This window comes from Malania oleifera, chromosome 2, assembly GCF_029873635.1.
Source record: "Malania oleifera isolate guangnan ecotype guangnan chromosome 2, ASM2987363v1, whole genome shotgun sequence".
NCBI classification, from domain to species: domain Eukaryota; kingdom Viridiplantae; phylum Streptophyta; class Magnoliopsida; order Santalales; family Ximeniaceae; genus Malania; species Malania oleifera.
In genome coordinates, this window is record NC_080418.1 from 133,758,433 (window position 1) to 133,820,096 (window position 61,664).

Consider the following 61,664-nt stretch of genomic DNA (forward strand, 5'->3'; position numbering starts at 1 on the left):
AATTCTGCGTGGCCACCCTGATCACAGCACGATCTGTGTTTTCCAAGGACGGTCAGGATTGTGCCATGCCTTGATCCAGGTCACATTTGACCATCCACTCGGCCACCAACACGTTGCTCATTTTCCCCCACACACAAAAAGTCTGCGTGGCCACCCTAATCATCACACGATTTGTGTTTTCCAACGACGGTTAGGATTGTGCCACTCCTTGATCCGGGTCACATTTGACCAGCCACTCAATCACTCACACATGGCACCTCTCCTTAACCACATGATCTGTGTTTTCCAAAGACGGCTTGGATTGAGCCATATCATCGATCCACGCCCGCATACACTAGCCACTCAGTCACTGACACGTGACACCCCTCCTCAATCACATGATCTGTGTTTTCCAAGGACGGCTTGGATTAAGCCACGTTATCGATCCACATCCACATACACCAGCCACTCAGTCACTGACATGTGACACCCCTCCTCAACCGCACGATCTGTGTTTTCCAAGGACCGCTTGGATTGAGCCACGTCATCGATCCACACTCACATACACCAGCCACTCAATCACTGACATGTGGCACCTCTCCTTAACCGCACGATCTGGGTTTTCCCTGGACGGACCATATCATGCCACGTCTTCGATCTGGGTCACCCTCTATCTTCCCTTTTTCTGATTGACACATAACCTTACTCAGAAGACGACACGTGATTAGTTGTATGGCTTGGCTAAAATAGGTGTCTTTTATCTTTATAGGCTTGTTGCTATAGATAACATAGGAGAGTTCCTACTGTTACCCCAAAGCAACAAGACCTATAAAGAGGGGTAGCTGTAGACACCCCAATTTTAACCAGACCTTTCCGAGGAGACCTCATGTCAAAACCTTCCCACACTGGCTGTGGACCCCACACATTCTTATAGGTCTCACACTGGTTGTGGACCCCACACATCCTTGTAGATCCCACACTGCTTGTGGACCCCACACATCCTTGTAGGTCCCACACTGCTTGTAGACCCCACACACCTTTGTAGGTCCCACATTGCTTGTGGACCCCACATATCTCCATTGGGCCCCACATGTGTTGTGGGCCCCACATCTCTTGGTACACTAGTCATATTCCTACATCCGATGCACGTTAACCCATCTAGTACGCTAGCTCGGATTCCTACATCCGATGCACATTATCCCATCTGGTACGCTAGCTCGGATTCCTACATCCGAGGCACGTTACTCCCTGGTACGCTAGCTCGGATTTCTACATCCGATGCACGTTACCCCCTTTGGTACGCTAGCTCGGGTTCCTACATCCGGTGCACGTTACCCGCTGTGGTACGCTAGCTCAGATTCCTACATCCGATGCACGTTACCTCCGTTGGCATGCTTGTGCCTGCTGGCTCGGGTTCTTATAACCCTTAAATGGCTCGTGGACCCCACATTTCTTGTGGGCCCCATATATCTCGTGGACCCCATATATCTCCATTTAGCCCCACACGGTTTGTGTGACCCACTTCTCCTGGAACGCTAGCTCGGATTCCTACATCCGATGCACGTTACCCCCTCTGGTACGCTAGCTTGGATCCCTACGTCCGATGCATGTTACCTCTTTTGGCATGCTTGCACCTGCTAGCTCGGGTTCCTATGACCCTCAAATAGCTCGTGGACCCCACATGGCTTGTGGGCTCCCCACATATCTTCATCGGGCCCCACATGTTTTATGGGCCCCACCTCTCTTGGTACGCTAGCTCGGATTCCTACATCCGATGCACGTTACCCCCTTTGGTACGCTAACTCGGATCCACATATCCGGTGCCTTGCTAGCTCGGGTTCCTGTAACCCTTAAATGGCTTGTGGACCCCACATGGCGTGTGGGCCCCACACATCTCCGATGGGCTCCGCATAGCTTCCAGAACCCTCATATTATTATTATTATTATTATTATTATTATTATTATTATTTATTTATTTATTTATTTATTTTAATTTGTCAAATGCAAGCATACTTTGTCCCCCCATCATCATTCATCACATGTCATGTTTTCTCCCTTTATCATTCTTCTCATGCTATATTCCCTTCATCATTCTTCATCCCATACTTTGTCCCCCCATCATCACTCACCACATGTCATGTTTCCTCCCTTTATCATTCTTCCTATACTATATTCCCTTCATCATTCTTCATCCCATACTTTGTCTCCCCATCATCACTCACCACATGTCATGTTTCCTCCCTTTATCATTCTTCCCATACTATATTCCCTTCATCTTTTTTCATCCCATACTTTGTCCCCCCATCATCACTCACCACATGTCAGTGATTGAGTGGCTGGTGTATGTGAGTGTGGATCGATGACGTGGCTCAATCCAAGCGGTCCTTCGAAAACACAGATCGTGCGGTTGAGGAGGGGTGTCACGTGTTAGTGACTGAGTGGCTGGTGTATGTGGATGTGGATCGATGATGTGGCTTAATCCAAGCCATCCTTGAAAAACACAGATCGTGTGGTTGAGGAGGGCTGTCACGTGTCAGTGACTGAGTGGCTGGTGTATGCGGGTGTGGATTGATGATGTGGCTCAATCCAAGCCGTCCTTGGATAACACAGATCGTGTGGTTAAGGAGGGGTGTCACGTGTCAGTGACTGAGTGGCTGGTGTATGCGGGTGTGGATCGATGATGTGGCTCAATCCAAGCCATCCCTAGAAAACACAGATCGTGTGGTTAAGGAGAGGTGCCACGTGTGAGTGGCTGGTCAAATGTGACCCGGATCAAGGAGTGGCACAATCCTAACCGTCCTTGGAAAACACAAATTGTGTGGTGATCAGGGTGGCCATGCAGAATTTTTGTGTGTGGGGAGAATGAGCCACGTGTTGGTGACCGAGTGGCTGGTCAAGTGTGACCCGGATCAAGGCATGGCACAATCTTGACCGTCCTTGGAAAACACAGATTGTGCGGTGATCAGGGTGGCCACACAGACTCTTTGATCAAACGGATGGCGGATTGCCACGTGGTTGAATCCTGTGGCTCCGGGGTTTTAGATATTTAAACCTAATTTTTTTGTTCTGTTCATTTCCCTGCGTTTCATTCTCTTGAACGCCCTCTCTTTCTCTCTTCTCTCTTCTTTCACCCTTTCTGTTCTCCTCTTTCAATCTCTGTGCTCTGCTCTTATTTGCTGCAAACTTAAAACCCTAGCCCCTCTGTAATTTCTTTCCTACTCTTGCCTATCTCCAAGCTCTCTCTCTATATACCGTTCTTCAGAGACCTTAGATCTTGGCAAACTTAAGATCCCAAACATCTTTAGAGGTGATCCAGCTCCGATCGGCCTCCTATTCTATTTTCGCGGTTAGATCTGGAGAGATCTGGTGAAGCCCAGACAAATGATGATCACCGGGAGTGCCCCGGTAGGGAAGATCCGCACAAATGCAAAGGGAGTTCTTTCGAACTCCCCAAAGGAGATAAGGTCTTTCTTTCTTCTCTTTATATATATATATATATATATATATATATATATATATATTTTCAATGTTGTGTATGCTTGATTACTGGTTGTTACTTGTGTGGAAATTTAGGACTTTAGGTATTTAAGGTTTCTGGTTTGGAAGTTAGGGTTAGGGTTTCAATTCGGGTGGTGAGGTCGAGGATGAGTCAACTCGTCTTCGAGTCGAGTGAGTTGAGTGAATTCGGGGGATCACGAGTGAGCCACATGGGCTCTATCACATGTTTAAGTCACATGTGGTCTTTGGGACTGGCTTGAGTGAATTGGGCCCGAGTTTGCTTTCGAAAAATGGGCTTTGATTTTTAAAACGGGCTGGCCAAATTCAAAAAGAAACAGGGCCCAAGTCATTTTTAAAACAGGCCAGCCCATTTTTCCTTTTAAAAAATAAGGCCCGTGTCTAATTAAACGGCTAGGCTTGGATGGAGTTTTAAAACTGGGCCGGCCCAATTCAGAAAGAAACAGAGCCCAGGTCATTTAAAACAGGCCGGCCCACTTTTTTAAAAAAATAAGCCCCGTGTCTATTTAAATGGTTGGGCTTGGATTGAGTTTCAAAACCGGGCTGAACCAATTCAGAAAGAAATAGGGCCCAAGTCATTTTTAAAAGAGGTCGACCCACTTTTCTAAAAACAAAAGCCCATGTCTATTAAAACAGTTGGGCTTGGATTGAGTTTTAAAATTAGGTCGGCCCAATTCAGAAAGAAATAGAGCCCAGGTCATTTAAAACAGGCCGGCGCACTTTCCCTTTTCAAAAATAAAACCCGAGTTTATTTAAATAGTTGGGCTTTGTGCAAAACAAACCGACTTCGGGTTTCTTTTAAAAACAGGCCCCACGAATAAATGCGCCCCCCCCCCCTTTTTTTCTTTTTCTTTTTCTTTTTCTTTTTCCTCAGGTTTAGATATTATGACTACTCCACGTCTCTCAAAATCTGCCTCGAGATTTTTTTCACCGCCTTGTGAACATAATCCTCCACTGAGGGGACTGCACAACTCCCATAACTTACCTCGCTCACAACCTTTGGGGGCTTCTCGATGCACGTCGCCTCTCTCGTCCTCCTGTCAGACACACACTCAGCATGGCAATCATTTTTATTCTATTTAAGCAGACTTCCTCTCACATTTAAACACCACAGGCAAACTCCACGTGTGACTATAACCTATCTTTGGCCATCCTCTGTTACGAGAAACCGTACCTTAACCATCTCAAATCTCTCAACACTCTTAATTGTATCTCATGGCTGAGGCTTCATCTTCTAAGCAGCTTCCCGATTTGAATGTGGCACCAGAGGTGCCATCCTGTTCTACTATTCTCAGTTCCTTCCAGCTCTCTCCTCAGTTCCAAAAAGAAATGCTGAGGAATGAGGCAGTACTGGCCACGATGTCCAATGTAGGCATAGTCAATCAGGTACTCTATCACAGTGCCTAGGCAATGTCTTCGACATCTCACCTTGTTCGTCGCTTGCAGAGACAAAACGAGACCGTGACCCTCCTTGGGAATGAAACCTATGCTTTACGGACAAAACACCAAGAGGAACAGCAGAAATCGAGAAACTTAAGGCAAGAAAATATGATGTTAAAACGGGAGATCGATGATTTGAGAAAAATGGTGGCAGTTTACTCCAACGACCTTAGGCCTAGTATAGCTGAGTTAGAGAAAAGTCGGGAGGACATCCAGCGGGAGCAAAAACGGCTCAAAACCATGGCGCATGGAAAAGGTCCGACTTCTCGTTCTTCAGCCTGAAATGAAAATCCGTCTGTACGTGATCTGGAAAAGGTCATAATTTTTATTTTTTTATTTTTTTTAGGGTTTTAGGAGAGTTTTGGTTGTAATCTCCCAGGACTGTGACTGTAACCATGGTATTCCTCCACCATAAGTGAGGGAAATTAATAAAATTTGGGTGTTTTCTCTTTCCCTTTTTATTTATTTATTTGTTTATTTATTTATTTATATTTTTTTATTACTGAGGACAATAGTATTGTTGGTACACTGAACCGGGTTATAATATCCTTTGAATGGCTTGTTATGGATGTAAAAATTCGGGTCATGGGGGTATAATGACCAAACCCCTACGCTGGTTGGCTATGGATGCAACAAGATTAATTAAAAATTTATTCAACCAGGCAAGTATGAATGAATGGTGCTCTACTGTTATATGTATGCGTGTTACTAAATTGTGATGCTTGAATGTAGGGACATGTTGTTATATATATATGATGTCCCTTACATGATATGTTTGTACGCTGCTACCTATAATCGGAACGCCTTTTGCATGAGGGTGCATGTATGCATGAAATGTATGAGGATGCATGGCCTTTCTTCTCGATCCCGGATCTTGGCCAGACTTTTAAGTTCTAGTCTGGCACGACGGTATCCAACTTTGCCTTAATGGAACCCAACAACTGCCTCGGTTTCGTTCGTTGGCTATTAGTCTTTACTGCGTTTCAGATCCCAAAAGGGTCTTGGAATCTGCCCCAGTGTTTTCTTGTCACGACTCTAACCATTTTTAAATTTTTATAGGAACTCAAAATCTGTCCCAGTGTCTGACTGTTGGTATTTTCCAGAAGATACTCAATATTTATTATAGTGTCTAGCTGTCAGCACTTTCCTCAAAATCCAAAGATGCTCAATTTCTGCCCCAGCGTTTGGCTGTCGGCACTTCAGATTCCAAAAGATACTCAAAATCTGCCCCAGTGTCTGGCTTTCAGTACTTTCCATGATCTTCCAAACTCAGGGATTGTTCAAATATAACCTTGCAGTTAATCACTAACGCTTCCAGAGATTCCGAAAACTCGAAGGAGTACGCCAAATCTGACCCAACATTCCTTTATTACCGATGTTTGACATACTTCAGGCTCCCCATTGGTGCCTGAACACCCTCCTGGTGTATTGGGTTCCTAATTTTTGACCTCAGTAAATGGGGAATTCCTAACAATGAGAATAATCATGCATTTATGTCATTAATGTGCTGAATCAAGATGTCAAGCTGTGCGAAATAGTTCTTCTGTTACGTTCAAAATTTATTCAGGAAAAAGATAAGTTTCACAACAACATTCCTTGTTCTTAAAGGGTATCAACATTAATTTTTGAAAACTAAAATCTCTTGTTCTTGCGATAACTGCCCCAATTTCAACTAGAAGGAGACTGACCCTTTTGATACTGTAAGGTTGAATAGTGCCCTTAGGTCCGTTGTTTGCTCAAGGCTTATTTTGGTGTTTTGCTTCACGTTTTGATCTCTGGATGGTCTTTAAGACTCGGGACGAAACATAGGCTCGGGGATTTAGGTTTTCAGAAGAATAAGGAAACCAAGGCTCAAAAACCCATCCCATGGCAACAAATTCTACCCCAGTTTGGGGTGAGACATTTTTGCAAGAGTTTGACTGAACTCGTCCTTTTGAACAAGCTGCCTATATACCTTTTCAGGATCAGGTCATTACGTAGTTCAGACTCAAAATTGAGTCTGACAAATCATTTGAGGAAACAACATATACTAATCTGGTCAGGTCTTTTCATTCGAGTTGTAATGTAGGTTATGGGTATTGGTTAAAGAAGAAATGGTGCATTAGGCTCGAACTTATGAATTTTACCAAAGGGTGAATTGGCCAAAGATCACAAACGACGCATATCTCCTGCCCTTCTTGTGCTTTGATGTTCCCCTTGTTTTTTTGCATCATTTTCCTTTTTTTTTTTTGACGGGGAATCGTGCCTCCATTTATTTATTTAGGCTTCATTTGAGAACGGTCTTTCCAAAACTGCCCCAGTGTGGGGTGTGATCCTTGGGCGGGTTTAAACGAAAGATTAAACATTTTTAGGCACAATAGGGGGTATCAAGGGGTGTTTTCTTTCTCTAACATTTAGGTAGCAGAAAAATGGCCTGCCGTCATTTTAGCACTACATTATTGCCTCACATGATTTGTCTGACTTTTGAAAATCCCAACCCGATTTAAATTTTGGGAAATGACTTTTTCGAAGAAGATGGTTTCGATTTTAAAGCTCAAAAAGGTTCATCAAGTGATTAAAAATATTGGGTTCTTTAAAGGAACTGGTGGTCCAAAAATGGCCATCCGTCATTTGATCAAAACAATGAGCAAAGAGGGAACACATGAAATGATCCTTTCATTAATTTCTTTTGGAGATGTATACAACCATTAGGCATAATATTTCTTTACAGCATCAGAGTTAACGGGGTGCAATAGGTTGGTTCCGTCCATATTTGCTAACAGTAGGGCGCCTCCTGAGAATGCCTTCTTTACCATGTAAGGCCCTTCATAGTTTGGTGTCCACTTGCCACGAGGGTTTGTATGAATCGGTAAAATCTTTTTCAGTACTAGGTCCCCCTCCTGAAACTGTCGGGGCCGCACTTTTCGGTTAAACGCTCTTATCATCCTTTTTTGGTACAATTGTCTATGGGCTATGGCGGTCATCCTTTTCTCCTCAATCAAGTTTAACTGGTTCTTTTCCTCTTCCTTTAGTAGTGCCCCGATTTTCATCTGCTTGGGTTCTTCCTCAGTTCCCAGTTTAATCATAACAGTGGGATCGCTACTAGTCAAGGTTGGTTTTTCATCGGATTTTAACATTCTTTCCATTTCAAGGGACAATTTTAGTTCTCGATCTTCAACTTCGGTTTCATGGATTAGATTTTCAAAGTTAATGTCAATAACTTGGCGAGGGATTCTGGTGTTGTTATTTTCTTTATTCCTGTATGAAATTAACAAACAAATTTTGGCAGTTGATTTCCAAAATGCACATAAATGACAAGGAATGCATGATCCATTTTCATTAAGGAGCTTCCCCGATTTTTCAGTGGCCAGGGGAATACAAAAGAAAAACAGAACTAAACAAATCCTGAAAAAAAGATCATTACATGATGATATCTGGTAAATCAAAAGAACTCCAGTTCTAAAGCTGTACTCCTGGTTGGAGATGATGGATCCACTTTGTAGAAGTGTTCGAGGGGATTTCAGCATCCAAAGCCAAACGATCTAGGTTAGCTTCTTTTGGCTTTCTGAGTTCTACCCGGACCATACCAATCTGGTCTCCCTCATGATTGGGTAAAGGGTTTCCTTGAATGCCCGTCGGCTTGTCATCAAAGGCCAGCCACCCTGCATCCTTCAATGACTGAACTTTATATTTGAAAGCCCAGCACTGGTCAATGGAGTGGCCCGGAGAGTTTGCGTGGTATGCATAACGGGCATTGGGATCAAACCATCGTGATGGGGGATCGGTGACAGGAATGGCTGGTATGGTCATCACCATTCCTCTCTCACACAGTTGAGGAAACAAGTCGGCATAGGGCATTGGGATTAGGTCAATCCTTTTAGCATTCCTCGGTGCATCCCTTTCTTGAACTTGATTGTTTGTTGGCACTGGTCTTAGTCGGGGGGTTGCAAACTGGGGCCTCGGGCCCATATGTAGTGTTTGGTTCACTTCTGGTTCCATGTATAAATTTTCCCTAGGTTGTTGACTTCGGCTTCTCTACCTTAGGCTCCTGATAGACCTCTGTATCATTTGGGTCTCTTCTTCCTTTTTACCTTTGACCCACTTCTTACTTGGGCCGTTATCGATAGTGCCAGTCCTTATTCGTTCAGCTATGACGTCGGTTTCCACTCTGGCCCCTGCCGCCACAATGTCCATGAAGTTATGAGGTGTGGACCCTACCATATGTGAATGGTAGGGATCTTTTAACGTCCCTACGAACATCGATATTGCCTCACGGTCGCTGACCGGAGGGTCCACTTGAGTGGCTGCGTCTCTCCAACGGTGTGCATACTCCCTGAAAGTTTCTGTTGGCTTCTTCTCCATCTCAAAAAGAGAGATCCTGTCCGGAGCCATTTCCAAGATATGACGATATTGCGCTTCGAAGACATTGGCCAAGTCACCCAACGTACGGATCTGGGCCTTATTTCGCTGGACATACCATCTAGCCACTGTACCGGTAAGACTGCTTCGAAAGCAATGCATCATCAACTTCTCATTATCGGTATAGGCGGCCATCGACTGACAATACATCCGGAGGTGGGTCTGAGGGCATGTGGTCCCGTCAAACTTCTCGAAGTTTGGCATCTTAAACTTTGGAGGAAGGACTACATTAGGCACTAGGCAGTAATCTGGGGGTCTGGTGGTACTGGCGGTTCGAGTCCCCTCTATGGCCTTTAGCCGCTCTTCCAGCTCGTCACAATGGTATTTCGTCGCGGTCTTGCTTGTCCCGACACCCGCAATTGCTGATGAGGGCATCCCCATTCCTGTCACTGTCGGGATAAAAGGTGGCATGTCATGCGACGATTTCTCCGAGGTGAATGGGGGCGGACCAGAAGATTGCCCATGAATTGGCATAAAATCGGGCGGGTGGATAGGGTCATTTTCTTCTTCATGATCCTGATCTTGGACTGTCTTCCCTTTGTTCAGTATTAGGTCCAATTTCTTCTTCAGCTGATTGCTCAGCTCTTCCTGCCCCTGCTCGATCCCCAAAACACGACTTTCCAACTGTTCTGCCATAGATTTTGCTTTTCTGCGAGTATTGTAAGGGTATGTAGTAGTGGGCTCAATGTTGGGATTCTGGATTTAACTTTGCCTGATCGGAAGTCAAAGAGTGATTACTGGCCCCTTGGAGAAGAACATGTATGCATATATGCATGGAATGCAACCTAACTAATCATTTGGCCAAGGTTCCGGAAAAACCTCAATGATCTCAAGGATGATCCATTTTCCCCTGGGTAGGGTACTTTAAGAGATAAAGTTTGACTTTTAAGTGAATGAGGCTTTTTTCAAAACATTGGCCAAGTGATATGGATGTCTGACATGGAGGCAGGATGTACAAAACACAAGGCATTTCATATATACAACAGACATGGATTACATCATGTGGAGAAGGATGTGGCTTCTGTCCCGACCCCGAGGAAGGTATGTACATAGGTTCCTCTGAGGATCTAACCTAGGCTAGGGATTATGGACGACCACGTGTGGTTAAGCCCTATCTTATAGACAAAAGGTTCCCAAATTGAAATTTCATCCTCCCTCATAGAGGTCCAGAAAAAGCTTGCACTAAGCGGAGTGGTTCGCGGGTCCCTATAGGCCATGCCACATGGGAACTGGCACTATTACACTCCTTTCTAATCCTAGCTAGGAAAGCCCGGGTGTAGAGCTGTGAGAGTGTGTGAGTTTAACCATTTCAACCTACACCCCCTACCCCACATCCATCCATTATTCAGAACACATGCTTAATAAAATAGTAAGAGAAACAAAACATCATGCTTATCCAAGGTACTGCTAATCACATGCTTAGAAAAAACAAACAAAACCAAACACATGCTTATTCACGAATCAAAGTAAGCAAGGCATTTACAATTATTCATGTATATGCAACCAAATTTGTATAAAAATGAAAGGGAGTAATCAAAAAGGCTTATTTAGATTTGAGATCGGGATAATTCTTAATTAATCATTGGCTCAACTCTCAATATCCCCAACGGAGTCGCCAAACTGTCGCGACGTCCTGGACCCGGCCTAGAGAACCAATCTCTAGTTTAAAAATGGGTTCGGCTTGCGAACTGGGAAAAATGAATGTGTATTTTGAAAATGTGAATTTTCATGGAAAACAATGTGTGGTGGAGTCGCCACTAACCTTTTGAAGTGTGGTTAGAACACTTGATTGCTACCCCATTAAGGATAGAATCGATCTGCGTCACCAAAGTCGAGCTCGAGAGTATGGTTACGCAAAGGGAAGGTCTTAGCACCCCCTACACGCCCGTTCTTACGAACGGTACCAGATTAATAAAGAGTTTTCCCGAAATAAATGTAATAAGCCTTTAAAGATTACTCCCTTTCAAAAGTCAAAAAAAATGAAAATACTATATAGGTATTCCCTCAGAACCGGGGCAATCCAATACCCCAAAGAGCCAATGCTCTTGGTCGCAATCATCGGGAAGGAAAATCGAAAATAGGATACAAAATACGCTCCCGGGGATTTTGGAATCTATAGTTTTTTTCTTAAAATATCAAAAATATTATTCTGGGAGGTTTTTGAAATTTGTTCGGGATTATAATGATTTTTTCTTGTGCCTAAAAAGATATTTTTGTGATTTTTCCTAAGTGTGAAAATGATTTTTGTGATTTTTCCCGAACTTTCAAAATAACACAAATGAAATCAGTTGAAATCAAAATATGAAAATATTTTTGGAATTTTTGAAAATTTTGTGATTTTTGTGAATTTTATGGATACAACAATAATATACAAGCGAAATGGAGAAAACCGGGGTGAACTAGTTCGGGAATGGTGAGCCGGTCAAACGTTGACCAGTTTAGGAGAAAAACCAGTTTAAGGTCTTGGTCGAGACCATTGATTTTTCAGGGTTTTCCAATGTTCTTTCGAATACAATAGAATTTTAGACAACAATCATGAAAGTCATAGTTTTAAAGATATGACTTTAGAATGTATTTTTGAAAATCTTGAATATAGGGAAACAGATCTAACCTTTGCCAAACATGTTGGAAACTTTTTTGGATTTTCTTCAAAAATTTTCAAATGTAAATAAGTTTCAAAGCCTTAAAAATTTTTGAATTTTCTTTGACAATTTTTTTTGAATTTTTGTGTCTTTTATGAAATTTTTTTTTTTTTTTATGAGTTAAAAAGAAGCCATTTAAAATAAAATAAGAAATGAAATAGAATCAAATAAACCAGCAGAGGTTGGTTTGGGAAAGAGGGGCAGAGATGTAACATAGGAAGAGAAAATTCATTGGTCTTACCTATCGTCTTTTTTTCCTCCGGTCTTCTTCTCCTTTCTGTGAATCCGCAGAGGTTAGTCTACAGCGCCTTCCCGAGGGTTGTTCTTGAGCTCCGACTCAAGGCACTAGGGAGTACCTTCTTCAAATGGAGTGACCCGGCACCGGTAGGAAAAGGGATCAATCGATCGCTTGATATTCTTTCGTTTTCCTCTACTCCAGTCTTCTTTTCCTGTTAATGAGTCTACTAAGGCCGCTCTACAACGTCTTCCCAAGACTTGTTCTTGAGCTATGATTTGAGGCACTACGGGGTGCCTTCTTCAAATGGGGTGACTCAGCACCGATAGGAAACGGGATCAGTCGACCTCTTGATATTTACTCAAAAAAAACTAGCTTCACAAACTCATGATAGAAAACTTCAATATTTGAAATCTTCTCCTTACCACCACTAAGAACTCTCCTCCCTTTGTGCTTGGAATGAGAGGGCTATTTATAGGCTTAGCTTGGGGCAAGCATAGGAAAGAAGACATAAGGGAGTGATGATTGGGGGAACCAAGTATGGGGGGAAGAATGATGAAGGGAAATTAGCATGGGAAGAATGGTAAAAAGAGATAACATGACATGTGGTGAGTGATGATGGGGGGACAAAGTATGGGATGAAGAATGATGAAGAGAATATAGCATGGGAAGAATGATAAAGGGAGAAAACATGACATGTGCTGAATGATGATGGGGGGACAAAGTATGCTTGCATTTGACAAATTAAAATAAATAATAATAATAATAATAATAATAATAATAATAATAATAATAATAATAATAATAATATGAGGGTTCTAGAAGCTATGCGGAGCCCATCGGAGATGTGTGGGGTCCACACGCCATGTGGGGTCCACAAGCCATTTAAGGGTTATAGGAACCTGAGCTAGCTAGGCACCGGATATATGGATCCGAGCTAGCGTACCAAAGGGGGTAACGTGCATCGGATGTAGGAATCCGAGCTAGTGTACCAAAAGAGATGGGGCCCATAAAACATGTGGGGCCCGATGAAGATATGTGGGGGACCCACAAGCCATATGGGGTCCACAAGCCATTTGAGGGTCATAGGAACCCGAGCTAGCAGGTGCAAGCATGCCAAAAGAGGTAACGTGCATCGGACGTAGGGATCCGAGCTAGCGTACCAGAGGGGGTAACGTGCATCGGATGTAGGAATCCTAACTAGGGTACCAGAGGGGGTAACGTGCACCGGATGTAGGAATCCGAGCTAGCGTACCAGGGGGTAACGTGCATCGGATGTAGGAATCCGAGCTAGCATACTAGGGGGTAACGTGCATCGGATGTAGGAATCCGAGCAAGCGTAGCAGGGGGGTAAAGTGTACCAGATGTAGGAATCCAAGCTAGCGTATCAAGAGAAGTGGGTCCCACAAACCGTGTGGGGCCAAATGGAGATATGTGGGGCCCATAAGAAATGTGGGGTCCACGAGATATGTGGGGCCCATAAGAAATGTGCGGTCCACGAGCCATTTAAGGGTTATAGGAACCCGAGCCAGCAGGCACAAGCATGCCAAAGGAGTTAACATGCATCGGATGTAGGAATCCGAGCTAGCGTACCAGAGCGAGTAACGTGCACCGGATGTAGGAACCCGAGCTAGCGTACCAAAGGGAGTAACGTGCATCGGATGTAGGAATTCGAGCTAGCGTACTAGGGAGTAACGTGCATCGAATGTAGGAATCTGAGCTAGAGTACTTGATGGGGTAATGTGCATCGGATGTAGGAATCCAAGCTAGCATACCAGATGGGGTAACGTGCATCAGATGTAGGAATCCGAGCTAGTATACTAGATGGGGTAACGTGCATCGGATGTAGGAATCCGAGCTAGTATACTAGATGGGGTAACGTGCATCGGATGTAGGAATCCAAGCTAGCATACCAAGAGATGTGGGGCCCACAACATATGTGGGGCCTAATGGAGATATGTGGGGCCCACAAGTAATATGGGACCTACAAAGGTGTGTGGGGTCTACAAACAGTGTGGGACCTACAAGGATGTGTGAGGTCCACAAGCAGTGTGGGATCTACAATGATGTGTGGGGTCCACAACCAATGTGGGACCTACAAGAATGTGTGGGGTCCACAGCCAGTGTGGGAAGGTTTTGACATGAGATCTCCTCAGAAAGGCCTGGTTAAAATTGGGGTGTCTACAATATGATAATCAATATATATAGATGTGTAAAATTTTGTGGTGCATTATCCGGGTGGGTGGTAAGCATAGGAGGCGTGCCTGAAGGGTAGCGGAGGCAATGTGGTTACAAGTGCCGTCGCGTCATTGAGATTCGCAGGGTGGCGGGGACTTCGATTGCCTTGTATATGGTGAAGAGAAGGGATAGTAGGCTTAGTAGGGCTCAAAACCTACAACACCATTGTTATGAGCTATGTTTAACCAATTAAACTATAAGCCCCTACGAATATCTCTACATGCAATTCACTCACTTCTGGAAGAGTGCATGGAAGTGGATAATAGATGGATAGCCATAGTATTGACATTGATTACGGTATCTGTGAACCAGCTTGAACTACTAGCTTGAACTAATAATTAAATGGTCAAATTGGGTTATTATTAGTGTGATCACAAAATGTGGGGGTACCGAGTACCAATATGATCAAAATATGATAATTAAAAAACAATCGTTGATTAATAAATTCCTTAACTGAAGGATTAATTAAAAAAGCTAATAAAAAATAAATATCAAGGGAGATGTGTCTTAAGCCCTTAATATAAACTACTAATAAAGGCAGCCCAATCTATCTACTTGGAAATCCCATGAATTAGGTACAATGGATAATAACAAGTCATTGAATAATTTGTTTTGATCATCCTTATAGTGTTTAAATAGTGCAACTGTGATGATTGTGAGATTAAGTTTGTTTTTTTAACAAATCCACATCCTTTATTAGGTGGTGTTTAGTTACAGTTACAACCCATGTGAGTGACGAAGTGGAGCCACTTCCTAACTGAGCGAAAATTTTTTAGAGCACTCATGAATATCCAGGTATGGTGCATAACCTATTCGTACCAATACATAAGAATTTTGTGTTTAAATATATTATATGAATGATATGATTATAGTATTACGCTAAATGAATTTAGTTTGAAAATTTAATATTCACTAAATTCTTCGAAATAGCTTTATCTTTTACTTTTTCTTGAAATTTATATGTTATTAGATAATTAAATGACACATCTTTTATAGCTCTTGTGTTTGTGAGTGCACACAAAATTAAGCTAGCAGAGCATGGTGACTATATGCACCAAAAAATGTTCCTCCCACTCAACTTTTGATAGGTATTTGTATTTTTATTGAATATTATTTTTATTAATAGATATTTTTTTTTCTTTCTATTATATTTCTAACACTAGTTATAGGCTCTGGTGGATTTAAAGAGCTGCTTGAATCTCTCACATGCTTCAAGAACATCAGCCTCTTGATTCAGAGCAGCAACCCTTATGAATCCTTCGCCTGTTGGGCCAAATCCACTCCCAGGAGTTACAGAAACATGGATCTTTTCAAGGATTTCATCAAAAACATCCCACGAGCTCCGACCAGGGAATTGGACCCACACAAAAGGTGCATTTTTCCCTCCATACACTTTGAAACCAAGTGAGTTAAATGTGTCCACTATTAGTTTAGTATTGTTTTTGTAGGACTGAATAATGTCTTGTGTAGCCTGCAGGAAATAGTTGTCCTCGTTAACTTCTTCAATTTAAAGACTAGGGTTTCAGCATTAGAGAAGAAAGTAGAAGAACCTCACTTTCCAGCCCTTGGGTGAGAGGCAGGCCAATCCACCAACTTGAGCAATGATAGATGCACCGCTGAAACAAGTATTTGATATGCGTTTGAAGTCCTTGGCGATGGGAAATCCATCTGAATAGAGAAGCTCTTTAGGAACTACCGTCCAACCAAGACGAATGCGAGAAAACCCTGCTGTTTTTGAGAAGGAAGATGTCTCGATGGCAACCTAGAGTAAACATAAATGACAACTATTAGTTTGATCACTCGTGCAGTTTATTTCGTATGCACATGAAAATAAAAGTAGGAATAAAATTATCTGACGAAGCACATTTTAAGTATCTCCAATCATCTTCCCGTTACCTAGACCATTATGCAGTATACTAAAACATTTACATCGAGAGTTTTTTAATAGACAAACATAATAAAATTCATAAATGGCAGGCAGCAAGAGTGTGCAGGCCCAATTACAATCAAGGGAAACAAAAATTACAGAGCCAAGATCAAAGAGGTCAATCCATGATTTGAGATCTGAGGTAAAAATTCCACGAATCCAAAAATGTGAAGTTTATCTAAGCGAGTTTTTAAAGTTCTGTACTGACGGCTCTTGCTCAAAAGCACTCCTGTTCCTCTCCCTAAATGCACCAAAATACAAAAATGGCAAGCTATCCACCACAGCCTGGTATTGCAATCCCCTCCCCTTAAACTTCCAGCGATGATTCAGGGTTGTGACCAAGGCATAACCGAAGATATTTCAAGACAACTCCAGATTCCAAACTTACCCAAGCAGCAGGGCAGTGCACGGCATTAGTGAGTGTTCGTGCTTTCCCATCTCCCTTCCACACAAAGCATCCATTCACAGGAGTCATTCCTCTCTTTTGGAGATTGTCCTCAGTGAGAATATCCCCTCAAGAAGCTTTGCTCCTGTGCTTTCTCCATCTTCTTACACAATTATAGCTTGAATAATCACAAATTATCTCCAACACTGATTAATTTAATCAATTCTCCCAAGTCCCAACACACTGCTCACTATTTTGGCAGCAAGACAGAGGCATCAGATTAAATATCACAAAGCAAAACCCAAACATGCCACCAGCTCTTGGGAATTAAACTCATAGACTTCCCATCCACCAAATCAGACAAGGAACCCTTAACCACCAAGCAACCAACCCAATGGCCAAGGATATGGTCAGAGTCATGAAATTTATTCAAATGGTTCCTTTGGCCAATTATTTGCAAATAGCAAGTGTTTCGCACTGTCCTACTTTTTTAACACTTCATAAATAATTAATGTCATCAATGTAGTCAATATGCTAAATCAGAAAGCTTTGGTAATGCGTGTTAATCATGCAAAAAATAAATAAGTAAAGTTTTCATAGAAGAAATTTGTTCATAACCTTAAATAATGATCTAATATTTTTGGCGTTACATCCAAAAATTGAGAATAAAAAAACTAGAAACTAAAACTAAAAAACTGAAAACTAAAAATGAAAAGTAGCAATTAGTTATATTTTCCAACTTTTAAAAAAAAAAAATCTTAAACCTAATTGAAATACATATTCATTTTTGTCCTCGGATCAAATAACAATTAATTATTGTACCACCCTCCAATTATCATATTTTTTTCATCCTCAAATCCTAAGCAATTTAACAATATTGCTACTAAACCTTATAAATCTAGCATTTAAAAACAGAACAGTTAAGTAATTTAATGTCATTACTAATAGACCTAGTAAACCTAGCATTAAGAAACAGATTTAAACATTAAACCTTCAATCAATTCAAATATGCTCGGAATAATAAAAAATTCAAAGAATACAAACTAAAAGAAATTATTACAAACGAATAGAAATGAATTGATAATTATACATTTAAACTCACTCTCTTATACTCCAAGAGTAATCCCAGCATATATGAAAGTTGAAAAATGATCAAAATATTTTTTGAAAATGATTTTTCTTAAGAAATGTTATGGATATTTTAAAATTTTGCATTAAAGTCACATGAGAATTTTCCTTTGATTTTTTTTTTCATTAAGAAATTGTGTACACAATGATTTAATCCACAAAAATAAATTTTGGCTATTAAAGTATTGTGCCAACATGTTGTCACAACAACTAAAACCAAACGAATCTAATTTCCAAAAGAGTTGAACACCTAGAAGTAAAACTCAAAACAAAAACCAATTTCTTGATATAAAAGTATCATGATAATAAGGTGTGACAATTATTCAAACCTGGAAAATCTAGTCTCTAGTTATTGTCACAACAATTAAAAGCCTACATTAAAGTAAAATTTGGCAATGCAGATAAACATGCAAGCCTCTATTTTCTTGCCATACTGTAACAAAAACAGAAAAGAAGATACAAAAATAATACCAATAACTGCTACATCTAAGTCATGTTCATTGAAAATGCATATATTTTATATTCTATTTCCCCTTAAAAAATAGAAGCATAGAACAACAAAAATGCAAGGGATATAAAAGCTTATCTTTTTGGGGAAGGGGGGGAGGGGAGTGAGGGGCAGTAAGCATAAAATTTCATTTCCAAATTTACCTCTTTTGCTCCGGGAATTTCAAAGATAGAACGCGGGCTATCATCTGATATATACATGGAGTATGTGGCATCATGGATTATTATTGAACCATTGTCTTTAGCAAATTGTACAAGACCCATTAACTGCTCCTTTGTAGCAGCAGCACCAGTTGGATTGTTTGGCGAACAATAAAAGATGAGATCAGCTGGTGAAATAGTTGACAAATCTGCAAAGAAATCATTCTCTGGAGTACATTTCATGTACTTAATATTTTTGAACTTCTTAAGATCACTCTGGAATTCCCCACTTTGTCCCATAATGACGCCCAAGTCCACATAGGCCTGTAAATAACAATTGCTAAAATAATTTTGATCTTTATACAGAGTAAAAGAACTTGAAGGATAATATGGTAGATGTTACTGTATTGCAGAATTATCATCATTAAAGTCTTGCCTAACCTAACTAGCTAACACAATTTTTGGTGAACTTCTTATGAGCATTTTTTCATGAATTTATTATTTTTCATAATACTTTTTTATAAACAAATTTCATATCAGTTTAGTAAGTAGCTAGTGTTCCAATATTTTGGACAATTAATGTCGAAGATTTCAAGTACACATTAAAAAATATAAATTAAGGTTGGCTTGCATATATTCAATTTGGAGTTTTCTTTTATTTCCCCTTAACCATTTTAATGTTCCCAGTGAGTTCTAAAGTTTTCTCAAGATTGAGTATAAACTGTTTGCTTAATGGACTTTGCTATTACGTATATATGTATGAACATATATTTGTCCGAGCCATATTTATAAGAAGTCTAAGCATTAGTAGTCATGGAGAAGAAACTATAAACCTTGAAAACAACTTTAAGTTTACGGACCAAATTTCCAGCCTTAGCACCATCCAACTATAGGCTACATGTCTTGTCACATAACATTGTGCACTGTTATTAGACACCATAAAGGTCAACATTTCACAAGCTCCTTTTTCTAGATAGAATCACTGCACAAGTTTTATCATTGTAGATGAACAGTATTCAATCATTTTAGCATATTGATGTAAAACTATGGATCCCAAATGAGTGCAAGAACTTACTGAATACACAGGGTCCTGAACGGCAATTATCTTGTCATGCCCAAATAGTATCTGTAAAAGGAAAATGCTATGAAGGTCAAACAATCTCTTCTCCTTTTCCCAAATCATTTATCCCCCTGCCCCCTTGCCTAGATGGTTTTAGTGTTATTTTGGATGGGTGAATCTTATAACTTATTTGCACATAGAAGTGGTGTATCAGAGTATTGATCACAATTATTAATATGTAATAAGCATAGCAAATGAATAAAAAAAAAAATAGATAAACCAAGAAGCAAGGAATAAGATGCAAACCTGTAGACGAGAAATGTCACACAATGTACCATCAGATATAAAAATATCATCATTCTCAATGCCAAGATCACCATAAATTTTTGACGCAATTTCAGCTCTTAATTGCTGCATTTATTAGGAGTCTGTATCAGTCATTTGTTACTTCAGGCATCTCATGAAAGTAAGGTAATTGAAGAACAAATCAAATACTCATAATATCTAGAGACTAGAGTCAACAAGAACCAACCATGCCTTAAGTCCCACTAGGTGGGTCAGCTACGTGAATCCTTTTCCACCAACTCACATGATCGTAGGCAATTTCTTTTGACAAATTCAGGGTAATAAATCCTTATACACTATATCATTCCAAGTTATTTTAGGCCTACCCTATCCCTCCTATCGCTGTTCATAATAACTAGCTCACTCCTCCTCACTAGATTTAGGAGTCAACTAAATTTAGAAAAAAAATATATTATTTTTCAAACATTTTTTACAGGAAAATATGTTATGGTTCTAACTTCTAAATGTAATTGAGATTATTATATGAATTTTTAATCTCAATTCTCAATTATTCAAAAAATTAAAATACACCCAAAAAAATAAAATTTGATGTGAAGGATATAATGTTACATGAAGGGAACATTCTGACTCATGGCCAACAGCCCATGTCTATCTGTCTTAATGCACATTTGGTTTTAAATAAAACATTTTGTTCAAGCACTTTTTCTTTTTCCATTTTTTTTGTAAAAAAAAATCTCTTACAAATTATTTTTTCAAATTTAAATGCATACAATAAGGAATAACCAGCTAAACATTATAAAGGACACTTACTTCTTCAACTCGCCTAGCTCCATAGACACTGTTGCCGTCCAAGGTAGACAATGTAAGTGATTTCTGTCAATAAAAGAACAGTCACATGCAATCTGAAGGACAAAGTTTCAGTAATGAATGAACATTATGGTAATTCAAATAAAATGCGTTGATTCTGTCAATATAAGAACAGTCACATGAAATCAGAAGGACAAAATTTAAGTATTGAATGAAACAGTTATGGTAACTCGAATAAAATGCATTGAAGTAAAATTTTTAACCCTCACTAATTCTATTTGAGAAATAATGGATCATTAATTCTATTTGACAAAATTCACACATTTTAATCAGAGACCAGTTCTTCATGTGCTGTAGCTCGGAAGTGGTGACCAAACCAATTACTTTCTTAAGTGAAGCAACTATCTATGCAACATTTTGACATACATGATAGGAATAATTAACTAACAACCTTGTTTTCCTTCAAACTTTATTGAACTTTAGGATTCTGTTCTACCTTTCAGAAAGAAAAACCTTTAGAACTCTATTCTGCATCTTTAGCCACAATATCATGCTTTGAAAATGGGTAGTGCTAACTCTTTGTAAGGTCGAAAAAACAGAAAGGAAAAAACAAAAGGTTACAGGGAAAAGTTTATGCGGAATTGTACGTAATACAAAGTTGGATCGTTCCAAGTGTAGAAGAAATTTAAGCTAGTTTATCATTACCATTGCCATTGCAGATGTTATGAACTCAGGAAACAAAGTTGGATCGTTTCAAGTGTAGAAGAAATGTAACATAGATTGTCATTACCATAGCCATTGCAGATGTTATGAACTCAGGAAGGGGCTTTGATGTTTCGGAAACTCCAAGACTGATTATCCTCTCCTCAGGGTGCTTCATTTTATGTTCTGCCATTCTCCTCTCAACCTGAACAAATTTAAAATAAAATAAAATTCATGAAGAAATCTTCCAAATTCAATCTTGCACATTGACTAATTGAGCCAACAAAAAAACAGAAGTTTCTGACTTCAAATAAAAAATCGTACAATTATTTAGAAATAAAATTATTTTTCATTTAGCAAATCAAAAACAAGCACGAACCAAAAAAACCCTCTCTAAGTTCGTTGTCCAGGAAGCACATATAAGTATCATTATATTTTTCGGATCCCTGAAGTTCTTCAGAAGACAAAGCTGCAAGAAAGGATTCAAACCTAAATGATATCGTTTTGACTTTCGAATGAGAGGTTGGCCGTGGCAAATGTCAGCCATGACCGCCTCACCCTTCAGTAAAGCGCACTCTACCGAACACCAAATTCTCCGAGGATACCCAAAATCCACCACTGCAGAACCTCCGCATCACAAATCGCCGCCGCATTCGACTTCATCATCCCTTTGAAATCGCTCGTGATTCGCCGCCGTCGTGGACGGAGGCACAGCCTAGAGCCTCGCTCTGCAGCCGGCCAGCGGTAAGAATTCGTGCTACGGAAAACGATTCCCAAAAATACAATTTTCATTTTAAAAATTTAAAATTTTTCAAATAGCGATTCTCTAATGCGGTTTCACCGCCCCTAAATTTAATGATTTTTTGACAATTGGTACTAAAAATTTTAATATTCAAAAATAATTTTTTAAAATTATATTATTTATTTTATACTCTTTTAAAAGAAAATAAAAATTAAATAATTATTTAAATTTAAATATAATTAAAAAAGTTTACATAAATTTTAAAAAATAATAATAAAATCAATTACAAAATACTTTCACTATTTCTCAATTATCATATCCATTAAAATTTTTATTGTAAAGTAAAATTTGAAATTAAAACAATTAAGTAGAATAATCATAATAAATTTTATTTTTATTATAGTAATTTGTTAATGTGTATTATTTGTAATTATAGTCTTATTTTATTTAAAGATGAAATAAATATTTTTTAATAAAGTTTAAAATTTATATTAATTTTATAAATGTTAGTCAGACAGGTTATTCGTTTCAAGCTTTTAGTTTGTATTTTTGGGTTTAGGTTTTCATTTCTAGTTTTTTTTTTTTTAATTTTTGACAATGATATCGAATGACCCCTAAATTTTTTAAAATTATGAAAAGGTTAAAGAATGGATTTTTTTTTTTTTTTTGAAAAAAATTGCTAATTACTAGCTTGTTTGTTATTAAATTTTAATTTTAATTTATATTTTAAAAAAATAAAGAAAATGGGGAAAATATGCAAGTTAAAACTACCCTCTTCTTAATTAACAGTATATAAACAAGTAAATGTTTTAAAAGATTTGTCTTGAAAACTCTTTGTAGTATAATGTGTATGGCTTTTTTTTTCCAAACATGTTAAAGAATTATTTTTCAAAGTCATGTTTTGACTTTAAGGAAAACTGTCTAGATAGCTTACATGGTTATTTATTAAGTCATCGAAAATTATAGACATGTTGAGTTTACATAAGAAAATATATCATTGCTATGTAGGTAAGTGAGAGTGGTAGGTTGTGCCTCTAGAGTATTAGTTCAAAAAAGAGGTTGTAAAAGGGGTTCATGCCCCTTTATCAGGTTCTTCCTCTAATACATTTTTTATTTCTTAGGTTAGTAAAAGATTGTATGAGTTTTTCGCAGTTGTGGGAAGAGGAGTGACAAATCTCTTGTTATAATTTTTCCTACACCTTGATAGTAATTAAATTATTGTCGGATCACCCATGGATGGACACCAACTATCGAACCACTTAAATTTCATGTACTGTAATTGTTCACTTCTTTATTTCTTGTAATTTCGTTGTCTAACTTTTTATTAATTGCAATGTGGATAGTCCTTGTAGCCGAACAAAGTGGCACTAGAGTTGCACTTTTCATTAGTGAGGAGCTTGAAATTTTGCTTAAAGAAAAAAAGATGGAGAAGGTTGTGAATAATCAGTTTGGGAAGGAGACTTTGATGGCAAAAAGAACTTTGAACTATATAAGTTGAAGGTCTACAATGTGTTAGTACAACTTACGCAACACATGCCTTGCTTGAATGGAGAAAAAATTGAAAAATATGCGCAATGATAATTGATAAATCAAAAGTTACTTTGGGAAAAGGATGATGCTATTTCAATAGAGAATGATAAGCAGTAGAGATTTCTCTATATTTCAAGTCATGATAAATTTTGTTGTATGGTAGTCAACAAGTAGATATATTATCAAGCTAGGCGAGGGATATGAGCTTGATGATCAAACCATATGTACGTAAGGTGGAGATTAGTTAGGTTGATCCAACTTTTTTGGTAAGACCCACAACTTATTCAAACGATAAAACAAAATAAAATAAATAAAAAGGAAGAAGGGTGTTTGGAAGTTGATTCTTGCATAGGACGTAAATATTTAGTTAACATGGTCAAAATTTCCATCCCCAGCTTATTTTCAAGGATAAATAATTTGTTTTGAATTAGTTTATGCATTAGTAGGAATATATCTTTCTAAAATATGCATGGGCGACTTTGCAACTTATCCATTTCTTCCTTGAAGATTCCTTGTTAGATGTGAAATAACGTATATGGCTTCTCTTCGTAAGCATTTTAGAGTTTTTTTTTTTTCGAAATCATGTCCTGAGTTTGATGACAATCGTGTAGATATGCATATGTGATTATTTATTAGGTGGTTGAGAATTATATACAAGCTAGGTCTATATAAGGAGAAAAAATTTGGTCCTTTCGAAGGACTAGAGGTCAGATACCCATCAAACGAAATCACTCTAAACAATAAGTTCATGTGAACCCCACCTAGAAAGACCAACATATGTAGTCTAGTGGAATCCATTGCTTGAATTGATTTCATTGGAAGAGGGACTTGACTAGAGGACCATGTTGGTCCTTCGGGAAGACGTAACTTTTTTTCTTATATATAGAGTTGGATCTTAGTGTCACGTGTGTAAAATAGAGTGGTGATTTATGTAGTTGGATTGTAAGCTCAAAAAGAAGAGTGAATTTGTAAACATGATTTGTTAGGACCAGAGGAGTCTATGGGTGAGCTTGATACACATGGGTGAACACCAACTTGACCTAAAAGTTTAAACTTATTGGATATTGGGCACAATCATGTATATAAGCATCCATCATCTATTCAAATTTTCTAATGTGGGACAAGTTCACAAGTGGAATTCTCAACAATCTTCTCCTCACTTGTGAGTTCCAAACGTTTCCCCTTGAACGGAAACCATCTCCCTTATGGGCGTAAGCTCAATTCCCCAACAGTTGCTCAAGTACGCCTTACCACTAGCGTCTTACGTGCCTGGATTGCATTCCACGTGCCTCCGAACCAATCCTACCTCCCACGTCTTGACCCTATTCGGATCCATCCCAGTCCTAGATGATCCTTATTGGTCTCAATTACACATTTGGTCCTTCAACTGTTAGCGAGTCAAAAGAATTAGCAGCACGTCTCAACTTTTTATGATATCACTCACCCAGAATTACGAACCGTCGGCTCTGATACCACTTGTTAGGATCAGAGGAGCCTATGGGTGGGCTTGATACATATGGGTGAACACCAACTTGACCCAAAAGCTTAAGCCTATTGGGTCTTGAGCCCAACCATATATATAAGCACCCATCATCCACTCAAATTTTCTAATGTGGGACAAACTCACAAGTAGAATTCTCAACAGGATTCACCTTGGATTCTTCCTCTTACAAATTTTCTTTTTTTGTGGGTTAGGAAAGGATTATGGATTTTTACAATTGTGAGGAGAGAAGTAATAGCTATCTCATTGTAATTTTCTCTACACCTTGATAATAATTAACTCTTGTCAAAATATTACTTGTGGGCGCAGGCCAAGTGTTCGACCATGTGAATATCATGTTTTGGCTGTTCACTTTTTCTTTATTTCTTACAATTTTGTTGTATCTTTACCAATTATGATGTGGGTGATCCTTGTGCCCAACACTAGCTAATTTGGATGTCATCGCTTTCCTAAATAATTAATTTAGTTTCTTTCTATTTCTTAAGTCTGTAAAACAAGTAAAATAAATTTTAATTGAGATATTAATAAAGACATACTGATCAAAATTTAAAAAAAAAAAAAAAAAACTAAGGGCTCGTTTAATTATAGAAAATATTTTTATTTTTCAAAAAAATACAAAAAATAAGGCACTTATTTAATGTTTTGGTACCGTTTACTTGTGAAAATGGTTTTGCGTTTCATTTTTAATTTTCAAATAATTATGAAATGTCACCATGTTTTTCGATTTTTTAAATTTTAAAAGAAAAGTTAGAAAATATTTTTTTACTATTTTCTTGATTTCTAACTTTTGCGCATGCTAACATAGGATTTAGATCTTAAATTTTGATTTGTGTAATTTACGTATTGAATTTCTTTCAATGCACAAAAATCTAAATTTAATTCCTAAAATTCATGATTTCATATATATATATATAAACAGAAGTAAGTTCTACTTCTTGTAATTACTTTTGAAGTCTACAAATAAAAAATAAGAAATTACTTAGCACGATCAAACACTTTATCTTGTGTATTTTTAATATAAATCTCAAAAAATTAAAAAAAAAATTTATAATTTTTAAATCCTTAAAAAAAAATTCTCAAGTAAATGAATCCTAAAATTACACGCACAAAAGCTCCTTCCTACCATAAAACCAACAGGGTGGACTCCTTTTACAAACCCAAAGGTGCGTCTCTCATTGTATATTGTACGAATTCAAAGATTGGTATTTACAAAATTCTTCTTTGATCGTTTTAATTCTTTAATTAGTTTATAAATTTAGAGGGCGACATTAATTGAAATCTCATTAATAAAAGCTAATTATACAATGATGGAAATTAACTAAATTAAATATAGATATTTAACGCTATTTACTCAGAAATATATACTAGTCTGTCGATGAAGCTCATGCTATATATTTATGCAAGTGAAAAAACGAAAAACATAATAAAAGAGATGGAGCGTTTACCATTCTAACATCTTTTATTTAATTGTGTGATTTGTGAGATCGGTAGATTAGATTGAATAATACAATTTTGAAAGGGTGGACAGAGAAATGAAAAATGAAATTTGTCTGCAAAATTAATTAGTATTACAGATTACAGATTATCAATTAGAAGAAAACCCAAAAACATATATATATGTATGCATACATGCATAAAACTACGACTTACAGTGCATGTAATTTGTAGTTAAGTAGCCAGGTGGGTGAGAACTCACCGCCGGAAAAAGAAATTCTGGCTGGAGTTTGGCCATGTTTGGATTCCGAGAAACCTTCGTCATGTAATTGCCTCCTTCAGAATTCATAGCGAAGCGTTTGGTCAGCTGAATACTTTTTCTCTCTATCGTTTTGAGGGGTGATTTTGAGGCAACTGCATGGCTATATATTTAATCTGTATTGCCTCCTCGATCATCATCGTCCATTGATTTTATATATATATATTAACGAAGCAATCATCACTGTTTTGCTTTATTGATTATACCTTCCTTATGAATTACTCAACCCTCCAACTTACTCAAAAAGCTAGAGAGCTTAAAAAAGATGATATATGAATTGGTCTAGTCTAGTCATGTGCTTTTATATCACTTAGATAAATCCTTTCAAGTTATATAATCAATGACATATCCTTTTTAAGTTCTGATGGAGACGGCACATGAATAGAAAAGAAACATGAAGCGTTTTCCTAAAATGAAAAAGAATTGAAGTGATGAGGTTGAGCAAGCATGCTGGAAAATTCTAGTTGATCTGGGAAAGTGGTCCAACTAACAGGAATAGAATGTGATGCATGCTTGCATATCAATTAAGTTCCCCACCATCTTATGAAATGTTATAGTCAATTTGATTCTGGGGGAGGAATTTATATATACAGTGATGGCGTCACCTCCTAGCTGTATATATCTTATACTTCATGGGAGAATAAGTCGGTGCACGTGTTTATTGGAATGAATTTTCATTTTTTATATTCATCTCGTTGGTCGGTTTGAATCAGGATTTCGTGTAGAAAAAGAAAAGGAAAATTAATTTGAAGAAAATTCATTTTAATATAATTAAAAATTAAGAAAAATTAATGTGAGGATTGGTGTAATCCCAAGAGGGGGTGAATTGGATTTTAAAAATTTTTGCTAATTAATTTACCCGAGTCACAAGTAATATCCCAATTAAAATTAAAAGGTGTGTATGTAAAGCAATCACAACAATATATAAATACAAACATACATACACGTGCGGAAAATTAAAGAGTATAGGGAAAGAGAATGACACCGAGATTTTTACGAGGTTCGGCTATCCCTGCCTACAACCTCGCCTCAAGCAAACCACTAGAGGATTTCCACAAAAACGCTCCTTTAACCGGTGCGGAGTCATCCGTTACACCAGTCCTTATAGGCGAACCAACCTCTCCAAGCGATACCCCACGCTCGGTCTACTCCTTCTAGTCGAATCAACCTTTCTAAGCGATACTCCACGCTCGGTACACCACTCCTTACAGGCGGAGCCACCTCTCCAAGTGATATCCCCTCACTTGGCCACGGTTCACAACCCAAACCGCAAAGAGTATGAATGAAAATGAAATTTGCGTACAAGGAATGCTTCTTCACATGCTGATTTGTACAATGAAAAATATATCTAAATGCACTCTCAAATGATTTGAAATGTGAAGCTCAATAGAGTTTGGTAGAAATGATTTTTCTCAAATGACCTCTGAAATATTAAATGTAAGAAGACTTTCAAGCAATATATATGAGTGTGAATATATGCTCTAGTCTTTCAAGGATAACTCAAAAATATTTTCTCCAAAAGATTTTTCAAAAGAAGATTAGGAGAAATTTAAATTTGATGCTCAAGAAGACTTTTGAACTATCAAATATAAGAAAACTTTGATGTAAGAAATATAAGTGTAAAAATATGTTCAAAGCTTTTCAAGAAACCCTCAAAATGTTTTCTCCAAAAATGTTTTTCAAGAAGAGTATGAAAAATATGGATTTGATCTTCAAAAAAGAGTTTGTGTTTTAAAATAGGACCTCTTCAAATAATGCACAACGGAATAACGATATTGTTGTAAAAGAATTAATCATACACTTGCATACAATGTAAATGGTGAATACAGAATATATCCACAACCACAGCAATATAAAGAAAGTAATAATAAAGCCAACGACACCAGGAATAACGTGGTTCAGTAAAGCCTACATCCATGAGAGCAATTGGCAAGAGATTTCACTATGAAAGTCAAAGATTACACACTACAATGATCTTCTCTCCTTCTCTCACCGTCTCTCATTCTCTTACATTTCAAAATATGCCCAAAAGAATATATATATATATATACAATAAGCCCTCGGAGGCTTCCCTCCGAATACCTAATCGTCACAACGTTTACATTCAAAATTTAAATATTTTCTCGCGGCCCAGAAGCACTCGTTGACGAGACAGAGAAGACCACTCGTCAACTAGTATATCCACTCATCGACAAGTCTTTAAACCCTGAGTTTTTCTGACTCTTTGTATCTCCTCGTCAACGAGCACAAGGTACTTGTTGACGAATCTTTGCTGCTACCCTGCACCATATTACCAAAGCTCTAATTACTATTATACATAAATCTCTCCAAATATCCATATTATAACTCAAAATACTCAACCAAAAAGGAAACTCGGTCTAAACACATTACATGTATTAACTATACGACAAGCTCGGCCCCTCTAGTCAGCTAAACACGATCCTTGGTGTTTCCTAAAATGATAGTTTGTAAAGAAAGGGTGAGGCACAGCTCAGTAAGGGAAAGACTAAATTAATGTCATTATGTGGCTAGCATGCATTTAGTGTACAGAAAATAACCAGTTCACTAAGTAGATAAATACATTTATGAAATCATTCTTATTTTACACTCACACACACAATTAGTTGAGGATGGGGAAGATTACCCTCCTATACAAGTAGCTTTCCTCTACTCTAATACCATTACTTCTATCAGGGCACTCACCTTTCTCAGTAAGCCCTCAAAGTTATCTTATTAATTATCCGTATTCACATAAATTAACAGATATGCATATAAGATACTCCCTATGACAAACACATCATTTACTTCCCCTATGACATGGGTTGTGCGGCTCGAAAGCTAGACCATTGTCCTAGGGGATCCACCCAAATAATAGTCATTTGTACTCTCTACTAACATACTCCTTGGGTCTATACAGCTCCAATTGTTGGTCCGATTGCCCTCACCTAGGGGGGTACATTCACCTCACGTAGGCAAATCAGACAAGGCCACCCTACACCTCTCAGCACAGGTGTGGACGCACACGGCCGCATAAGAAATCCTTAGCAATGGTACCGTGCTCACAATACACTGGTCCCTAGGGTTCCTAAAGCATATCATGCAATTTAGATAATAAAGAACACAATTTAAAACATCAATTCACTTATATTTCTTGTTATTCCAAAAACCCGACCCCCGACCACAAATAGAATCCGGCTCACAGCCATATAAACAAAACCCAAACACTCGGCCGTCATATCAAATCCCTGCATTTTTCACAAGCATTTCTAGTATTTCGCAAACAATTTCAGTATTTCACAAACAGTTCAGTATTTCAAAATTTCAAAATCCAGATATACCATAATACCTACCAATTAAATCATATGCCACACGATTTCCACATTTTAACATAACCATATAAACAAACAAACTTTCTACCATTCATTTTATTCAAAAATATCATATCATATATCCTAAGTTTGTAAAATCTATTTCGAATGATTGATTTCCAAAATAATCTTTAAATTATTAAATAAATAAATATATGTATATATATTTAAACAAAACAATTAAATTGATTCAATTTCCATAAAATTACTGAGTTAACTTAATCCCCTTACCTGATTACTAAAAAAAAAAAACCCGATAAAACCCGACCTATGCCCCACGGCGTTCAAAACCCCTAAAACCCTAAAATTCAAACTTTACTATATTATTCATCACAATCTCCAGAATAATTTTCCCTAAAATTCCCTTAGATTCTAAATACCCTAAATAGCCTATAAAAACCTAAATTGTTAAACTTACCCCCAATTTAGGGTTGGTGATTTGGAGCTCTAACTCGAAAACCCGCTCCGGCTAGATTGTAGAGAATCTCTCCACAAATCTCCTGACAATTTCCGTTTGTTAATTGGGCTTAAGATTTAAGAAAAAATTGAGATAAGAGTGAGAAATGGCCTTTCCCCAGAAGATATATCTATGTCGCTCTCACGATAAATCCGTTCCGATAGATATGTCGGTACGACATGCACGGCGGCGCCACCAACAACGGTTGAATGGTACTTGGTGTTCACGAGTGCCGTGGTGATACTGTCGCAACTCCCAAATTTGAACTCCATAGCGGGGGTGTCGTTGATAGGGGCGGTGATTGCGATAGGGTACTGCACCATCATATGGGTGGTGTCGGTGGCAGAGGGCAGGTTGCCCGGCATTTCCTACGATCCAATCAGACCCAAGGATGAGATTGGTAGGGTGTTTGGCGTCCTAAACGCCAAATTTTGCTATATAACGACTGGGCAACATAGGGTGTCTACAGTTCCCATAAAAATAAAAATAAAAAAACTATTTTGCCTCCACTTAAAAAAAATAGGAAAAAATTTAGAATTTTGCACTAAATAGAAAAATTAATTATAACAAAATGTTAGGAAGTATTTCTTTTGAAAGTTTTTTCAAGTAAATCCATGCTATTTAAGGCAATTATTACTCATGTGAATTAAATGTACATGCATTTTAATTACATATTTTAGAAAAAATAAAAATTATTTACATTTTATTAGGTATATATTTCTTTGTCCCTGTTGAAGGAAATTCCTGGGTCTACCACTAGTTAGAAACAACCTAAATTAAAGTCTCTTTTTTAAAAATTAATGAAAAAAATTTTTTTTTTTTGCTTTTAAAAACTCAAAAAATAATATAATTATACAACTTAAAAGGTTTATAAACATCTTCACTATCATATTTTAATTAAGGTTAAAGGCTAAAATCAAATAAGTTTGTAGATACGTCAATTTAAGAAGTTTTAGGTTCTATAAGAATGGAAACTCTCTGTTACTTCTTATTGGTCAAGTCTTAAAGATTGCGCTTTACGAAATGGAATAGGATAAAAATAGATAGAATAGAAACAGTAGAGAAACATAGTAATTTATTTTTTAAAAATACTCAAAAGTTTGCCTCATAATAATGACAAATTATTTTGTTTTAAAATGTTATATTTTTATGTTATGATCATATTATTCGTACGACCAAATATAAAATGGGATATAGCTAATGCACTTTAATTTTGTTCAATCTAAACCAATCCTATAAAATATAATCTTGCAGAATATGATGCTTCATTCTCAACCACAACATTCGATAAAACGAATATCATTTTATGTTACATCTAGTTTAAAATTTTCACATAATTTAAAAAATTTAAATTTTTTGTGTTATTAATTTCATTTTTTTGCATCATGAAGTAGCAGTGAATTGCTCGTATTATGCTTTGAAATATTAACGAAAAGTCGAAAGTAAAACAAGTACTTATATAAATAATTTAAGTTGAAAAGTTATAAGAACACAGTAAATGACAAAATTTTTGTTTTAATATTTTGAAAAAATATATATATATTTTTTTTTAAATCCGAAAATTTCAGTTACAATCGTGTCACTTTGGATATTATGGTGTAGCACCAAATCCGGGGGTGATAACCGCCCGTCCATTGACGCACTTTTGATAATTTACCGACGTAATGTCTCAAAAAGGAATCAAACCCGTGACCAACCTGCTGAGACAAACTAATCAACCCAAATCTACCATGCTCTCATTCGGACTCATCATGTATCGACATAGTATAATAACTTAGTTATTTAAAGAATGTTGCTTGAAACTTTAAAGCTCTGCCAAACGATATTAACGAAGATTTGGAAGTGAAAAATTTAACGTAGGTTTGGAATTTTTCACAAAGATTGATTTAATTCCTTTGGAAAGTATTCCGATTACCTACACCTTTTTTTTCTTAAAGAAATTAACTTATAAAAGGGAACTGATTCTTGGAAAAGACATTGATTAATCTTCCTGACTTTTGACACAAATGAGAATTGATTCTTCCACATATTTTGGTTTTTCTTTTTTTCTTTGACAGTAAAAGCAAATCTCATCCTGTCTATCTTTATTCTTTATCATCTTAGGCTCAGTGCCATACACACACACACTTTACACGTTTTCTAAATGGACTAGTTTATTTTTTTAGCTGATTTGCATGACCATGCTTAGGATTTTTCTCTTAATGGTATGTATTATATACTTTAATTTGCATGCTTAATTGGGAGTAAAAGTATTTTGGGAGACGTGCATCCATTGTGAGGAAAGCTGAAAAGAAACACCAATTTTGAGTTTATGGAAAGCCAGAACAGAAATTGTTACACAGATGTCTATATCTAATCAGATATCTTACCTATGTGTCACGGTTCGACTATTTTCACACCGTTGTGAAGGGCCATGCAGCGCTAGCTAAAGCACTCTTGCTTAACTAGCCAGCCTATCGTTTACCAACATTCATCCACGAAGTACTTTCATTAACATTCAATCAGATAGCAGCGGAAATAATAATCAATTCATGAAAGTCGTGGCAACCAAGCAGTAAACATTGAAGCAAACGTAATTCATTAACAAATTCTCCGTTGACATGTTGTACTTAGCGAGGGAGGTAAGTAGGCTAAGCACATTGACAATTGCTAGTGAGTTTTACAATGATTGATGAACACTCACCCTCCCCTAAAGAGGTTTTTATGTAATTATCATCCTGGCACTAGGAAATATCAAAGTGACCGAGGAGTCATACTGCCATATTTGGCTTACAAAGACTCTACTAGCAGAAAATAACCCTACACTAGTATTTACATGATGGAAACCCATCCCAAGCACACGAGATAAGTGGTCACAGGCAAGCATAATGCCCTGAACAAGCTTAGCTCGTGACACTATGCATCACAAAAAGTGTTTTTGACATTAAAAGGATAGAGAAACATATCTCATTCCAATTTGTAAGTTGGGATGGTAATCTACAAAAAATAACACCTTCTAACACGTTATTGAAAGATATTCTTCGGATGGATAGGTGGGTCTCACTTCTATTCGTCCTTAGTTCAATTATCGAGTTTTGTTTGGAAAATTTTAATTTGTTTATGGTTGTTTTTGTGTCTCTATCTTCTTTGTTAGATTTGTTTAGTTTTGTTATCCTAATTTGGTTGGTTGCTAATGTTGTTTTTGGGAGGATTTTATTTTATTTTTCTGTAATCTCTTTTTTGCTTATCTTGTAACCACAGTATTCCTCCAGTAAAAGTGAGGGTTTATTAATAAATAAATAAAGGGGTCGGCCTCTTTTAGTTAAAAAAAAAAAAAAGTTGGTATCGTTTGAAACCATTTATAAGTGACATTTAATTATGTTTACAACGAGTGGCATTTGGATACTTTTATCACAACATACTATATGATTATTTTTATACATATTTGAAATAAAAAATATTGATATTTTTAATTTAAAATTTCATTAATAATTATTTTAATTATTTATAACTAAATTTTAATATATTTTTATTTAAAAATGATATAATAATATTATTTTTAATTCATAATAATCTTGTTATTAATGTATATTAATAACATATTACTATCATTAAGCTATGACAAAAATAATATTGTTTCATTAATAATTAATATATTACAACACATAGTAAAATAATATATGATTATCTTCTAATATATTTTTTTAATTATAAAATAACCACTAAATTTTCTTATATTTATAAAATTGACCCCACTTAAATAGTTTTGAAAAAAAAATGGTTTTGAAGAAACACTTTTTATCACGAGTGTTTATTGTAATATAAGTTAAATGCCATTTTTATTTTATTTTTTAGAAAAACACTTATCTTAAGTTAAAAATACTTTTTTTAAGTGCTCCCAAACGGAAGCTTAATGTGCATATATAAAAGGGATATTGGGCTTCAAAAAAAATATTAAAAATAGCAAAAATTAAAAGAAACCGGGTCATCGAAAAAATGGATAGAGGAGATACATAGGACTTCAGAAGTAAATCTATACTATATATTATATTTGAACTTAGTGAGTGCTAGGTGTTAAAATGAAATACTATCATGCCTTAACTTTTTAACTTTTTGATACCATCGGTTCCAACATTTTTCCCCTTCTATGAGTTGCGTAATTGCCATAAATACACTCCAACTGTGTGGAGCACATCTCTCTCTCTCTCTCTCTCTCTCTCTCTCTCTCTCTCTTGTTGCCATTCCTCCCATTGAGAAACTGCATAGCCTAAAACAATAATAGAACTGAATGCATATTGCTTGTCAACTGGTATATAAGTAAGACTTGTATGCATATCGGCGCACACACAAAACCATAAGAGAGAGGTGGACCTCTAGGATCCACAAGAACCCCATATATCCCATAATCAAAATACAAAATCGAAGAATAATTGTAACATGCAGTAAATTAGTCTTGCATGCATTAATATCATATATGTAAAACAGATGGACTCATTTTTAATATGTTTATAATTTAGCAAGTAGGCACACAGACGCATAAAGGAAAAGATCTCTTGTATATAATTTTCTGTCCTGACAGATATACGATCCAAACCTATATAACTCGTTTATTAAACGAGTTGAGTTCGAAACGGATCAACTCCTTTCAAATTTAAACCTGATTTAAATGGACAAAAACAAGTCACTAGTTGAATCAATAGTTGCATACGAGCATCCTCTTTTTCTGAGCCTTAAACCCAATTTGTCAGTAGTAATAGTCACCTTGCCCGTTATGGGCTCATAATGGTCAAGGGCTAACATAGTAAGCAAGGCAGGATCTGTTTGTCATGTCAGGCCATGGCATCAAGAGCCTGTTACAAATAGCTCTTACAGTAATTAGGCGATCCTTTCCAAAGGAATTAGATCCATCTTTGTGTTATATATATATATATAACTAAATTGTTATACCGTGTCAAGATATATGATTGAGGGCCTGGTGGATTTGGGCCGATAAATTTGTCTTCACAAGTTGGTCTCCTAAATTAGTTTAGATAGAGTGATGGAGGATGTGCAGCTAGTCTTTTAGGTTTAAGTCAAGTGGACTAGTAGGCCTTTTCGGTGATGAGTCTTTCTGTTGTTGAACTATGTGTGTGTATTTTTATTTTTATTTTCTTGGTGTTCTTTTTCCCTCCAATCCAACTTTTATTTATTTCAAAATACGTGTCATTTACTATGTTCTTATAAGTTTTCAACTAAAATTATCCGTTAAAGCAATTGTTCTACTTTTCATTAAAATTTTAGAGCATAATATGAACAATTTACTACTAATTCACGACGTGAAAAAATCACAATAATAACACCAAAAACTAAAAAATTTTAAAATATGTGAAAATTTTAAACTAAATGTGTAACATAAATGATACTGGTTTTGTTGAGTGTTGTGTTGGAAAACGAAGTATTATATTTTACGAGATTAGGTTTTATAGGATCATGTTGGAAATGTGACTCATATTTGAGTGCAACACACACGCCGGAGAAAACATTGTGAAGCGAAGTACAAGGAAGCTGGTTGTAGTAATCGTTGACGGTTTCCCCATAACCACCAATGGTTTCAGTTCAATCTGCAAGATTCAACTCTCGGCTTTAAATCGTCGACGGCTTGGCTGAAAACATCAATGGTTTCATTCGACGCAGGTTACAGTTTTTTAATTTGGTGATCAGGAGATTGGGGGGATTAGAGAATTTTTCTCCGGAGATTTCTATAGGGATAATTTAAATAGGTTCTAAGGTTCCTGTACGCTTAGGGTTCGTAGTATTTAATCAATATTTGTAACCCTAGTTGTAAGCTTGACGTTGTGATAGTGGAAAATTCAATTGCTGCTCCTACGGACCTAGACACATTGCCGAAACGTAAATCTTGTATCTTTGATTATTGCTTTTATTGATTCTCTTTGTGAGTGATTGCTTGTTCCGTATTGTTCATAATTAAGTGCTTGCATTACTTGTTTCATGATTGTTTCGAATTTGTGTGAGGGTTTCGCTACACACTCACATAAACAATTGGTATCAGAGTGCAAATTTTCAACAACTGGTATCAGATTTATTGGTTGCAATGGTTGGGAACTCATCGGTGAGGTTCGATGTTAACAAGTTCGATGAAACGGGAAATTTCAGACTTTGGCAGAGGAGGGTTAAGGACTTTCTAGTGTAGCAAGGCATGGTGAAGGCACTATACGGAAAGAAGTTGAAAGGCATGGATGACACGAGTTGAAAGGAGTTGGAAGCAAAAGTTGTGTCCACTATCCGACATTTTCTGGTCGATGACGTGATGTATCACGTCATTATTGAGGAATCGCTGACAACGGTTTGACTGAAATTGGAAAGTAGGTACATGTCCAAGTCATTAACGAACAAGTTATATCTTAAGCAAAAACTATATTGGCTTAAGATGACATAGCGTTCGAACCTGACTTGGCAGATCAACATATTCAATCATATCATTAGTGATCTAAAGCGAGTTGATGTAAAGTTCGAGGAAGAAGACAAAACATTGATGCTGATAATTCCCTATCGACGTCTCCTACATACAAGAATCTGGTTATGGCTTTGACATGGGAGAAAGAAATCCTAAAGCTGGAGGATATCACGAGTGCATTGTTGGGGTTCCATCAAAGGAAGAAGACCAACGATGAGGGTTCACAAGGTGAAAGGCTCGTGGCGAAGGGTAATTAGGATCGTGGGAAAGGCAAGTTCCAGGGTGGATTGAGTAACCATAGGGTTCGGTCCAAATCCAGGAAGAGAAAGGGCGTGCGGTGTTTTAAGTGAGGGAAAAAGGGACACATAAAACCAGAATGTCTAGAGAGGATGAAGGGGAATGCTGAAAACAAAGAAGGGTAATCAAACACAGCGAATGTAGTAGTAGAAGAAGGAGACTTTGGGAGCGGTGACGGTGATATGCTCTCGGTTTCATCTGGGTTGGATGAGTTCGCAAATTCTTGGATCTTGAACTCGGCGTGTTCTTATCATATGACACCCAACAGTGATTGGTTCACTATGTACAGATTGGTGAGTTATGGTTCCGTTCTGATTAAGAACGATGCTACGTGCAAAGTTGTCAGAATGGGGAATATCAAAATCAAGATGTATGATGGTGTGGTGAGGACGTTATGTGATGTGAGGCACATACCAGAGTTAAGGAAGAATTTGGTTTCGTGAGACACCTTGGATTGTAACGAGTTTAGTTATAAATCTGAAGGTGGGGTAATGAAGGTGAGCAAGGGCGTTAAAATCGTGATGAAGGGGAAGAGAGTGCCAAGGAGTATATATACACACTACTAGGTACAACAATTGTAGGTGGAGTTGCAGGAATAGAGTCTAAGTCTAACAATACTGTTTTGTGGAATATACGTTTAGGGCATATGGGTGAGCATGGAATGAAGGAGCTTCACAAAGAAATTTTTTGAAGAGGGTCGAATCATATAAGCTAGATTTTTGTATAAACTGTGTACTTGGGAAGAAAAATAGGATTCAGTTCATGACAGCCACATACAAGACGGAGGGAATACTGGACTACATTCATTCGGACATTTGGGGACTAGTGAGAGTGGCATCCCAAGGGGAACATATGTACTTCGTGAGTTTCATTAATGATAACTCATAGAAGGTCCGGGTGTACTTTATGCAACACAAGTCGGAGACGTTTTCTAAGTGTAAACTGTGAAAAACTGAGGTGGAAAACCAGACCTAGAGAAAAGTTAAGCTCCTCAGGACATACAATGGAATTGAGTACACAAACTCGAGTTTCAAAGAGCTCTATGAGCAACATGAGATAAGCAGGCATTTTACTGTACGTCGAACACTACAACAAAATTGTGTGGGGGAAAGGATGAACCAAACCTTAGCTAGAAGAGCTCGGTGTCTCAGGTTGAATGTTGGGTTTGCCATGAATTTCTGGGAAGAGGTGGTTAGTATGACTTGTTTCTTGGTAAACATGTCACCAAGGGCATCACAAGATGGGAAAGTTGCTGAGGAGGTGTAGACAAGTAACGAGGTAGACTACTACGGATTGTGAGTATTTGAGTGTCTAGCCTGCGTACATTACTGGTGAGGAGAGATCAAAACTTGAGGAGAAGTCTAGACAACGCACCTTTCTAGGATATCAAAAAGGCATGAAAGGGTTCAAACTGTGGGATCTAATGGCAAATAAGGTGGTGATTAATAGAGACGTGATTTTCAATGAGAAAGTCATGTTTCGGTATACTCAGGAGGAAATAGAGAAACAGGTGCGAGAAAATCGCAGCAGCAATGAACATGCGATTCATGTGGAGTTGGAGACTCATGATAGAAATGCAGTGAGTTTTAACTCGAGATATCAGCCGGTGATGTAGATGGAGTCAGAAACTTAAGGTGAAGGTGACGAAGTACAGCCCAGATGCATCTTCAGGCCACCCCAGGTACGACTTTGACAATCTGGTATCTTATGCGCTTATCACTAGTAGTGAGGATCCTACTACCTTTTCAGGAGGTCGTGCACATCCAAGAGAAAAGTAGCTAGATGGTTGCTACGGTGGAGGAGATGGAATCGTTGTATAAGTACCAGATGTGGGACTTAGTGAAGCTTCCAGCTGGGAAGCAGGCGATTGGATGCAAGTGGGTACACAAGAAGAAAGAAGCAGTTTCAGAAAGGGAAAGAGAAAAGTACAAGGCTCGCTTAGTATCAAAGAGATACTCGCAGAGAAAGGGAGTTTTATCATGATAAAATCTTCTCCACTGTAGTCAGACACACTTCCATTAAGATAGTGTTGATACTAGTGGCGCAACATGATATGCATTTGGAATAGATGGACGTAAAGATGACGTTCTTCCATGGTAATCTAGAGTAGCTGATTTACATGACACGGTCAGAAGGGTTTGGCCAACTTGGACAGGAGCACTTAGTCTGCAAACTGAAAAGGTCACTTTACAGGCTGAAGCAGTCTCCGAGAAAGTGGTACAAAAGGTTTGACACATATATGATCCGTATTGGCTACAGAAGGTGTGAGTATTATTGTTGTATCTATATGAGGAGTCTTGAAGACGAGTCTCTCATATTTTTGTTGCTATATGTTGACGACATGATGATTGCTACAAAAGACATGACTCATGTAAATCAGTTGAAAACTCTATTGGAAAAAGAGTTCGACATGAAAGATTTGGGTGCAACCAAGAGGATTCTTGGCATGGACAGATTCGTAGGAACAAAGTTGTAGGGAGACTATGATTATCTTAGGGTGGCTATGTGGAGAAGATGTTGAAGAGGTTTAACATGCACACCGTTAGCGAGTCATTTCAGGCTGTCTATCGCCCAGTGCCCAAAGACGGACGATGATGTTCGTGATATGTCGAACGTCCCCTATGCTAGTGCAATGGGGTGTCTAATGTATGACATGGTATGTATAAGGTTGGACCTGGCACAAACTATCAGCGTGGTAAGCAAGTTCTTTTCAAATCCGGATCGACAGCATTGGTATGCAATTAAGTGTATTCTTAGGTACTTGAAGGGAACAACCGGATATGACATCGTGTTCAGTAAACAATAGAGAGATTCATCAGTGACAGGGTACGTGGATGCTTACTATACAGGAGACTTGGATGACAAGAGGTCTACCACAGGGTACGTATTTACCCTTGTAGGAGGACCTATTTGTTGGAGGTCTATGGTATAGTCGCTCGTTGCTTTATATACTACTGAGTCGAACTACATGACAGTGGCTGAGAATGCCAATGAAGCATTGTGGCTTACGGGATTGGTCAAGGAGTTGGGTGTTCAATAAGGTAGAGTTCAACTGCAGTGTGATAGTCAAAGTGTCATCTACTTGGCAAAGAATCAGGTGTATCATACGAGGACAAAACACATTGACGTGTGATTTCACAGGATCAGGGAACTGATTGCTTCAGGTGAACTTCTAATTGAAAAGGTTCACACGTCTGACAATGTATCTGATATGTTGACGAAGCCGATCACAACGGACAAATTCAAGCATTGCTTAGACTTGATCAACGTCTCCAGGTGCTAGATGGGAGACGGTCTTAATCTATTGTCCCATGTGGAGCAGCAGTTATACTTTCAAATTTCTCCTAAGTGGTGAATATCCACCAAGGTGGAGATTGTTGTAAATGTGACTCAAATTTGAGTGGAATGCATACACCGGGAAAAAAAAATATGAACAAGAGTTCACGTGTGATAAAAATGGCAATGGCATTGTCCCATTCATAAAACAACAAAGCAAAGGCATTGGACCGGCTGGGCATGGTTCAATTACCCAAACTATATTCTAAACTATTAATTGAAAATTTCATTTCGCTAGAAAATGCAAAGTGAAAGCAAGTCGTTTCAAGTAGCTAGTTAACCAAATATTTCTTCTTTAAACATTCCTTTTCTAAATTGTGTGTTTCTAATACCTATATGAAATCTTTTTCTTGATTATAATATGAAAAAGAAACAATACTTAACAGTAATACTAATGTACCACATGCGTACAAGTTGCTTAGTTAGCATAGCCACCATAGAAATAACTTGAATTATTGCAAAAGAAATTTTCATATTTCTTTTTTAGAGAGCAAATAGACTCATTTGGTTTGATAGAATAACAATTAATTAGAATAAAATATAATATAATTTAAATTTTAAAAATAAAAAAATAATAATAATTATTCTTTATTTATTTCATATTGTCATTTACTTTATAATAATAACATAATTTCTTATATAACTAATTATAACTAATCTACTTAAACTGATATATTCTTGAGAATGAGCATTCTAGAAATCAAATGCAACCTAAATCTTCTTGGAAAACCTAGTGTCATACACCCTCAAACCAAAGCATTGTTTGCTTGTTCAAACCCAAAACTTCTGTTATTAAATATATCCATGAAACCAAACATCAACAATGGAATATACAAGATTCACACTTCTTGTTCATAAAATGACACCAATGTATGTTGCTTTCCATGTCTACACAACGTTCTCTTAAAAAAGATATTATTGACAATAATAACTTCAGCCAGAATACATTTAATGTAATGTATACAACAAAAACTGCAAATTAAAATAAAAGTTCATCGAAGTTAAAGACCATCTAATGGGTCACCCAAGCTGACGCAATTCCAAACCATATGCAAAAACAGTTAAACTACAGCTGCTTCATTTTCACAGAATGTTCATCCATCTTTCACATCCCTTTTATTCCAGAGGCAGCTGATCAATCTGCATACCATCATGGTTGTGCTTAATCGTCATCTTGCATGAAGAAAATAAGCTTTTTAAACATAACTAAGGATGCAGATTTTTAAGTGGTTTTATTCATAACAGACTATAGATATTCCCTGAAAATATGTAATTGTCTAATTAAAACCAATTTTTTCAGTGTTTGAACTCCGACCTACTGCAGGTAGATATTTTAATTTATGTTTGACTAGCTTGAACATGGAAGAAAGATATACTTAAAATTAAATGTCATAAGAACCATTATGATGCACTTGACATAAAACAAAATGGAAGTGAATTCTTCAAATACAACATCAGTGCCAACTAAGATACAAATTCATTGAACGAGGACGTGCGTAGACGGTCTGATGGGTCAGCCAAGTTGATCATGTCCTAGATGCTATTCCAAACAAAACCCAAAAGCAAATTAATTATAGCTGCTTTAATGTCATGGAATGTTCATCTAACTTTCAAATCCCATGCCATCATTGTCTGTGTTTAATCACATTTGAAATCTAGCATATCTAAACAAAAATATATGCTTCTGAAAATATAAATAAAGATATAGATTCTCATATTAGTTCATATAGCATGATTACAGATATTCCTTAAATACATATTATCATATTAAAACTAATTTAAAAGCTCATGCTTTTTCAGTGTTAGAACTTTTTAAGTTACCACTGCAGCAGCACTCCATTCTGCTGCAGCAAGACATCATCATTTATGTTTTCATTAGCTTGAACAAGGAAAAACACATAGTTAAAATTAAATATAACCTTATAAGAACCATCAAGATGCACTGTGAGAAAACAATATGGAAGTAAAACCTTCAACTCAAAGTGAACATCTACAAATTCACTAAGATAATTGGAATATACAGAAAGCTAAAATCTGAAAATTGGCCACACTAGCATGGCACAATCGACATTGATCGAAGCCCAATGCATAAGTAAATGCAAGTCATTTGTTTTCCATATATAACATATATTTACCTAGCTAGCTAGTTAAGAACTAGGTTCTGAAGGGGAATCTCCGAGAGACTTGAATGCCTGCAATTCCTTGAAGTTCATCCATTGTTTCACCCAGATCTTCGCTTCGTAAATTTTCTTTTTTCCACCTTCTTTAGCTTCCAGGGTAATGTAATACACGGTTCCAGCAACTACTTGCTCCTTGGTGTCCACCACCTTCACAAATTCGAGAAGGGCGTTCTGCAGATTATGCAGCCCATTGGTTAATTAAATGAATTTGTGTTTGTGAATATTAATTACTCCCAGAAAAATAAACATGCTTGAGGAAAAAAATCAAATGAAACAAATGTTTTTGAAATATTAGGATATTGTTTAGTTGTGGAAAATGGTTTCCATTTTTCATTTTCAGTTCTCTAGAAAATTATGAACATGCTACCTTGTCTTCTAATTCTCTTAACGTTTATCTGAAGCACTTGGAAAGCAATAAAAATATGCATTCTAACTTTTCCACACTTCTTCGAAAAGTAGAAAAGAAGGTGGTCGGTTCGCAAATAATGGAAAACTGAAAACGGAAAATAAGAATTATTTTCCTACTCTTAATCCCACAAAAGAAAAGAAGTTGAAGCACAGGAAAGGAGACCTGACGGTCATTATGTATGTGTGTGTGTGTGTGTGTGTGTGTGTGTGTGTGTGTATTTAAGATTTCATTTTCGGTCGGAAATCTGATAACTAAGAGGAAATGAAGTGCTACGAACAAAAATCTTTTTTAAAACTGCTTTGCAAGAATTATGAACCCTAAAGAGAAAATCAGATGAATTAAACATAAACGCATCTCTATATATAATTAATCCCAAAAAAAGAAACGTGTTGCAGAAATTAAGAGTCCCAGATCCGCAAATAAGTATAATTAAAGTCCAGGACTGATTCGGGGAAAACAACGAAAGAAGAGCTCTATCTATGTTTCAACAAGGTCGGGAGAAATTTCCAGATGAGTTGCACGTTTCGTTACACAATTTCTGCTATGCAAAAAATTTCCGTAGAAAATTGAAACTTTTCCCGGGAAAGATTTGAACAAGAAAAGAAGCAGAGAAAGAAAGGTGAGAACCTCTTTGGTGTTGTGTTCGTCGACGGCGAAGCGAGCAAGACTGTCGACCTCCTGGCTGTTCTCAGCCCCGCGAACGTCTCTAATTCCTCCGAGTGTAGCCATTTCCTCTGTTCGTCTTCTTCTCAAATCGAAATGCGCGTTGGGGTATTTATGGAGAGCTTCTGAGAGATAATCAGGTGCTCGTGGACCACCGTGGTCCTTCATTCGGTTGAGCTTGCGTGTACGATCCAGATTGATCTATTTTTGAGCGCTGACCATTGAAAGCACCGCGTTAATTTGTCTATGGAACGTTCAGACGTGTCGAAAGCGGAGAGGGCTTTTAGATTCTAGATAAGATCCACGTGGGATAGGATCCCCTACTTCCCTCTAAATCTAAAACGGTTGCAACCGGCCTTTTCTGATGTGTCAATTAGCCATTGCACAATCCTAGCGTAAGTGCGATGGAGTCTAATGCAGAGTGTCTTGTCCCGAGACCTTTCTTCCTGCTGAAGCATTGACTAGTCAAAGATGTTGACTTTGAGGCTAATTAGTAAATAATTTACTTCGAAACCAGATTGCCCTCTCTGCCTGCAACGGTTGGCTGATGACCGTCGGATTGTTTGCAGCAGCGGCGGAAAAGAAAATGGTGGGAGAAAACTGTGGGCGAAAAACGAAATATGTATTGTTTTTTTATTAATTGGCAAGATATATTTTTCTAAATCAAGAAAGAAATATTCATCCGCCCAATGTATCATTAATTTACTTTGCAACTTGTTTTTAAAATTCTTTTTTCTTTGTTTTTTTTTTTTAACAACAAGAGTTTTTTTCAATTTTAATATTATTATAATAAAAGTTATTTAAAAATACTTTTGACCAAATTTTTTTTCCAAATTGATATGTTTTCAATTTTAATTTTATTTTAATAAAAGTTGTTTAAAAATAGTTTTGACCAAACTTTTTTTTTTTTCTTTTTCCAAAGTGATGTGTTTTATAAAACGTTGATTCATTATGCGTTTATTGAAACAAAAAGGCTGATCCATTTAGCATTTTTTTAATTGAAGTATGATGTGACAAATTAAAAAACGCCGCACAAAGTAGTATGTTTTTGCATCTCATATGCACACATAGCACGTGGACTATTAAAAAATAGGCAAAAAAAAAAAAACTATTTTGTTTAGTGTTTTTTAATTTGTCGCCTTCCACTCTTTCTCCATCATCGTTGCCACCACCTCTCTCTTTTCTCTACCTCTCCGCTCCTGTAGATTTTCCCTTCAACTATTCTCCGTCCACAAACTCTAGACGCCACTCTTCTACATCTTTGTTGTGGCCCACCACGACCTCAAATGTGGACAACAAATGCAGCTCCAATAACTCTAGCACCCTGTCTTCACTTGCCGACAGCCTTTGACACTATGCAGAAGGTCAATGTCAGTCCGCCCAAGGGGACCAGAGATTTCCCACCCAAGGAAATGCGACTCCGCAATTGGCTTTTCAATAACTTCAGAGAGGTTGGGTTATTTTGTTCATTTACTCCTTTGCATGTTTTCGATTTTGATTTATCAAGAACTACTTGTTCTCATTTTAATTGGTTGTAGGATATACAAGTTTAGAAGTTGTTCGGGTTTAAGAAGGCAAATTTTTCTGTGCTTGAGTCAGAGGCGTTGTCAATAAGAAAAGTCGAGAAGGAGATTCGAGAGCAGATCATGTTAGGATCGAAGGAGTCTATGGGTGAGCTCGATACACATGAGTGAGCACTAACTTGACCCAAACATTTTGGGTCTTGGACCCAACCATGTATATAAGCACCTATCATCCACTCAAATTTTTTTAATGTGAGACAAACTCGCAAGCAGAATTTTAAACAATCTTCCCCTCACTTGTGAGTTTCAACTGCTCCCCCTTTATTGGAAACTGTCTCCCTTATGCGAGTAAGATTAATTCCCCAACAATTGCTCAAGTGGGCCTTACCACTGACACCTTACGTGTGTCAAATTACATTCCAAGTGCCTCCAAACCAATCCTACCTCTCACGTCTTGACCCTATTCGGATCCATCCTTAGCCTAGATGATCCTTATTGGCCTCAGCCACACACTTGGTCCTCTAATTATTAGAACGTCAAGAGAATTAAATTTATGTATCGACTTTTTACGATGTCGTTCACCCATAGTTATGAACTGTAAGCTCTAATTCCACTCGTTTTCCTAATCCCAAATGTGATACCTATACTCATCTTCACCGTAACCAACAAAGGTACATTTTCGGGACTTTGGATCAAACTTGTTTCTGACATGATCACTAGCATGCACATATGCTACACAACCAAAAACTTTCAAATGTGAAAGTCTAACTTCTTTTCCGCTCCATATCTCTTATAGTAGACTGTGGTCTAATGGTACTGATGGACTCCTGTTAATCAAGTATGTTGCTGTGTTGACTGCTTCTGCCCAAAACTGCTTTGGTAAGCCTAACTGCATACGCATGCTTCTGACTCTTTCGGTTAATGATTGATTCATCCACTCAGCTACACCGTTGTGCCGAGACGAATTTGGCACAGTTCTTTCCATCTTGATACCATGCTCATAGCAGAATTTCTTGAACTTAGTGTCTTCATACTCACCACCGTTATCGATTCTCAGCTTCTTGATTTTTGAACCAATTTCATTTTCAATCATTGCTTTCCAAATCTTGAAAGCATCAAAGACATCAAATTTGTATTTCAAAAAGTAAACTTATACCTTCCGAGAATGATCATCAAAAAATGTCACAAAGTAATTCCTTCCACCTGTGGATGAAACGATCGTCGGTCCTCATACATCTGAGTGGACTAGTTCAAGTCTCTCCTTCTTTGGGGTACTGGTGTATGTCTGGAAACTGACCCTCTTCTGTTTCCCGAGTATACAATCCTCGTACATATCAATCTCTACTAACCATAGATCACTCAACTTTCCCTTTGAGTGCATCACCCTGAGTCTTTTCTCACTCATGTGACCGATTCGTTGATGCCAAATATTGCTATCGTCATTTCCTATAGCAACTGAAATAGACATACAGACATTAGAAGTCACATAAAGCATTCCACTTTTCTTATCGCATACAATCGTCAATGCACCCTTTGAAATCTTCCATTCATCACCGATGAATATTGTGGTGTATTCCTCATCTGTCAGTTGTCCAACTGAGATCAAGTTCTTTATCAGGTTTGGAATATATCTGACATACTTCATCTTCCATACTGACCCTTTCATCTTGATATTCATAATTCCCTTGCCGATTATGTTGCAAGGTTAATCATTGCCAAGGTATACCTTACCGAAGTCACCTGGTATATACTCCTCTAGGCAATCTTTACTGCAAGTGACATGAAATGAGACTCCAGAGTCTAAGACCCAAGACTCCTTCTTGCTATCCAAAGATTATATCAACATATCACCTTCTTTTAAAACAACATTTGCTTCTGTCTTCGCCTCATATTTCTTTTTTGGACCTTTGCACTGGTTTCTGAAATGACTGAACTTTCCACAGTTCTAGCATTCAATATTCTTTGTGCCTTGGGAACCTATGGGATTTTTGGATTTGGACCGTCTGGTCCTAGATTTGTTGAGATTGTTTGATCATCCATGCCTGCTTCCTTTCCATGAATCTCTCATTTGGCTTTCCACGTTCGGGGCTAAACTTGAAGTGGAAGCACTATTTGATTGATCTTCACAATTCTCTTACTGGTTATGTCACAATGTTAATCATTGCTAAGGCATACTTTACCGAAGTCACTTGGTATATACTCTTCTAGGCAATCTTTACTACAAGTGGCATGAAATGAGGCTCCAGAGTCTAAGACCCAAAACTCCTTCTTGCTCTTGAAAGAGCATATCAACATATCACCTTCTTCTGAAGCAACATTTGCTTTTGTCTTCGCCTCACATTCCTTTCTTGGACCTTTGCACTAGTTTCTGAATTAACCAAACTTTCCACTGTTCCAGCACTTAATATTCTTTGTGCCATGGGAACCTATGGGATTTCTGGATTTGGACCGCCTAGTCCTAGATCTGTTGCGATTGTTTGATCGTCCATGCCCGCTTCCTTTCCATGAATCTCCCCCTCAACTTTCCACGTTCAAGGCTAAACTTGAAGTGGAAGCACTATTTGACTGCATCCTGATCTCTTCCATAAAAATCATGCAAACGACTTCATCAAAGTTCAGTTTTGATTTTCTTGCGAAACTACTGATCACAGTAACAACACCTTTCAAACTCTCAAGAAACTAGCTAAGAATCAGTAAGACACGAATCTCATTGTCAAAATTGATTTCAATTAAGGCGAGTTGATTCAACAGCTCGTTGAAATTATTTAGATGTTTACTAAAACTTTCACCTGTTGACATGTTCATGGTAAATAACTTCTTCATTAAGTGTACTTTATTGGCGGCCGATGACTGCTCGTACATGTTGGAAAGCGCACCATAAGAGACTTTGTGGTTGTCATATGCTTGATATTGAAGGCAATAAACTTTGTCAGCGTCATCTCGATAGCTCCGAGAGCTTTTTGGTCAAGCAACTCCTACTTGTCCTTCGTCATGGAATCTAGTTTTCCCTTTCAATGGTAAGTGCAACTCTTTACCAAACAAGTTGTAACAACCTGCTAATTATATCACATATTATTATTATTTTTTTCCATCTATATATATATATATAACATAAATATCATTTGTCTAATATACTACTGAAAATATCTCAGGCTCAAAGGAGCACTGAGGAAACTCTGTATGTCATACACCCCTAAGAAGCGGTAATCAAGAAACTGTAAATCCTTAAATACACAATACCAGAAAGTTATAATATTCTGAAGTATATTTACAACACAAAATACCCAGTGACAACATCAAAAACCTGGGATCTACCCCAAATCACTGGTACAAAAAATACACCTACCCTTCCAGCGAGGGTAGCAAGACAACCTTTACCCGCGAGAATGATCTGCTCGCCTAACTGGATATCCTAAAAAATAGTAAGTCACTAGGATGAGACAATGCTTAGTAAGAGGAAATATGCTATCACTAGTGTGCGGCAGCTGAGTTGCACATTTAATATACTAAAATAATACTGATACTGTAAAATAAGTAAGCTGATATACTGTACAAAATGCATGTAAAGTAGTTTAAAATACAACTGTGTATCTGAGTTTGCTATCTGTACATACTGCTAATATGATAATATAAATTGCTGTTGTATGATATATCTGTATATACATAGGAACCTTTGTTGTACCTTGGGATCTGTATGTTATGATATAACCTCTCATGACAGGGTTGTGCGGCCCGTAGGCTAGACTTACTCTGGTTGGCCTACTGGGCAAGTCAATCTATATCTGTAACATTCGCCAATCTGGCCTGCTGCAATCTCTCCGGGCAATCTCTAACTTTAACTCGTCTAACCGGCCACCTCAACCCAGCTTGCTGGGGAGACTGCAATCTCTCCTAGCACGGTTAAACGGAATCCACATACTATCTGAGTTATGTGGTTGCACTCTATTTATAATAGCAATGGTACCGTGTTCTACTGTATATCTCTTTCTGAAATTTCCTCAGGGATTTGAGATTATGTAATACCATATATATAACTATATTTATCTTGCTGTTTCAACATGATTTCCAAAACAACCATAACATTATAAATCGAAGCTGTAATATCTGAAATATCTGACTGAAACATCTATAATATCTGTCTGAACTATCTGTAATATCTATTTGTAATATTTGTTATATCTATCTGAAATATCAGCAATGTCTGTCCGTAATATCTATAATATCTATTTGAATGTTATGGTTTAAAAATCATGTTATTCTGAAAAATTCTATAAATTTTACTTTCTGCTAATAATCTGTATAACTAAATATCTGTAAAGTTACATAGTCAATCATGCTAAACTATAATAAACTCAGGCCACACAACTGTGTAATTAAAATCCTATGCTTCATTTCTGTAATTTCATTAAAATAATAATCCTCATAATATTCTAGAAAAATAAACTAATCAACATGCATGTAAATATACATACATAATCTTCTGTTATACATTCTAAAACTCCCTAACATAGCATATTTCTCTTACCTAATTTCTGAAAAGTTCCTACTGTATTATAACCCTACACCCGCAGGGTTCCCCACTTAACACCCTGAAAACAACATCTCTCATAACAAAATATCGGTATTTTTTCGTATACTACATTTCTTATAACTGTGAAAAATGCAAATACTAAATAAAATACCTTACCCTAAGATTGGGATGAAATTCAAACCAACCCCACCAACGATCCGCTCCAGCAAACTTGAAGAGAACTTTCCCAGGAGCGTCGTGGTGGTCTCAGATCGTCGATCTGGCGAGAAACAGAGTTGGGATCGAAGAGAGAAGGGGAGAGAGACGTTTTAGAGAGAGAGAGAGAGAGCTTCCTGCGCAAGTTTTCTTGTGAAAATTCAATTTTAAGAGTATTTATAGACCCGGATTCATCGACGAGACACGTCATCTCATCGACGAGTCCTTGAAGAAAGTTCGTCGACGAACATAAACCCCTCGTCTATGAATTTCAGACTGTTAAAAACTCCCTCTTGGTATCTTCTCATCGACGAGACCTTCTTATATTCTCGTCAAAGAATTCCCTGTGTTCGTCGACAAGATTCTGCTTAAAATTTCTGGGAAATTACATTCTCCCCTCCATATAAAATTTTGTCATCGAAATTTACTATCTGTGTTAAACACCATCCACTATTTTCTGAAGAAAATTGTCTACTTATCTTATTATTTACCCTCACTTATGGCGGAGGAATACCGTGGTTGCATTCTAAGTTCTGGGAGATTACACATATAAAACTAAAAGACTACTTACTAACTAAATTAATACATGTACCTGCAAAAGAAACATTACCTAACTATTTACATTTTACCTGATTATAACTAATCCTCTTGGAATAATTGCGGGTATTTCTGCTTAATTTCTTCTTCAAGCTCCCACGAAACTTCTTCTATAGCATGATTTTTTCACAAAACTTTTACTAACTGAATTTCTTTGGTACGCAATTCTTGTGTCTTTCTGTCCAAGATCTGTATTGGTGCTTCTTCATAAGCTAATAAATCTTTAAGTTCTATTTCTGCATAACTGATTATGTGGAAAGAATCTGGGACGTACTTCCTCAGCATAGCTATATGGAATATGTTGTGTATTCTAGATAAAGCTGGTGGCAAAGCTAGCCTATAGGCAACTAACCACACTCTCTCTAGTATCTCAAAAGGGCTAATATACCTAGAGCTCAACTTGCCCTTATTTCTAAACCTCATAACCCCTCTTAGAGGAACTACCTTCAGGAATACTCAATCTCCCACGTCAAACTTTAACTCCCGGCGACGAGTGTCGCCGTAGCTTTTTTGCTGACTCTGCGCGGTACTGATTCTTTCTTTAATTAGTCGAACCTTATCATACGCCTGTTGTACTATCTTTGGACCCAAAACTCGTCTCTCACCTACTTCATCCCAAAAAAGAGGAGAACGACACCTTCTACCATATAGTGCTTCGTAAGGTGCCATGTTGATGCTAGCCTAATAGCTGTTATTGTAAGCAAACTCAACTAGTGGCATACACTAAGTCCAACTACCCCTAAAATCTAGCACGCATGCACGAAACATATCTTCTAATGTCTGGATCGTTCTCTCAATCTAACCATCTGTTTGGGGATGGAAAGCAGTGCTGCTGAAAGCTAGTTGTGTACCCATGGCCTCTTGAAAGTTTTTCCAAAATCATGAGGTAAACCGAGGATCTCGGTTTGAAACTATGGATATCGATACACTATGGACGCAAACTATTTCTTAAACATATATCTCTATCAGTCTGTCCATGAAATAGTCGACTTTAATAAGGATGAAATGAGCAGTCTTCGTCAGACGATCAACAATCACCCAAATTGCATTCAATCCCTATCGCACTGGTGGTAACCCAATAACAAAATCCATATAGACGTGGTCCCATTTCCACTCTGGAATGAACAGTGGCTGCAACTGTCCTGCTGGTCTCTGGTGCTCAGCTTTAACTTGCTGGTACGTCAAACACTATTGTACAAATTTGACAATTTCTCTTTTCATTCCATTCCACCAGAAATACTCTCGCAGATCCCTATACATTTTAGTACTACCAGGATGGACTGTGTATAGTGATCTGTGAGCTTCCTCTAAAGTTGTTCTTTTAATATCCTCATCTGTCGACACACACAACTTGGTGTGAAATCTCAGAGTTCCGTCATCAGAGATACTGAACTTCTCTCCTTGACCATCCCGTACTCTGACTATGACCTTTGCTAATTCTGCATCGTCATCCTGAGTAGCCTTAATCTTCTCATATAGTATAGGCTGTACAACCAGGCTAGCAACAAATGCCTGAGGACTATCCTCTACTAACTCTATGTCAAGTCTTTCCAAATTCATCAAGATCGTGTGCTGAATTTCCATAGCTGCCAGTTCTGGCCCCACTGACTTCTTGCTCAAAGCATCTGCTACTACATTCGCTTTCCTTGGGTGATAACTAATAGTGCAGTCATAATCTTTAATAATTTCTAACCATCTTCTTTGCCTCATATTCAATTCTTTCTAGGTAAAGAAATATTTTAGACTTTTGTGGTCCGTAAAGATTTCGCACTTCCCACCATACAGATAATGCCTCCAAATTTTGAGAGCGTACACCACTGCAGCTAACTCCAAATCATGCACATGATAGTTTTTCACATATTCTTTAAGTTGTCTAGAAGCATACGCGATAACTCTGTCGTGCTGCATCAATACGCATCCAAGACCCTTCAACGATGCATCACTATATATCACAAACCCGTCCTCCCCTGATGGAATAGCTAGCACTGGGCAATGACCAACCTCTGTTTCAACTCTTGAAAGCTCTGCTCACAGTCATCAGTCTAATCGAATATCACATTTTTCCTTGTGAGTCGCATCAGCGGACCTGATAAACTGGAGAAACCATCAATAAAGAGCCAATAATAACCTTCTAAACTAAGAAAACTTCTAACCTCTTAAACATTCCCTGGCCTTACCCAAATCACTACGGTTTTGATCTTACTCAGATCAATAGATACACCTGCCTTAGAAACACATGGCCGAGAAAAGAAACCTGCCTCAGCCAGAATTCACATTTCTTGAACTTCGCGTATAACTTTATTTCTCTCAATGTCTGCAACACCAGCCTCAAATAATGCTCGTGCTCCTCAAAACTGATCGAGTAGACTAGTATATCAACAATAAATACAACTACAAACTGGTCCAAATACTGATGGAACACCTGATTCATTAAATCTATAAATACTATTGGTGCGTTAGTCAACCCAAATGGCATCACTAAGAACTCGTAATGCTTATACCTCGTTTGAAACACCGTCTTTAAGACGTCTTCTGCTCTAACTTCCACTTAATGATAACCTGACCGAAGGTCGATTTTAGAATAAATTTGGATCCCCTGGAACTGATCAAACAAATCATCGATCTTGGAAAGAGGATATTTATTCTTAACTATCAATTTATTTATCTCCCTGTAATCTATACACATCTTCATAGTCTCATCTTTCTTTTTCATAAATAAAACTGGTGCTCCCTAGGGCGACACGCTGGGCCTGATGAAACCTTTATCCAGCAATTCTTGCAATTGATGTTTCAATTCTTTTAACTCGGCTGGAGCCATTCGGTACGATGCTTTAAATACTGGTGCTGACCCTGGTAGAAGATCCATAATAAATTCAACTTCACGGTCTGATGGCAAATCAAGTAATTCTTTTAGAAATACATCTGAGAATTCTCTGGCCACAAGAATATCAACTTGTTCCAATTCTTCTTTTAGCAATTCCTTTATATAGGCAACAAATCCTTGGTAGCCTTCTTGAATAAATTTTCTCACCTAAATGGCTGATGCAAGCTGTGGTGAAGAACGAACACGTGAACCAAGAAATCTGTATTATTGCTCACCTGGTGGTTTGAAAATCACTTCTTTTAAGTGACAATTGATACTAGCATGATTAACTGTCAACCAATCCATACCCAAAATTATATCAAGCCCCTGCATGTCTAATATCACAAGATCAGCTGGCTATACTTTTCCCTGAATGGTTACTAAAAAGTCCCTGAGTACTCTCCTACATCTCACCACTGACCCAGTCGGCGTACCTACAGCTAACCCAATATCCAACAACCGTACCTCATACCCCGTTAATTTAGCATATACCGATGAAATAAAAGAGTGGGTGTCACTTGTATCAAATAAAACAATAGCTTTATATGAAAAATAGTAAGGGTACCTGTAACTACGTCTCTAGCTACATCAGCGTCTCGGCGTCAACGTATAACTCTTACCGGTGCAGTGTTCCTCTATTGGCATCCATGGGGCGCCTGATAACCACCTTGGTATGGTCTGGGAGCTGGTGCCTAGGCTAGCAATCCCTGACACAACCAAGATCTATGCCTGGGTCTCCTACAACGGTAGTACACGTCCTCCCCCATTCTACATTAACCTGGATGTCTCCGGCGACATCTAGGAAAGGTAGGGATAGCCCGTCCACCCTGAGAATCACCACGTCCCATCAACCGTCCTTGACCACCTCCATATTGATCTCCTCTCCATGACCCTCAGCTAGAACTCGTTTGATAATCTTGAGGCGTGGGTCTCTTCCTCTAACTTTGAGCTGCGACACCTCCCTGCAAACCACTTTCAATAATAGTAGCTCTATCCACCACCTCTGCTAATGTCTGAACCCTCCTTCACTCCTTGCCATCTCAGCCATCACCTTTGTACCACTGCTCCCTGGATTCATTCTGAAAATACAAAGAACATTATTTCAGAATCCTATTTAATGTACAGAACTAATTTATTCCATTCAACTAAAATTTCAAACTCTCTATTAACAATCCCCTCTATTCCTGACCCATAATCCAATCCTACAACCTAAACACATGACTCGTCGATAGTTTACTATGGCTTTCCTAAAATTGTCATCCTGGGAAAAACACAGAAATCACCACGAAAGTCCTGTATCAAGCCCACAGAACAAAACCTCAAATTCTTTTCCTATATTCTGGTATTGTTTCCGCTGCATTATAGAGTCTACAGAACCTAGCAATCTAGGCTCTGATACCAAACTGTAACGACCTGCTAATTATATCATATATTATTATTTTTTTCCATATATATATACATATAACATAAATACCATTTGCCTGATATACTACTGAAAATATCCCGGGCTCAAAAGAGCACTGAGGAAACTCTATATGTCATACACCCCTAAGCAGCGATAATCAAGAAACTGTAAATCGTCAAATACACAATACCAGGAAGATATAATATTGTAAAGTATATTTATAACACAAAATACCCAATGACATCATCAAAAACTTGGGATTTACCCCAAATTACTGGCACCAAAAATGTTCTTACCTTTCTAGCAAGAGCAGCACAAGACAACCTCTACCCGCGAGCCTGATCTGCTCGCCTAGTTGGATCTCCTGAAAAATAGTAAGTCATTGGGATGAGACAACACTCAATAAGAGGAAATATGCTATCACTAGTGTATGGCGGCTGAGTTGCACATTTAATATACTGAAACAATATTGATACTGTAAAATGAGTAAGCTGATATACTGTACAAAACACATGTAATGTAGTTTAAAATGCAACTGTATATTTAACTTTGCTATCTATACATACTGCTAATATGATAATATAAATTGCTGTTGTATGATATATCTGTATATACATAAGAACTTCTGTTGTACCCTGAGATCTGTATGTCATGATATAACCCCTCATGATAGGGTTGTGCGGCCCGTAGGTTGAACTTACTCTGGTTGGCTTACTAGGCAAGTTAATCTATATCTGTAATATCCGCCAATCTGGCCCACTGCAATCTCTCCGAGCAATCTCCAACTCTAACTTGTCTAACCGGCCACCTCAACCTAGCTTGTTGGGGAGACTGCAATCGCTTCTGGCGTGGTTAGACGGAATCCACATACTATCTGAGTTATGTGGTTGCACTCTATCTGTAATAGCAACGATATCGTGCTCTACTATATATCTCTGTCTGAAATTTCCTCAGGGATTTGATACTGTGTAATACCATATATATAAATATATTTATCTTACTGTTTTAACATGATTTCCAAAACAACCATAACACTATAAATCTGAGCTGTAATATCTGAAATATCTGACTGAAACATCTATAATATCTGTCTGAACTATTTATAATATCTGTCTGTAATATCTGTTATATCTATCTGAAATATCTGTAATGTCAGTCCATAATATCTGTAATATCTGTCTGAGTGTTATGGTTTATAAATCATGTTATTCGAAAAAATTCTATAAATCTTACTTTCTGCTAATAATTTGTATAACTGAATATCCGTAAAGTTACATAATCAATCATGCTAAACTATAATAAACTCAGGCCACACAACTGTGTAATTAAAATCTCATGCTTCATTTCCGTAATTTTACTGAAATAATAATACTCATAATATTCTGAAAAAATAAACTGATCAACATGCTTGTAAATATACATACATAATCTTCTGTTATACATTCTGAAACTCCCTAGCATAGCATATTTCCCTTACCTAATTTCTGAAAAGCCTCTATTGTATTCTGGCCCTACACCCACAGGATTCCCCACTCAACACCCTGAAAACAACATCTCTCAAAATAAAATATTAGTATTTCTTCATATACTAAATTTCTTATAATTGTGAAAAATGCAAATATTAAATAAAATACCTTACCCTGAGATTGAGATGAAATTCAAACTAGCCCCACCAACAATCCGCTCCGGAAGACTTGAAGAAAACTTTCGCAGAAGCGTCATGGTGGCCTCAGATCGTTGATCCGGTGAGAAAAAGAGCTCGGATTGAAGAGAGAATGGAAAAGGGACGTTTTAGAGAGAGAGAGAGAGAGAGAGCTTTCTGCGTAGGTTTTCTTGTGAAAATCCGGTTTGAAGAGTATTTATAGACCCGGATTCGTCGACGAGATACGTCATCTCGTTGACGAGTCCCTGAAGAAAGTTCGTCGACAAACATAAATCCCTCGTCGACGAATTTCAGACTGCTAAAAACCCCCTCTCGGTATCTTCTTGTCGACGAGACATGTCTTCGTCGACGAAACCCTCTTATATTCTCGTCGATGAATTTCCTGTGTTCGTTGACGAAACTCTGCTGAAATTTTCTGGGACATTACACAAGTAGTCCTCAATCTGCATCTTATAGAAACCGAAGTTGGTGTCGTTAAACATCTCGTTCTTTGAGTTCTTTTCGTTCAACATTTCGATTCATCAATTTAGAGATGGAATTAGCTCAAATGGACAACACGGTTGGATCCGAAATGACTAAAAACCTTAGAAATGATTTAAGTCGTTCGAAAAACAAACTTGAAATAACTCCGAAAACCTGGTCAAACTTTTTGGTCAAAATCAATCAACTTTCCGTTAAACTTAACGGAATATACTCCAACTTAACGGAATATTCTGACGCCGTTAATTAGTTACTAACATGGCACTAATGTGGCAGGTGGGATCTAGTGATGACGTGGTAAGTGGGACTCGGTGATGACGTGGCGTTGACGTGGCAGTGAGGCCTAGTGCTAATGTTGCAGTGGAGCCCATTGATGATTATGCTAAATTACACGAGGTAAATTCCTAGGGAAGTGGGGGGTCACAATGGTTCACTTAATTCCCACTTTCCTAAATAGAATTTTTCTTAGACACGTAATTAGCACAATATAGCTCCTAAGACCTTCGATCTGGCGACTTTGCCCAGATCTGACAATTTTGCTCTAATCTAGTGACTTTGCTCTGATCTGGCTTTGATACCACTTGTTAGGACCGAAGGAGTCCATGGGTGATCTCGATACACATGGGTGAACACCAACTTGACCCAAAAGTTTAAGCTTATTGTGTTTTTGACCCAACCATGTATATAAACACTTATCATCAACTCAAATTTTCCAATATGATACAAACTCACAAATGGAATTCTCAATAGATCAATGCTTAATTTCTTCTTGTTTACTTTTTAAAGTAAAATAACAACTCAAAGCCTGTTCAATTGTTGAAAAAAAAAAAAAAAATAGTGCAATGAAGAATGACTATGGCTGAGGATTGTGGTGGTGGTTGAAGAGATGTGCACAATGGTATGAGCACCAACCAAGCAAGGATTCTTAGCTAGGAAGGGCAATATGTGGCTAGTTGACACGGCGACTGTGACCAAGGATAACACTCGAGGGGTGCGTTAGATGCAAACAGGATGGATCAATCGTCATTGGAGTAGCACAAATTTGGGATGCTTTAGTGATCGACGAAGTGAGGCGACATTGCATGAGGTCCTTAATCTTAGTCATGGGCCATGGGCTATGCGAGGAGAAGCCAATACCATTCACTTGCAAATAGGTGTAAACAGAGCAACCCAAAAACAACACAAAGGATAATGAATTCAAAATTGAAAAAAATAAAGAAATTAAAACCTAAAAGCATTGTTTGATTGCTAGAAAATCAACAAAAAAAACATAGATAATTGAATGGAGTTGCAAAATAATGAATTAAAATAATATATTGTAACAATTATATATGAATATGCATATGTATAAGATATACACACATAGAGAAAGAAAGAGGTGGGTGGGGGGGGGGGGGAGAGAGAAAGAGAGAATAGAATTAGAAAACTGCTTATTAAAATCTTGTGAGATAAATGGCCAGCGAGCACTCATCTTTTCCAGTATAGACTGTCGACATGGTAACATCAGTAATGCCCAGGATCACCATGAATATGGAGAAATTATGTCGAAGTAGTGTCATGGACAAGTGATTCAGTCCTTATAACTTTTCCATATCTTCATATCGAGTGGACCACATATACAGAGAAAGCAGCCTCAGGAAAAACAAGGAAGCTGGTATGAAGAAATATCGTCAACGGTTTGATGGTTACATCGATAGTTTCAAGCAGAAGCTAATTAGGAAGAAAATCGTTGATGGTTTGATGAAACAATCGACGGTTTTGTTTGACATTGTTTTTGAAATTTGAATTGGAAAGATCAATAAGTTAGGGATACATAAGCAAATACTCCGTGGATTGATATAGGGTTATTTGGGAATTTTTTTGATCCCTCTATACGTGTAGGACTAGCATAAATGCAATGTTGTAACCCTGGTTTTGATAGATAGTGAAATTTAGTCGTCGCTTGCTTCCGTGGACATAGGCATTTTGCCAAACCACGTTAAATCTTTCGTTTGTTTATTGCTTTCATTATCTATGTGTGTTTCTGTATTGTTCATTGTGATTGTTGTATTGCATGATCGTTTCTACATGTATTATTGAACAACAATTGGCATCAGAGCTATTGGTTACAATGACTGGGATTTCTTCTACAAAGTTTGACAAATCGAGAAATTTTGGACTATGACATAAGAGGGTTAAGGATTTGTTAGTGCACCAGTGTATGATAAAGGCGTTATACGGAAGGCATGAACGACATCAGTTGGAAGGAATTGGAAGCAAAGGCTGTGGCGACTACAAGCTTTGTCTGGCTAATGACGTGATGTATGACGCCATGGATGAGGAATCACCGGCGGCAGTTTGACTAAAACTAGAAAGTCAGTATATATCCAAATTGTTGATGAACAAACTTTATATTAAGCAGAAATTGTATGGCCTTAAGACGTCAAAGGGTTCAGATATGAACCAACACATCAACGTGTTCAATCAGATCATTAGTGATTTGAAGCGAGTTAATGTGAAGTTTGAAGAAAAAAACAAGGCATTGATACTGCTGAATTTCATGCCTACTTATCCTATGTACAAAAATTTGGTTACAACTTTGATGTGGGGAAAGGAAACTCTCGAATTGGAGGGAATTGCAAGTGCTCTTTTAGGTTTTCATTAGAGGAAGAAAGGCAGCGATGAGAATCTACAAGGTCTTGACTTGTGGTGAAGGGTAATTAGGAACGTGAGAGAAGCAAGTTCTAGAGAGGATCGAGTAGCAATAAATCTCGGTCCAATTCTAGAAAGAGAAAGGACATATGATGTTTTAAGTGCGGGAAAAAGGGGGCATATAAAACAGGATTGTTTAGAGAAAAAGAAAGGGAATGCAGAGAATAAAGAGGGTGTTCATAAAAATCTGCGAATGTAATTGAAGAAGAAGGCTTAGAGAGCGGTGACGGGGATATGCTTTATGTTTCATCCGGCTTAGATCAACTCATGGATTCTTGGATTTTGGATTCGGCATGCTCCTATTACATGACACCCAATAAAGATTGGTTTAACACCTATAGGTTGGTAAATTCTGGTTCTATTCTTATGGGTAACGATGCATAATGCAAAGTTGTAGGAATAAGGAATATCCGAATTAAAATGTTTGATGGTGTTGTTAGAACGTTGTGTGATGTTAGACATATACCAGATTTACAAAAGAATCTGATTTTGTTGGACACTTTAGATTGTAATGAGTTTAATTACAAGTCTGCAAGTGGAGTAATGAAGGTGAGTAAAGGTGTTTTAACAATGATGTATGGGTAAAAATTAGCAGAAAATATCTATACACTGCTAGGTACCACAGTTGTAGGTGGAGTTGCAGCTGCAGAGTCTGGTTAGATAGTACTATCTTGTGGTATATGCGGTTAGGGCATATGGGTGAGCATGAGATGATGAAGATTTATAAGAGAAATCTTTTGAAGGGTGTCAAAATATGCAAGCTGAATTTCTGTAGGTATTGCATTCTTGAGAAATAAAATAGGGTATAATTCAAGACAGCCACACAAAAGATAGAGAGAATTCTTGACTATATTCATTCAGATGTTTGAGGGCCAGTAAGGCTAGCATCACGGGGAGGACATATGTATTTCATGAGTTTTACTAATGATTACTCACGAAAGGTCTAGGTGCGCTTCATGCGGCATATGTTAGAGACGTTTGCCAAGTTCAAGTTGTGGAAAGTTGAAGTGGAAAATCAAACTAGGAGGAAGATCAAATGCCTTAGCTTCGATAATGGTACTAAGTACAAAGATTCAAAGTTTATGGAGTTGTGCGAGCATGACATTAAGAGACATTTCACAATAAGCAAGACATCACAACAAAATGGTGTGGCTGAAAGGATGAACCAAACAATATAAAGCTGAAAGAATTCGGTGTCTCAGGTTGAATGCAAGACTTATAAGAACTTCTAGGTAGAGATAGTGAATATGACATATTTCTTGATTAACATATCACCAAGGGCAGCACTAGATGGAAAAGTAGCAAAGGAGGTGTGGACAGGCAGCGTGGTAGACTACTCTGGTTTGAGAGTGTTTGGATGTCAAACCTACGTGCATGTTTCTAGTGAGGAGAGATCGAAACTTGATACGAAGTCTAGACAATGTATCTTTCTTAGGTATTAGATGTAACGACCTGCTATTTAACTGGGGTTTTTTATTTTTTTATTTTTTATACTATAACGTTTATAATACTCTGATACCAAATTGTAACAATCTTCTTATAAAAATAAATTCTCTACTATTTTAAATTAAAACAATTTCCTACACAACGGAAAGCAAATAACATGAAACACAACCTTATATATATACAATACCAG

General features: G+C 37.5%; 2 protein-coding genes across 7 annotated transcripts; both read right to left on the reverse strand.

The window, feature by feature from the left end:
• Positions 1-15,527: 15,527 nt before the first annotated feature.
• Positions 15,528-27,076, reverse strand: LOC131148730 (probable LL-diaminopimelate aminotransferase, chloroplastic). 5 transcript variants are annotated; one of them, XM_058098630.1, is made up of 8 exons: positions 26,881-27,076; positions 21,500-21,616; positions 20,713-20,775; positions 19,903-20,007; positions 19,612-19,662; positions 18,540-18,860; positions 16,004-16,210; positions 15,528-15,919 (listed from the first exon to the last, which is right to left on the reverse strand). In XM_058098630.1, exons 1-8 carry the CDS (start codon positions 26,965-26,967, stop codon positions 15,608-15,610), a joined length of 1,263 nt encoding a protein of 420 aa, XP_057954613.1. In that variant the 5' UTR covers positions 26,968-27,076; the 3' UTR covers positions 15,528-15,607. The 5 variants fall into 5 exon arrangements, with proteins under 5 accessions (XP_057954613.1, XP_057954611.1, XP_057954615.1 ...); XM_058098628.1 differs by lacking the exon at positions 26,881-27,076 and adding an exon at positions 21,791-22,194; XM_058098632.1 differs by lacking the exon at positions 26,881-27,076 and adding an exon at positions 21,901-22,173.
• Positions 27,077-41,590: 14,514 nt separating this feature from the next.
• Positions 41,591-44,295, reverse strand: LOC131148732 (cysteine proteinase inhibitor-like). Of its 2 annotated transcripts, none has more exons than XM_058098634.1 (3): positions 44,045-44,295; positions 42,964-43,179; positions 41,591-41,968 (listed from the first exon to the last, which is right to left on the reverse strand). In XM_058098634.1, the coding sequence occupies exons 1-2, from the start codon at positions 44,246-44,248 to the stop codon at positions 42,976-42,978; spliced, it is 408 nt and encodes a 135-aa protein (XP_057954617.1). In that variant the 5' UTR covers positions 44,249-44,295; the 3' UTR covers positions 41,591-41,968; positions 42,964-42,975. The 2 variants fall into 2 exon arrangements, with proteins under 2 accessions (XP_057954617.1, XP_057954616.1); XM_058098633.1 differs by having other exon boundaries at positions 41,591-42,001.
• Between the last annotated feature and the right edge of the window lie 17,369 nt (positions 44,296-61,664).

Coding starts and splice junctions, on each gene's coding strand:
- LOC131148730 (XM_058098628.1), bottom strand. CDS start 21,958: ATGGCTGACATTTGCCACGGCCAACCTCTCATTCGAAAGTCAAAACGA. Junction 19,663..19,902: donor GTGACATTTCTCGTCTACAG/GTTTGCATCTTA, acceptor TTCCTTTTACAG/ATACTATTTGGGCATGACAA. Junction 18,861..19,611: donor TTCAGGACCCTGTGTATTCA/GTAAGTTCTTGC, acceptor TGTTATTTACAG/GCCTATGTGGACTTGGGCGT.
- LOC131148732 (XM_058098634.1), bottom strand. CDS start 44,248: ATGAAGGACCACGGTGGTCCACGAGCACCTGATTATCTCTCAGAAGCT. Junction 43,180..44,044: donor ACGAACACAACACCAAAGAG/GTTCTCACCTTT, acceptor CATAATCTGCAG/AACGCCCTTCTCGAATTTGT.